Consider the following 69,983-nt stretch of genomic DNA (forward strand, 5'->3'; position numbering starts at 1 on the left):
CCGTCTCCTCGGGAAACGCAGCCCTGCAGCCTCACGCTGCACCGGGGGACGAGGAGGCACGGGAGTCCTCGGAGGCAGAAGCCTCCTCTGCTGACGAGGCAGAAGTGCTCGACAAAGAGAGACCAGCAAAGGCCACTAAAGGTGAGTATGGATCATTATAGGTGTGGTCATCCACGGTTGTTTTGAGTGCATGCAATGCAGGTATGGCGAGGCTTTTTTATGACACCTGTCAATGAAGTCTTATTTGACTTTTTGGGCTCTAGTGACAAGTCAAGAGATGCTCTTTGGAAATTTGACATTCACATATAATTTCCCTTGACACCAATAATCTGTATACATAAAGCTTTTTGTTTTTGAACGCATGAATTGGTGTATATTATGGATGTATACACCTGGACAGATCGAATGCGTAAAACTGAAACAAGTAGCCAAATGATTAGGGCATAGGTACATTTTTATTTTTATTTTGTAACCCTACAATATTGTATTAAGCTAAATTTGACATTAATTTAAAATACGCTTATTTATCCTGTATCTCTAGTCCGTATCCCTTTTGACCACTGCGTGAAAATACATAGCGAATAGGCCACAAATATATAGGCCTAATTCCATGTCCCATAATGTCTCTGTTCTCTCTGGTTATTTTTTGTCATGACACTGAAATGATGTTTCTCCTTTGCTGGACCATGGCTGGAAAATGTTATATGCAATGTTAAATATTTTGTAGTTATTACTTAGCACATGTTTCAAGTACAAGTCTGGTGAGTCTAATGAAGAGGCCTATATTTTACGCATAGCTTTAACACACACACACACACACACACACACACACACACACACACACACACACACACACACACGCTCTCTGTCACACACACACACACACACACACACACACACACACACACACACACACACCATGGCCCCCCATGTTACAGCGCGTCCGGTCTTAAAAACATGTATCTATACCATTTTCTTTAGGAGACACAAAAAGTGAAAACACGGCCAACTGGCTGACAGCAAAAAGCGGCCGGAAGAAACGGTGTCCGTACACCAAGCACCAGACACTGGAGCTGGAGAAGGAGTTCCTCTTCAACATGTACCTGACCCGAGAGCGCCGCCTAGAGATCAGTAAGAGCGTCCACCTGACGGACAGACAGGTCAAAATCTGGTTCCAGAACCGCAGGATGAAACTGAAGAAAATGACACGGGAAAACAGGATCAGGGAGCTCACCTCCAACTATGGCTTTTCGTGATGAACGAGGTGATCAAATTGAAATAGATGAAAATTGGTGAAATGAATGACCCCCCTTTTTTCCACTTAATGACTCATTTCATTGTGGGGCACATCTTTTTCCAGACAAGCTTAATGTCAATGCATCGTCCTCTGTGAGCTACTGAAAAAAAAAGAATCGTGAATGTTATGGGTTCTCCCTGTTTGTTTGTTTTTTTCCCTGTTGTTGTGTTTTTGTATTGTTGATTCGTTTCTGTCACTATGGTCGTCCGGTTGGATAAATGTCGTCAGTGGAGTTAAATGAATGCAATTTAAAAACACAGTCGTGCCCTGGGACGTGGTTTAAATCGCCTACGTATTCCCATCTTTGGCAAATAGCCTATTTCTAAATTGAGTCGTCCAAATATAAAATATGTTTATTTTATTTGAATTGGAATTGCATGGTATAACATTATTCAGAACTCTTTTTTTCCTGCATTTTAGCAATTTTGATCACTCTGGAATATAATGCCTATGTATCACCAAATACATAGGGGAAGAGTAATTCACCTATGGTCATTAGATGTAGTCTACCATGATATAGGCCTATTCTATGTTTGAGCTAAATGTATAAACTGAGCAGAAATCTTTATTCACGTTGAGGACGTTTAGACAAAACCTGAAGAACGTGTGCAACGTAAAGGAGGAATGTTTCTATTGTATATTATTGTGTAAATATTACGTTGTGTTTTTTTGTGTAATGCTTAATAAATTATCAGCTCGCATTTAACGAGTAGCTGCTTATGTTTTTGCACTATTGGTTTATATAGCCTATGTGTTTTTATCAGTTTGATATTAGATATTATGGAGAAGGAGGGAAAAAAAGCTTTGTCTGGAATTCAGGTCTGTTTTGCATTTTTTTTTTGCAAGTATTCTCATCTGCGGTGGGTGCAATAGGGGCTATTAGATTGGAGATGGCCTTTTTTGTTGTGTACCAGCTAAGAAATGTTTCTGGGGACTAATGTAATGGCTATCGGAAATAATTAAGGTATTAGGCTATAACGTCTAGGCCGTCTAGCTGCATGCCCAGCCGGCTATTGTAGAGTTTTATGACTGGCTGGTATATGAGGTTTCTCCCTCTCCTCAAAGAGCAGCTTCAGTCGTGGGAGAGCCTTTAAGACGGAGAGGAGGCCCGGCACAGAGCTAGAAATCTGGACTGTATAGATCCACTATGGATAAAACATTACCTTTTGGTTTAGTTGGGAATACTGGGATTAACCATTCGAGGATCGGGTGAGTCCATTATCGTTGTGAATTTGTCTATTTTGCGCCTTGTTGCAGCGTTTCTCTGGTGTGAACAATACAGTTGTACTTTTTCAATACAGACCATTTTTGGACACTTGATGACGGGACTGACGACCACGGTGCATTATGAATTGGCTGATTGTGTTTCACTTGAGGCCCGGATCGACTGTCGAGTGGTTTAGGTAGTTTCATGTTGTTGGGATCCATTTTATAACTCTGCAACACGAAACTGTCTCAATTGCCCCAGTTACACACATCGAAAGCATCAGGCAAGCAAATCTGGGACATAAACATGATGGGATTTGTTGAAAATACTGGAAAGGTAGGCCTATTTTGGAACCACGGTTATCAAACTTACTGGCTCTCAAGTCGGCAGGGCTGGGTGGCTGGATGCTGTGTATATTTTTAACTTGTCTCCTGCAATGTTCTCTTTAGACTTTTCGACTTGTTTTTCGTCGTTAAAATAAGCCCGAGCAGGCATGTGTGTGTGCTGTATTTAACTTGGTCAAAGCTGAGCTGCAGTATGCGTCGTGGACTTGGGATTTAGGGTAAAGCCGAGTGTTTTCCGTGGGTCGTGACGCAGACACGCCAGACAAGGCCTCGGTTACGACCACTGCAGTGGAGGGGAAGGGGAAGGTGAGTGGGGCAACAGCGACCTCCGTGGGCAATGGGACCGGATGCTTCCGCTGCGCAATAGTGGCTCAGACAAAAGGAGGGGAAGGGCTTTATGGCGATATTTAGATCCGCCAGACAGGCTGTTATCTGCAGAGGCAAAAGAAGTGAATAGCCCCTGCGGTAAACTGAGTGAAAAACACACCCTGATTTAGGTTTACAACCCGAGAGCCATTGGCCTAGTGTCTCTTTTTTCCTCCTCTGAAGGTGTTTGTCTATACTGAGTTTTAGTGCATATATATGCGCACAGCCGTTCCTTTCCCCCCTCTGCTTGTTTTGATGTCTGCGGGCCAAATAATGTGCGAGTACCAGCAAGGTGATATAAGTCGAAGGCACAATATGGACACTTTGTGCACTTCGTCTGCTTCTTCTTCTAAATGAAATGGTTACACCACACTGGAGAGGATTCCTTCGTGTTGAATCGCCTGTGGCCTTGTGGGGTGTTGGCCCAGCTCTCCGTTTATTTGCTGGTAATAAATAAAACACGTAGCGTAATGCGTGAGAACTCAAGGTTGTTGCTTTGTAATCCCTGATCAGCTTTGGTGAGGTTAGGTTTAGAATAATGGACGTTTACGCACACAGCTATCCCCCCCCTTTTTTTTTAAATCCATATTGAGTTAAATCTATCTATTAGATAATCAAGGTCTCCTTCAACTGGGAGTACATTGCATTATGTTTGATTGTTTGATAGAATAAACTATATGTTTTTGGTCTAATACCTTTTGCCTTCGTTGTAACTTCGAATTTAAATTAATATCAAGATACTATTGTTTTCCAATTTTAAGATAGTATTAGTGGACAGTGGCCTCGCTATTTGTAGAGTTATTTATATATTTATTTATCTATTTTATTTTTTTTTCATTACATAATCTCAAACTTCACTATACATATATATTAAATGTGTCATGTTGTTAAATCCTGGTGTTCGCGCACCATTTCATTTTAAAAGGAGGAAACCACTAGCACCACATTACGCATATATTTAGATCTATTTAAGTGTAACGTTACACTGAAGCTATGGCTGTAAGTGGCATTAGAATTAATTTGTTAATGGGAGTGATAATAACAACATATAGGCCTATACAAGTGTTAACGGCGTTGCTAATAAACGGGTTACCCGCTGGAACCTGGACGCACGTTTCCATTTCCCTTGGAGATTTTGGAAAGATTATTTCTATATATTTATTTACTTATAATATTTATGTTTCATAAATATTCGGCTTTGGTCACAAATGGTTCACTTCAGTACTATTATGGGTCGAGGCTGCACCACATTTTATTATGTTTTCTGTTTTGGATTCATGTTTTTCCCTTGGATACGTGCAACATATTGTCGTGACTATTTTATAACGCGTATTATTTTATAACATGCAGTATATGCAGTAGGGACTCTATTTTGTAAAATGCATTGTATCTTCTGTTATATAGAACAATATTTTGATATTGCATAATTATACCCTAGTAGACAAATTGGGGAAGTTGTGGTTTCTTTGATTTGTTTTTTTATCTGATGGAATGAGTCCAAATAAAATTTTTTGTTGACTTAAACAAATATTTCCGTGTTCATCGATTTTGTGTTCAGCTTATAGAAGTCCTACATAGGCCTCTACTGTTTTAGTTAAACATGGACATATTTTTATGTGGTTTCTTACAATTTAGAGATTTAGCCTGCAGACGTGCGGTGACGTGCAATAGGCTATATTTGTCTAAATCACGAAATCTGTTAATTGCAAAAGTACTGTTAGTAAATATCTTATACATAACGTTATTATGAATGTCCTAAAATCAGGATGATACAAATACACAAGTAACTGATATGGTCAATAATTTAATAAATTAAATTGAAAATATTGTTGACCTATTTTAGTCTTGTATTAGATATTCCCTGTGTTTTGGGTCTACCTTTTGATATATTTGTTAGTTCTGTCACATTTTCTGTCAGTAAAATATGGTTATTGTTTGGGAAGAATAAGGAAAATGGACGGACATCGGATGGAATGATGCCCTGCAGCCTAAATGTTTATAAAAATGTCTTCTGAGTAGAGGTGGTGAGTAATTCGAGATCCAGGCGCTGCCTAGAAAGGAGTTTGGTGCATCTTTGTGCTATTAGGTTTCTTCAATATGGCGGTGTTTAAAAAAACAAAACATATGTTTTGGTGAGTAGCGTGGGTAGGGTGCTTACGTGTCCTATAAAGTACCTCGTAAAATAAGCCTTCCAAAAACATACTGTATCGTTTTGGATAACCAAGTAGGGATTTTAACATCAGTACTGTTTGGCAAAGATTCCTCAAAACAATTTTTTGCTTTACCTCAGTCATTCAGTTTTCACATCTCATAGATTTCAGATGTTAGTCGTATCTGATAATTCTTTGCTTTAAAACTAGAGGTTGTTATAGGAGAGTGGGTGAGTATTTAATGACCAAAGGGATTGATTTATCCTTTATTGTTCAGCCTTTATGATCACGTGTGTCTGCTACCCAATGGCATGGCAGCCTGTCTCCCCGCTACTAGTCCACTGTAGTTCTCTGAGGGGCCAAGTTGCTACTTGATTTCTTCACATTGTTATTTTGTGAGGCTGGGTTTACTGCGTGTGTGTGTGTGTGTGGTGTGTGTGCGCGTTTGTTTTTGCATGTATCTGTTGTATGAGTGCGTACATGTGAAAGTATACATTTTTTGCCATGTCGACATCCGGAACACTGACTAGTTACTACGTCGATTCCCTCATCCTGCCCGAGAGCGAGGAGCTCTCCGCGCCGAGATACCCCTCCGGTCCGGGGCTGCAGCACTCCAGGCAGCCCGCCTCCATCAGCGATCACAGCGAGCTCGGGGCTTGCACCTTCCCGTCCAAAGCTCCGGTATTCAGCCCATCCTGGAGCCACGTCCCGGCCCAGTTCCCAGGCACCGTCTCTTCTGTCTATCATCACCACTATGGGCATTCCCAAGGCCCGGTCGGTGGGGACACGGATGGCCGCTATATGCAGTCGTGGTTGCTGGAGCCCATGTCCGGTTCCTTGCCCATGACCGGATTACCGACGACCCATCACTACGGGATCAAACCGGAGGGTCTGGGGACGCGAGCGGACGGTGCGCTGCCGGCTTCCCACACGGCGCTGCTGCTCTCTGACTACGCCAACGGGACGGTGGCTACGGCATCACCGGTGGAAAAGGACACACTGTCCGGCCAGGCCGGGGACCTGAGCGCAGAGGTAGAAGAGAAACCGGGCCTTGATCCAAGTAAGTTGCTGCTGCCTCTTTTATATTCATACCATGCTATTTATACTGCGTAAAGCTGTGGGGATCGAGGTGCATGTGCGGGTGATGGGGGTGCGCGTCTGAATAGATGCCATTCTGAACGTGCCATTCCCTTATGGGGAGTTGTTAATATCCCAACACTCATCCTCGCTGTACTACATAGCCTCTTGCAGCTTTTAAAGTGAACATGAGTTCAGGAAGACAAATTGGGGGGCAAGTTTCAACTGGATATTGCAGCCCCGTTTGCAGGAGTGTAGCCATTTTCCCTCACCAAAGTGGGGGATCATTTTGGTATGAGCCCAGTTATGAGTGATGTGTGTTTTTATATTTGGCCAGTCAGCACCGGGCCTCACACCAGTGTCGCACCCCCCTCCCCCCTCTTTCCAGATAACCCAGTGTCCAACTGGCTCCACGCGAGTGCCACGAGAAAAAAGCGCTGTCCGTACACCAAGCACCAGATCCTGGAGCTGGAGAAAGAGTTCCTCTTTAACACCTACCTGACCAGGGACCGTAGGTACGAGGTGGCGAGGCTGTTAAACCTCACCGAGAGACAGGTTAAAATCTGGTTCCAGAACCGCAGGATGAAGATGAAGAAGTTTAACAAAGACGGCGCACCGAAAGACGAGTGATTTAACCGTAGAGATATTTAGGCTGTTACCGAGCTTTATGTGTGAAAGCTCTTAACTCTGCTGGACCTTGTTTTTTAAACCTCATTGTCTTATTGTTCTATATAACAGAAGCTGTTAGGCCTATTTGTCTTGTAAAATAAGCATGTCGGGCTTCAGTTTGATGCGACTACCTTTATATTGCACAATTTTAACAGTGCCCATTCGTTTTTTTTTATGTTGATTCTGATTAATACCTCGTTACAGTCGCTGTGTATTAGTTGGCCTGGTTCCTGTGCTTGTTTGTGTATGGATGTTTCTAGCTGTGTGTGCTCTGGTTTGTAGCTATTTGTCGTCTATCTCAGAGTCAACTGAGCGTATAGTTTGTAAAATGTATTAATTTTATTGCTGTTTCTCCCTTATTGATAGGCTATTATTGGTAACCATGAGTTTGAATTTAACGTTGGAGCCGTAGGAAAAGTGACTGATAGCATTTTGAAGTAGGTGCATGAGCCTCAGAAACCTCTTGAAAATGCCTATTAAATTATCAGATGTTAGAAGCTATGTAACAATGATATGGTTTTGACTACCTAGATGTCTCTCAACTACCTACAATAACCTATTTTTTCGACGGCGGTATATAGATTTGCTTGCATTAGATACTGAACTATGTCTGAATTTCAGGGAGTAACATTTTGAAAGGACATAATGTTTGTTAGTGAGAGAAAATAAAATAAAACACTGTAGGCTACTTAATGAATACCTCACGGTCTGCTGACCGTTCAGATTTTTGGTTCACAAATGTAATTTGTACTTTATTTATTGAATAAAACAAATTATATCTGCGAATGCATGCACGTTGCATTCTTATTTCATTTAGGCTTCGCATTTGTGCGAAATAGGCCTACTTTGACACAGCAAAAGGAATTATGTATTTTTAGAAAGTATGAATACATGTATTCTTCCAATGTGCAGCTACTAAAATGTTCACCATACGGTAGCCTACAGAAAATCTTTTTTGGCACTTCTGTTATAGCTGAAAAAAAACAAATAGCTGATTTTACTTTATTGTACTGTGAACTAGATTTCATTTCACACCTGACACAATTTAGGCATATAGTCAGAGTTTATCAAAGAATGTTGGATCACACTTGACACACACACACACACACACACACACACACACACACACACACACACACACGAAAACATTCCAGAAAATACACAACATATTTGGACATTCACACACACTGCAGAACATTGACAAATTAAATTTTATACATTTGAAAATTAATTTTCTAGCTTTCTAGGACACACACACACACACACACACACACACACACACATACAGTCATTAAGCATAGGTAGGCATATGTACTTGCCGATGACTGTGTGTGTGTGTGTGTGTGTGTGTGTGTGTGTGTGTGTGTTTCAGATTGTGTCTGGATTTCGGACTGTGCTGAGCTGCGTCTTGGCAGAGGATGTTGTTAGCTGTATACAGCCATAAAAGACAATTACCGCTATAACCGTTTATGGGGTGCAAAGCGCTGCGAGGCGAGAGGACACAAAACAAGAAAGACATTGAGGGCTTCGACAGCTGAAGCCCAAAATAATGTAGCCAATGTATTTCTGCTCTGCTCAGATATGACATGGCAGCTCCGTCCTCTGCGCCATCTCTTAGACACAATAAACTGACAGATCTTAGTACCAAAATCCCCAATTAATTTTGAAATAATAGCCTATGCGTATTAGAATACAATTCAAAACAATGGGGAAAGTTAAAAGTATCAAAAAGCTTTTAATGAAGAGGCCTAGGCCTGCTTTTAAATGTGACCTCCAATCCCTTTGCGAGGCTGCTTCAAGTCTCTGCATGTTGGGAAAAATATTTGGCACAGAGATAGAAAATACGAGAAAAACAGAAAACTGGCTCCGTCAGATGCACCAGGCCATTTAGCTCTCATTACGGGGTTACAGAAACGGATAGATTATTGGAGTTAGGAGGCAAGTCGGACTTTAGTCCAACTGGAGTGCTGTTGTGACGCGTTAGGGGACGCAGATGGACCCAAACTTCAAAGGCTCGGCCAGAGACAGTGCAATAAAACGCCTGGTCTGCTATACTGTCTGGCATTCCAGTTTTAATGGCTTTATGGCCGTCCAGACACAATTAGGCCGTTTCCAGAATGGCACCCATTTGTTTTTTCTTCTCTTTCTGTGGGACTGCGCACGGGACAAAAGGCCCAGCGGAAATGATCGGCTTTATTGGATTCTCCCCGACGGGTACGCGCAGGACTCACGGTCATTTGGAGCGACCCTTTGTTTCTACCTGGGAACCTTCCGCCCTCTGCTCCTCTGGTGAGCCCGTCCTAAAGGAGAAGGAGCAATAAAGCCAACAGCTAGTTTCAAACGCAGTGGTAGGCCTATAGATGTGGATAATATCAAGATGCATCTGGACCAGTCTATTAAAGCCCTTCAACGCCTCGTCTCAAATGACAGCGGAGCAGACCTACCTTTGTGCGTTTTTATTTCTCTTATTTATTTATTTTTTTCATCTTCTATTGTCTTCCGGATTGCAGCAGGAATAGAAAATGCCTGCACTGCTCCTTCCCCACCCTGCAGCACCTACAAGTCACCAGGGGGTGGCGACACTGTTCCATAACATCACTCAGACTAGTATGACTGTAACACTCCCTAGGTTAATGAACCTTCACTGGGGGACATACTGTAACATTTTAAGAGTCCAACAAAGTAATTTCACACCTCGTCTTGCCTTTACAGTCTCATTGTAGCGGCTCATCGTTCAGCCTGCCGCACCGTGGGGCTGAAGCAGCAGCCAGCACATGTTGCCTATTTTATCCCTGCTTCTGCTTTCCCGTGTTAGCGGCTCATTTTCATTCTCCATTTGTTAGTCTTTATCTTTGTGGTGGTTTTATATGGTTTAACAGACACATATGATTTTTAACTAAATTAACCTGATAATTAGGTGGGTACTCGCATGTATCAACACTAATCTTTGACCAGATTTGCCGTGTTTTTGAATGTTTTTATCTGTGTATGTGGTTAGAATTTACTGCCCTAAGTATATTTCTTGGCCTACTTTTGAATGCACAATTAGGCCTACAATAAACAATACACGACATGCACAATACACAAGCACAATTACTCTCAACAATACTATTTGCATATCAGCAGTCACAAACAATTTAATGAAAATAGGCTGTATTGTTTAATTTTAAATCTTTCTTAATTTTTCAGGATAATCTCGTATTTAGTTTTAATGTGATTTTGACCCGTATCTTTCTTTTAGGTTTATGTTTATTTACTTTATGTGTTTATTTACAGGTCTTTTAGGTTACATTGTAACGCCAATTATTTACAGCCTTCATGTCACATAAACAACACCAGTCATAAAGAAGAACGTGATATAGCCTACTATTATATTCGAAATAAGATTTTAAATTGAATCAATACATTAGGCCTAATATCGATAGGCCTTGGTAAATGTTGCCTATTCCTTCATGCACAGACGGCTAGCCAACTTTAAACACTTAAAACAAAGACACAAAAAGAATAGGATACTAAAGCAAAGCAACACAAAACAAAACAAAAACATAAAAGAAATAACAAAATCGAAAAAAGATAAATCAGTGGATGAATGTGGCCATTTCAATGCGCTAGACCAGCCATTCAGGCAAAAAAAAAAAAAAAGGATTTAAATATTTATTTATTATTTTGAAACATTTCTAATTTATAACTTGATTAGCGTCAGTGTTATAATAGGTAGGCCTATTTTAATTTACAATGCATTCTTTCTCGCCTCGAAAATCCAAGGTTAGTTTTGAATATTTGGGGAAGATTACGACTAAAATGCGCCGTCCTTCCTCTAGGAATTTCCCTCTGGTAACATAACACTGTGTTTATATGGGGTGTAGACGATATGGGCTATTGACACCTATGGGATATTTCTTAAAATAACTTATCTGTATTGCTATGATACAAGGCTGTAATTACTCTCGATGATTTGGAAACGCAAGGTAGGCCAACATTATAATAAACATTTTCTATTAATGGTGATTTTCTAGGGCCAATTATTATGAAAGCACGTAGATTATAATTCTATTTTGCAGGTAGGTTATAATTACACTTCCCCTAGGGTATATTAATTTTTAAATGACATTTTGAACTGAAATTTAGAGTATTTATAAATGTAGAGGTAAGAAACTTATGATGAAGCCATAAACCTAATTTACCTCTAGGTCATTGGGATTGTATAGTTTTTTCTCTCACACACTGTGTGTGTGTGTGTGTGTGTGTGTGTGTGTGTGTGTGTGTGTGAAGCGTTAATCCCACTCTGCAGTCTGCGCCATAATGAAATCTATGTCTGCCTGCTGATTGGATAAGAGCGGCCAGGCCTAGATCACGTGGGTGAGTTCTTTGGTCCAGAGGAAAATGGGGTTTGGTGTAAATCTAGGGTGTATTGCTGTCATATATCACACTACCTCGTAAAAACGACACTGAGGATTCTGGGCCAACAAATCAGAGAGAAAAAATATGAGTTCTTATTATGTGGATGGTCTTTTTAGCAAATATACGGCGAGTAGTTCTCTGTTCCCAAACGCAGACCGGACTTCTTGCACTATTGGACCCAGTGGAGAGGACTATGGCTCGGCTCGGAGCGCTGCGGCCATCGCATATGCACCGTCCTTGTCTGGAGTTTACAACGTCAATAATGCAGTGTACCAGAGCCATCCCGTGTTTACCTCGGGCTATGGCCAGGGACCGGACGCGCACGCTCTGCATTGCAGTCCGTTCGACCAGAGCCGTCTGTTCACCGACAGCTGCGGCCAGCCGGGGCCGGGACCCCTCACCTCGCCGGCGGACAAACATTACCGAATGTACCCCTGGATGAGAGCATCAGGTACGTGCCGATATGACTCTTTACATGCTATTGCAGTAGAGCCCTGTCAGGTCAATGCATTTACAAAACATTGGGATACTTACACTAGCCCTTAATGGTTCAATTAATTTCGTGAAGCCATTGGTGTTGCATGGAAAGAATCGTAAAACTTTTATTGCGCAAGTAATGAGTTCTGTGGCCATAAATTCATTAGGCCAGCGCTTCTGTAATGTTCAGTGCGCAGAGACCTTGCCGCTGGGGGTTTTCTCTGCGCTCTTATTACTCTCCTAGCCTCTTCTCCCCTTTGTGGTTGTAAAAAAGACCGGCCGGTTGTGTAAATCAGTTCTCTTGCACTCTGCAGCTCCTTTTTAATTGGGTCTGCACAGCAGCGGCTATTGGCATTTTCAGAAACCCGTTTGTACACATTGTTGGATCAATATGCATAAGCAATGTGGGCTACAATAAAGAAGTGAGCTGAATTTAGTATGCAGACGACATGAAAGCTAGACATTTCCTATGATTTTGAAAGAAAAAGTGTGCGGCTGTAAACTAATTACTTATGGCTCCTTTAGTGTGCAGAGCATCGGATGCTTTTAATTGGAAAGGCATGCAGAGTATCAAAGGAGCCATGAGCCACAGAACCCAGCAGGACTACTTTAAATAGCTGCAAAGAAACTTTTTTTTCTTACTGGTGTGTGTGTGTGTGTGTGTGTGTGTGTGTGTGTGTGTGTGTGTGTGTGTGTATGGTGTTGGGAGGAGTGTGTGTGTGTGTGTGTGTGTGTGTAGGTGTGTGTGTGTGTGTAAAATGTAAGAATAGAACTCAAAATTAATTGCTACACTAACACTTGGTGACATAAATTAAGGAGACACAAAATGTTTCCAACTACAAGTGTTTATTGTCATATTGATGCCAGTTTTCACACCACCTTCATGAATGATATGGGCATGTTACATCTTTATTTTTTATACACACAGACAAATGCAATTACAACTGCAAGATAAATATAGCTGGTACATTATGAAGGCTGTCCTCTCCCACAGACCCGAACCGAAAGCGGGGGCGGCAGACCTACTCCCGGTACCAGACCCTGGAGCTGGAGAAGGAGTTCCACTTCAACCGGTACCTGACCCGCAGGCGGAGGGTCGAGATAGCCCATGCCCTCTGCCTCTCAGAGAGACAGATCAAAATCTGGTTTCAGAACCGCAGGATGAAGTGGAAGAAAGACCACAAGGACGAACCGGCCTCGACCCCCAGGCCCGGGGACAGGGACGGTGAAGTGGGAACCCAAGGACTGTCCGAGGCCGCGGAGCCGGAGACTGGAGACACCCGGAGCGGCGATCTGGAGTCAGAAACGGCTGCAAAGGAATGAAAGAGAGACGCACAGAGGTCGTTAATGAAAGAAACACTCCATAAAAGGTGGTTAGGGATATATTTAAGATGCATATTCACATGGCATTGATGCACTCTTTTAGATCATGCTATTTAGAGCTTTGTAATTGAAAGAATGACAGTTGAATTAGATGTATTTATTTAACAGTAGGTCTATATTGCATATATATTTAAGCCCGAGATGCCTTCTCAAAATGGCATAAAAAGGCTCCGCATGAAAGGGAATCGATACTAGCCTACCTATCCAAACTATTTTTTTTTTATATAGATGCAATGGTAGTCTATGAAGCCACGCGTCTTATTTAACGTTATATTTTACTACCGAGTCAACATTCCTTAACAAAAAACTACCTAACGTTGCCCTTCTGATATTCAAACACTGACACATTGAATTCAACTTAAGTTGAAATTGATTGTAATTAATCTAGTCTACCTATTCGAGGAGCTTTTCTCCGCAGACGGTTGTATTTCAAACGGAAACAAATACAAAATTCTGCGTAAAAGTGCCTTATTTTTGGAAATAATGAGAAGTGAATTTTCTTTTAGTTAAATGTCTTTAAATTGTGTTTTTGGTGCTTCTGTCTTTTATTTAGCTGTAGATTTCAGTAAGCCTAAGACCGCTGTATCTTTTTTTTTATTATCACTGTTATCTAACTTAATTAGACTATTAATAACTACTGTTAATAAATATTGTTACCCAATCTTATTTACCTTGTCTACACCCCAGTATTAACAGAAATATTTGCATAGTTTTGAATGAACCTGTGTAGCCTACCTCAGACCCCCAGAAAGTCCAGTTGCCTAATATATTGTGTTTCAACAAGAGTAGCCTGACGTGAGAATTGAAGTCTTAACTGTGAACTGTAAAATGTGGATTTTATTGCCTATTTCTGGTCTAGATTTTCACGTTTTAAATTTTCAAACATGTTTGTGAATGTCAATAATAAATGCATGCACTCATATTTAGATTTAGTATTAGACGTAACTAATTCCTCAGTGTTAAATAAGTATTCTAATTGGTTTTCAAATGGTGGCATTGCTGTGATATATTTCAGTTCAGTAGGCAAGTTTTCATAGTGAAGTAGCCAATTTATGTATAAATAAATAAATAAATAGAAACAAATTCCTTACATCTCTGGAAGTGTATTTTGAACGAAAGCTGATACGAAGACTGATATGTGCGTTTGGCCTAAATATGGAATAAAATAGCTTGTGCCTGTCTGTTCATTTGCTTTCATTGTATGCGCACTTAGATGGTAGATATATGCTGTATGGTTTTGTCAGTAACAATAATAATAGTAATATTTTGTTCTAAATTCCTCAATAAGTACCGTTCACAGTGGCCAATATTGGGTTGCATGTAAGGAAACATGTTGCAATCCATTAGAGGGTTAGGTAAACACTGGAGTTGGGGAATGTGAACTATGAGGATGCGAGATGGGGCAGGCTGCACATGAAGGGAAATTACTGTTGAACTCTGCATTCCCTCTTCCCTCGGTAAGATGGCGCCTCATGGTGACCTGCCCCTCTCTCTCCCTCTCATTCTCTCTCTCTTTCTCCGTCTCTCTCTCTCTCCCTCCTCCCATCCCCTTTCCCCCATCTCTCCCTCCAGCACTGGGTCATAAATCCGTTGTTGTTTATGAAAATTTACAACATAGCAATACAACTTTACGACGCGTCGTGGCTTCCCATTGGCCGCAGCTTAGTCACATGGCAAGGAGCCGTGAACATGAACTTTTTTATATATAATTTCCTATAGCAGAATAGAGCAGCCCTTCATTTAACAGTCTCGGTCTTCCACACAGCCGTTTTCTCCAGCGACCCTCTCCGTTTTCATATCCTTCAGCTCTCCCTTTTTAACCTTTTATTTTTGAGTTTCCTCTTGGTCACGCAGACGCATGGCGCGCAGTCCCTTGCCTTGGGACATGACTGGACCGTTTGGGTACACTGGTGTCGGTCTCCTGGCATGGTTTGGCATGATGAGGGGAATGAGCTCCGGTGCGTCACTGACCCCCGGGAGCCCCAGTTTCCGTCCAGGGACACAGCGGGAGACTTTCCCTGGTCACCACCCGCCTGCACCTGCCAACTCCCTCCCCTCATCTCCCCCGTTTACAACCCTCAACAGATACCTTCGTAAGGTAAGACAACTGATTCTAGTCAATCGCGTATCTATGTGTTATTTTAACCATCTGCAAAGACGAGCATTTTAAATAATAAACAACGCTGTAATGAAGTATTGCGCCGTAATTTGTTCTGTTCAGAGATCTATAACTTGAAAGCTTGTAGAAGGAAAGCTTGTGCATGTTGGATATTTGCATGATTTATGATTGAATGGCATAAAGGGGACAGGACAGGTCTGATAACTCTGAGCTGGAAATATTCTGTGTGTGTGCAGACTGGTGTTGATTTAGATCTGCGTATTGGCTATTGCATGCTGTCCAGGCTTTATTTGTTTGTTGTTGGATTTAAATGGGGATGGGCTATCGGCTGCATAATTTCATTGGGTGGATTGTGGCCAACAGATGTGCTCTTTGACGCCCTCCTGTGGGGAAAGTTGGTCTATCGTGGCTGCAGCTCTGTCTGCTTTCCTTGTCTGCTTTGCAATAGTCTGCGTTACAGGTTGAGCCTGAAGCAGGTCGATATCTATTTCTACCTTTATGTCGATGTCTGCTGATATTTGAGTTTTGTCCAACTCATCGAATCAGACCCTGTAACAACTTATCTCTAAGACTGCTGGTCTTATCTGTGCTTCACAGATGTCGATGCAGGCCTAAGACCACTGTAGGCTGTACAGATGAATTTGATAATAATCATATTTGTAAGAACAAAACAAATAAGATTTCTCATATAACTGTTTTTAAAGGATATTTTGTGTACTTTATCCTTGACAATGGAGCGCAGTTTAAAAATATTGCTCTCTCTTGCTGTCTTGTGGAACATGTTTTGCTAATTCATCACTCGATATAATTCGTGAGGAAATTAGTTATTTTTTACCAGCCTAACAGAATATATTGTGATAGTGATTTCTCATAGTGGCGAAGCTTATTAATGACCCTTTCAAAAAAATGCATATCGTTATAGCCTAATCTATAATCTGAGAGGATTTAAAATATATCCAAACCTTGTCCATCAACCACTGTGCAAGCGAGTTAATTGCATTCCATATGTTTGTGTTTTTTTTCTCCATATTTGCATTTTCATTTTCCATATTTTCGTTTGAAGTATTTTAATCCAGAATGTATAACGATGCAAAAGGTCATGCTTCTCAGATTAATATGTTCTGGAAAAAAAAGCGTTGTTCTCTCCAGGTGTTTTGGCTGCTGCTGCCCCCGTGCTATTATTCTTAAGTCCAACATCTAACTCTGTCTGCTGAAAAAAAAAAGAAAGTCCATTTATGGATATCAGGCTGAGAATTGTGATACTGCTCCTCGTATTACACAAAATACCATAACCACCCTGAATGTAAGCAGCGTGAGTGATCTTGGTCACGCTGTACTTAAAGCGTAATGATATTTATGAGGACGTGAAAGTTAAACATTGCGAGATTTGATTCGCTTACCATTTGAGCTCCGCCACTAAGTGCTAGTGTGCGAAGGTGCCTGCAGAGTGCACTGCCCTCCTTTATTCGTGCGCCTGTGCCCCCTTGCTCCAAACCCGACATGTTAGATACTATTGCGCACCCACTACTTTCTTCTCTTTTCTTTTTTCCCTGTTTCTTCAGCAGTTTCTGGGTGTGTCCCTAACCCTCCTGGGGGGAATAATTTTCGTGGGAACTTTGTTGCCATTGGCCAGCCATAAATCAGCTGCTGGAGAATGGCTATTTAGCCAACACACACTCACAGCCAACAGCCAAAAAAACAAACCCATTTACAGTCTTTACCTGCTAGGAACAGTGAGGTTTCGCTCTATACATGGAGTACTAACTCTCAGATCGTAGGGCCACTATGCTTGGATGTGGGAATCCGGTATTCACCCGCTCTCACATCGTGCCTTCTGGGGGTCTATATGACCGCAAAGGGCCCACATATCTGGGACAGAAACTAGTATCCATCTCGCTGTTTGTGTCAGTAACACAGGATTGGCCCTGTGCCGGGTAGAGCGCTCCTCTGGGGAAATAGCAAGGGGGGGAAAAGCCAAAGGACAAGCCAGTGCCTCCGAGAGACTTGGAGCCATAAAAATTCCACAAGGAGAAAGCCCAAATGGAAAGCGCTGGATACGGCGTCATGCCTCCATTTATAGACTTCGTGTCTCTAGTAGACTGTGTGTGTGTCTCTCCAGTTTTTCTGAGCTCTCTCTTTAGCTCAAACCTCACAGACTAGAAGTCAATAGTCTGCATGTATCTGTTTTACACTTTTTCGTGATGTAAGTTACAATATTAAAGCAGGAGAGAGCTGGTCAGGGCTTATTACATTAGGCTGATTTCACTAAAATTGACGAGTTTATATTTAGCTATTTTTGAATCTGTATTATCAATGATCTTTAGTTTTCTTTCCGAGGTCCTTTGTAGATGACCGACGAAGCCATTGTTTTTGGAAATTTGACTGTAATGTCACAGCTTTGTACAAGGGGAAGATTGTTATTGGAAGAAAAATATAGGAGACGCTGCCTCTTGTTAAAACACAATTATTTGGATAAAATACCATATTAAAATATGAAACATTATTTAGATATTTTACAAATGACACTTTTAACACACTCACTGCCATTTTAAACTCTATTCTGTTTCAATAGGCCTTCATTTCAGGGAAGTCTTTTGTCATTTGTTTCCTTTGTTTCTCTTACGAATTGCCACAATTTAGAATTAGATTTAGAATAGACACAATTTAAAAACGGTATAGTGTTCTGTGTAGTTGAATTTAAAAGGACGATGATATGTCATTCGCAATCTTGTCTTCATATCTCATAAACACAATAAAAGCATCGTATTTTGGTAAAATATTGACTGTTTAAAAATTACGCACAGCAACGCGCAGTGATTCGCAGTCTGACAGCAAAATATCTAAACGACGTTATGTGAAAAAGGCTCGTAATCTCCTACGGGTGTATTATTTCAACATTAGATTTTCACCAACAAATAGACTGTAACGTAGGTCTACGTCTGTTTACGTGTATGTTTAAAGTTTATTTATTTCTTAGAAGTGCCATAAGGGACAGGCCTTGAATAGTCGCGGCCACAATTTTCAATTTCGTGTTATGTTTAGTCTTTTCCTTTACCATAACATGTATTTATTAGATTTTTTTTGCATATAACATGATAATTACACAAAAACAACAAGATGAATGATTGATAAGTCGTTGTATGATTATCAGAAAAGGTCCGAAACAACTGCAGACCTGTTTTGAATGGGTCTTTATTCTATTAGTTGCATACTTGCACTCATCGTCAGTCATAACATGCATTTCTACGATATTCTTATCGAATTATTTCTGTACACTAACCGAGGAAAGATTGCACCCTCAGCATGTCACTTGTTGTATTGTTTGGGAACCCATTGCTTTTTGCCGCAATGGTCGTTAACCTCTGAATGACCCCGTGTGGAGCCCACGCCTCAGAAAGCGCCGCAGACAGGCAGTGCAACAGTTGAACCAGAGGATGGCGCACCACGACAATTCAAAACACCAAATCCCCGGCTCGGAGGCTGCCCTACCCAGGCGTGCTTGGATGCGCGCACCCTTCACATCCCACCCAGTATTTCCTCCGTGCACGAGTTTACCTCTGGAGGTCACCGAGCAGGATTTACGACTGGTCAACAAAAGCACGTGATTCTCCGCCGTACCCCATATTTGGGTGCCTACGTAAGAGAGAATCAAGTCCATGTCCCACTCATTTCCATAATTCATCATAAATTGTGCAAGGGTGCTATAGGACGCGCTAAACCATCAAGAGCCACAAATCAAGTACATACGTTTATTATTTTACCCCCCAAAAATAATAAAAACAACAACAATACCTACAACGAACAACCAGTGGAATTGTCAACAAATGAGCTCCTATTTTGTGAACTCATTCTGCGGTCGCTATCCCAATGGCGCGGACTTCCAGTTACATAATTATGGAGACCATAGTTCGACAAACGAGCAATACAGGGACTCAACAGCCATGCATTCCAGCAGGTACGGCTATGGCTACAACGGGATGGACCTCACTGTCGGGCGGGCCGGTACCGGACACTTTGTGGGCAGCGAGCGGACACCGGGCTACTCCCCGAGTCACTCAGCGGCGACAACGTCCTCGGTGGAGCCGGTCAGGTACACTCAGCCCGCCAGCAACACCGGGACCTCGTCTCTCTCGCCTCCACCTGACCCTCTACCGTGCTCGTCGGTCGCCAGCTCGTCTCCGGTCACCGAGTCTCAGTCTCAGCACCGAGCCGTGAAAAACTCCATAACGACCCCGTGCTCAACCCCGTGCTCGAGCTCGAACGGAGGCACGCTGCTGCTGAACCGGGAGTGTGTGTCCAAAGCGTCCCCCCTCGAGGAAGAGAAGCCTGCGGGAAGCGCACCGACAACTCCCCAAAATGTCACCGACTCAACTCAGCCTCAGATATATCCGTGGATGAGAAAACTACACATAAGTCATGGTAAACTGCTTTTTTAAATATTTGATGTGTGTTTTGTTTGGATATTAGGAGAGCAGGCACTGTGTTAAGTGTATGGGTAAAGAAGGAGTGACCATATTGATATTTTAGCCAGTGGGTCTCTTACCACAAGCAGGACAGGCCTGGATTTGTAATTTCACATTAAATACGAGTAGTAAAAAGTCAGCAATTTATTTACTTTCCAATGGAGCATGTGGCACCATATGCGCCACGCGATCAACTGTTTGGTGTGTTCACTTATTGATGTTAAGTACTGTCAAAATGAGCAAAGTACAGGCTAATTTACAAACATTATGTAAGCTTAAATTCTGTAAAAAAATTATATGTAGGATGTATATTTTATTTTTTTAATTTTATGCTGTAATATTATCTGGCTGGATATATTTTATATAATCTTTAACTATGTTGATTCCTATACGCAAGGTGTGTATTTGAAAAGGTTTGTCTGTTAAAATGATACTAATTCCTTTTATTACTCATTCTGGGTTCTTTTTACGCGCCATTTAAATATGATTCGTGCGCCAAGTTTGTAGCCATTTATGCCCCCAGAAACCATCCCAGAGAAAGTAAAAAATCGCCAGAAATGTGGTCAAAAAGTTGTTTAACTCATGGTAGACCAAACACTGTATCTCCTGTGTTTTTCCCTGTCTCTATCTATACCAGACATGTCAGGACCAGAGGGGAAAAGGGCCAGAACTGCCTACACTCGGTACCAGACCCTGGAGCTGGAGAAGGAGTTCCACTTCAACCGGTACCTGACCCGCAGGCGGAGGATCGAGATAGCCCATGCCCTCTGCCTCTCAGAGAGACAGATCAAAATCTGGTTTCAGAACCGCAGGATGAAGTGGAAGAAAGACAACAAGCTGAAGAGCATGAGCATGGCGGCTGCAGGCGGTGGAGGCTACCGGCCTTGATATTCACTCCCTAATCCAGTTCCTATGTTGAGCACTATAAAAATAAAACAAAGATTGTGATATCAACTTCCCCTCCGACCCATTTCAAAAGCGCCAGAGACTTGTTACGGGCTGTGTCCGGGACAGGGGACACCTCACCTAGCCTACTGTATGTCCAACTACCGGCCCTTTCAATTCCTTAATATTATTTCCTTTTTATTTCCACCGTGGTAATGCTTATGTGAGTAAAAAAAAATGCATTCTGTACAGTTCTGTCTAGATTTAGAGGAAAAAACAAATGAAAATAAATGTTTGTTTAACTTATTTCTTGTTCAGACGAAAAAAGTCAAAGCTTGAAATGTTACCTACCGCAAATAAATCCAGTAAAAGTTGTGTGATGCACTCAGAACAATAACAACCGAATAAATAGAGGGTTGAGGTTGAGCTGCCTTTGTGTTTAGCCTTCGTTTTCTGTATGTATGTATGTATGTATTTATTTGTTTGATGTATCGTACCAACTTGTCAGATAACTTGCTTCCTAAAGTAGAGCCAGCAAAGTAAAGCCTTGTGTGGTTATTGTGTGCGTTGTGAACACATGTATGGACAGAGGTTCCGACCCAGTCTTGTATGTACAGTAGCTGTGCCTTGTATCCTTGTTTTGCAGGAACTGCTGTTTGCGTTGTTCACCTGGGCGCAGCATCTTAGTAAAACGTGTTTGTCTTTGTTTTCTATATCTATTTTTATGTGGAAGGTCCCACAGTGAATTCCATTGCCTAAGTGTATAGCTCCATCGTGATAAGCTTTTTGTAAATGTTTTTAAATGACTGGAAGTCGAGAATATACTATAATGATGATGATGATGATGATGGCCATTATAATAAACTTTCTACTGGAACGGCAACACTGCAGTGAGTGTACGGTTATTTTACAATAGTTTAAGATTCATTTGCGCTTTTGCCACGACTGTTTCTATGCAAATGATCAGTTAGCGTTTGAGGTTAAGCCCAAGCTGTTCACCTCATTTGGATGAACTAGTAAAAATTTAACTTTGCAAAGTTTCTCTAAGATCTAGCTCCGTGAATTCAACAGGTAGCCTGAATGAAATCTCTCAGTTTTACTCACCTTGCTGTGGTGCGGGGGGCTTTAGGGTCCTTGGCCACTGACAGGCTCCAGGGGCCGGGCGTCCCCCTGTGCTCGGACTCCCGGGCTATTCCCCGAGAATCAGCTCGACTTTTCAAGCTGTAAACTTTATTAAGGCCGGTTCTGGCTCTCTGACATTTGGGTGCTAAATGAATGGGGGGTTTTGTCTATGAATTAGATCGTAAAAATCATCCGGAGCGCGGCCAGATAGGCTCACTGGCCATAAACGGTCACGTGGTGGCCATTAAAGTAAGTTTTATGGTTTTGGGGAGTTGACAGTATATTGCACATAACATATAATCGCACTGACGGCGAGGCTTCGTCTGACTCTCTCTTTGCAGGCTGTAAGTGTTACTTGACCGGTACAGCCCGTCCCTATTGCTCAGTCTGCCTCAGGATGGACCGGACGCTCTCCAGGAGGAAGACCGCGTCTCTGGGTAAGTTTCTCCAGAATAGCCGGTAGCCTGAGAACAGCCAGCCTGTGTTAAACAGCCTTATGATTGTATTCGCTCTCTCTATCCGTCCCTATTAGTCCATTACACTAATTTGTCAGTTGTGCAGTGCTGAATACTGGTCTCGGCAGATGTTGCGCAGGGTTGGGTCCGGCTCATGGCCATTTAATTGCTTCCTTCCCCGTGTAACTTGTTTCCCTCCATCTGTGGTGTAACTCATAATCCATTTTTACATGTTGGGTAATTATCTCTGTCCATTTCCACCCCCACAAACTTCTAGTTGTTGTAGTTTTATTACATTGGAGGATTAACAGACCATGAGCCCGAAAGTTACCAAGGGGTGTGTAGATTGTGTAAATTTGATGAAGTTGACCTGTAATGCAGGCCTACAGTTTTACAACTTGTCCAGTTTCGTCTGATCCGTGTGATGCGGGTACGTTTGGAAGTTGTAGATTCACCTCTGAAAAGTTGCAGTTGTTGTTTTGCTCAGGGCTGCGCTCCACATGTTGGCGCCCTGGATGGCTTTAGGACAGGCTGTAAACAGTGTCAAGTAAACACAACATGGGAACAAAACGCAGCAGGGAGACTTTTGAAAAGGAATTCCGTTTTGTGTCAGCCACGTCATTTTGTGTTTTTTGGGGGTTGAAAAGTTCAGACGACCCTTCGGAAAAAGTCACTCTCGCTTTGTGGTGACCTCTTGTCCGATCAGGGCCGGGGGAAACCAGCAGACAGTAGATCCCAACTCCAAAAAAACTTGGACGGAAAATGGAAAAATGAGAGTTTGTGACTTTTTACTAACGCATGGGCCTCATCTGTTGTTTTTTTTGGATTGTAGGGACCATTTATGAGAAGGGAATTTGGTTCAGCATAGTCCGTATTCTGAAATTTCCAGTATAAATATGCAGATTTTAAAACATTTATTGAAATAATTTGATTTGACAATTTGGGTCGCATCCCTTAGAAGTTGGCGACCAGTTATCTGGTGTATAAGAATTACGTTTTTAGTTTGCTGTAACTTTTGTTGGACATGCAAAGGTAACTGTCCGCCAGCTTTGGTTAAATATCAGGTTTTAAGTTTTGGTGCAGCGGCCTTCAGCGCACATTATCGGTCGACCTACAAAACGGAATTATTACCTATTTCATATGAGGAAATATGTTTTTCTGAACCATGCTGCAATTAAACGAGTTTAATTTTCACCTCTCTTAGTCATTTCCACCAATGTTGGGGGCTATTGATTTAAATTCAGGCCACCTCTGAGAATTAATTGAACGTTTTTTGGTTAGACTAGATGAAATCCTCTCAAACGGATTTTTCCATAAAGAATTCACAATGTTTGAAGGTTGCACTGATTGGCAAATTGGACTAATCTAAACCACATTGCTGATATCCCCCGATTTATTGCTAAACAAATGTTGCTATTATCATGTAAAGAAGTCACCTGCTCAGCAAAATACGTAGTCATATCCTTTTCAGTTTGATATAATACACATTGAAAATACAACATGGCACAATCAGAGTGCGGTTATTTTAAAATTAACACCCTAGCCAACATTTCTAAACGAGATATTTCGAAAGGGCCCCATGTGCGGCATGCTGCCAGGCAGAGAGAGAAGCGCTATAGGTTCATCTGGAGGTCAGCCACAGCACCAAGATAAATCTGCATCCTCTCGGAGCCACCAGCAGAGCTCGCTTTAGGCCAAGTTCACTGTCACCCTGCGTATAGGAGAGAGGAAAAACACTCACACAACCACGGTATCACGCACACACGCGTTCACGTTAATGACACGTTTACTTGGCGTTGCCTATAAGCATAATGTGTATAAATGAATTTACTGTGGTATGGAGAGCCTGTGGTAGCACACTGCATTTAGAGAATAGGCTACACAATGAAGAGAGGGGGAGTCTAACTTAAAGTGTCGCCTCCAACAAAGACTTTTGGCTGCTTTGGTTGATCTAACGTTAATGAATGATTTGCATATTTTACGGCCCTATTAGTCTTGAGTTAGGGGCCTTTTGGACTGATCTTTTCGCTCCCTCGCTGGAGAGATCACATAAGCTACAATTGCATTTTAGTTCGACTACTGGCATCTTCTCTAATTATGATATTTGTGAAAATGATCATTGTAATGGCAAGAGATACGGATTGTTAAAATCAATTTTTCGTTCCAAGAGGCCAGATTCCTCACTGGGCTGGGACTGATGAGATCGAGATAGCGGGAGAAGAGGAGGAAAAATTGGGGTCAAAAGTTTACGCACTGAACAAGTCTCCGTCATCTGTTCACTCGGAGCTTGATGCCAGCCTTATAATAGCGATCTTGACTCTCCACACAAAAGACAGAATAGCTTTGAATTACATATGTTGCACGGTGCACTCCAGGTGAACCCTGGAAGCGCGGTGACCCCGCGTTAGGGACCAGGGGAGGGGACCCCCCACCCGTCCCCAGCCACAAGATTGAGTGGCTGGCGTTTTATTAGGGCGGTTGATTGGTGAATTTCCTTTGAATAAATTGCATTTGATATGTTTAGGGACGAGGGCAAAATTAGCATTTTGAGGATTGATTCTCTCGACCCGGTCACAGGGTAATGGGAAGGCCCACAGCCCCCAAATTGAGCCCCCGGACCCCTTAAAAAACATTTAGCCCCTCTCTTCCTGATCAGCTGAAAAGAAACATTTTAAGACGCACAAAAATGGCACAAAAAGTGGTTTTATTGATAAACAGAGAGTTGGAATATTTATTTTTTTGTACAATTTTGCATCGAGCCCATATCGCGGTGGTATAACCTACACATTTTTATGCATTTCTTTGTTGGCTGTTTGGGGCGAAAAAGGCATTATTTAGAAGAATTTAGAAGAATATCTTAAAAAGAATAAGAATACAATTCCCAATAATAGACCAAAATATCAGGACTTATGTTTTAGGCGTAAAGGCCTGTTGGATAAAGCATAGTTGGTGGAAAATGAACCCAAAACAACGCCTAGAACACAATAATCATGTTGATATCGTCGTTACACAATGCGTAAAACTGGAAGTCTCGTTTAAATCGTCTAAACTCTCACGTCTTCGGCAGTTAAGCCCACAAGATCATAAGGAATACATTTTTATATCATTTTAAAACAAAATAATGAAATTGATCATTAATTGGGATCCCTCAAATATTTGACCCAATAAAACCAGAATGCATATTTCGATTTCAGCATCAGTTTATTGACAGGGTAAACATACAATTAATTACAAAAAGAAACAGACACGGTTACACTTCATTTTTAAAATCTCCAAAATGTTTTTATTTTTAGACCTCCATCACATTTACACAAAGGTAGTATGGCATGACTTCCATTTAGTAGAAATATCGGGCTCTATGGTACAGAGGTGCGTCCACAAAATGTTTAAACAATTCAGAGAAGATGGCCGCCACACTTGCTCCACCAGAAACAACATTTATTTACTTATTTTCAAAGTGAAAACTTAACATTCCGTGTTATGGAGAATATTATAGGCCTCCCTTCTTGTTCGCTCACACCAGAACCCAAAATGCTACATACTGCTATTTCTTGGTGGTGTGATACTGTCGTTTTCAACAGCGACCAAGTTTTAAATCTGTCTTGAATTATTTTGGTCCAACAACATATGTGCAGTTGTAACAATACATATCAGTTTAAGTGTGAATGTTACACGTCGCCTCAAAGTGCACAATCCTCTACTTATCTTAGTCTTCACCTTTTAAACAGCTGTTAAAGGTAATTGTTAGATTGGGCTGTTTTGGGCTGAACAGCGGTTCTTCACAGCACACTCGGACACACAGTCTTAGTTATTGCATTTTGAAAACATTCCTTATATCGTCCCTGTCTGCAGGATGCTGGATTCTCAATACTTTCAATGGCAACTGCCTCATCATTTAGAGGAGTCGTGAAGTTGTCCATGCAGTTTCTGACGGATTTTGCTGGATTTTTTCAACCTCTTTTACCTATGGTTGGAGCTTTGAGGTCGTGTATTACATTAGGCCTAATACTCAAGTGAAATTTTGCATCTTTATATAACTTTCATAATTCTAAGTGACCATACTAAGTAATTTTGACAGCTTGTTGAGTTGTGTATGTGTTCTATAGGCTACCTGTTTTCTGAGTGCCAAGCGGTAGAGAGGACAAGCATACAGGACGCACTGAAACATCATTTTAATATCAGTCCTTTAATATAAAAATCCTCCCATAGTGGTATAAAACGGTGTTTTTTTTTACCCGAAGCTTTACCCCATCTTGAATGCAGAGGGGATTTTTTTATTCTGCCGTCAGGGCTCCGTATAGACAAGAGACCTTGTGAGAGCCATCTGCAATCTGTCACTATCGTCACAGCACTTCTCTGATAATCTAAATTTACAGTAAACTGTCATCATGATGTATATTGGTTAAATAGACCTTCACTTCACAGTATATCCTCTGCAAAGGAACACCATGATCTAGCTGCAAGCTTATTTGGCCCTAAAATAAAATCTAACACAAACCATTTACGATTTTTTTGCTCACATCAAGCACAAAATTAGAGTCTATTCAATTTTGCGGAAAATTACTTAGATAGTGCAAGCTGGTTTCACTTAATAGACCTAATTCTTTCCAAATGCTGCTTTTTAATCCAGTGTTGAATGAGATGATCATTATCCCTTTTATGTTTTGGTATTGTCCAAGAGATTCCTAGATGCTTTATTGCATTCATATGTAGCCGATGCCTTGCAGGCCTGGAATAGATAATACAGGTAATACCATGGCTGTTATCTAAAATACCACGGGCCGTGCCTGCCTCTTCTAGCACTGAATCAGATCCGCGAGCCTTAATGATAGTATATGTTTCAATAAAGTTACTCAGAGCTGAACATTTTAAAACGCAGTCTATAGCAACAAGTAGAATGACCTGTAAAAACAGATAGCCGTCATTCACGCAAGGATAACTTGCCCTAAGTGGATAATAGCCAAGCTGACCTGGCCCATATTTATACAGGATCTATATATAATACATTGGCAGTAGACTGTAAATTTAGATATCATGTGAAGTCGTCTTACCGCGGACATTATGTTGACATATTGCCTCTCAGGTGGTCTCTCGGCCATAAGGATACAGTGGATATATGGCGTCAAGTACATCCACTGCCATTCACAATGAGTTAGGTGCGAGATACACGACAGATACCTAGCCTGCCTTACAGCAACTGTTGACTTCAGTGTGTTAAGATGAAAAAATGCAGAATCTGCTGATGAATAAAAACTGCCACCTGCCTGTGTTTGCTGAGTAAAAGAAGAATTCACCTGTATTAGTCGTCTGCATCAACACATCCAAAAGCAAGAGGTTCAGTGGCAAAAATGATAAAAACAATTACATAGCAAATTCATACGACAGGCCCATCTGCAGCAGACTGCATTTCCAGACCTCTATAGCTGAAAAGATCGGCCCTCTGCTCAGATGTACACATTTTAACTTTCAGGAGTGCAGGTCGGCGTATGTTATTTTTCAGATGGCTTTAGGGGTTTTGCACAAGTTTTTTTTTTTTTTTTTTTTTATCCTTTTGGGATCTTCCTGGGTGCTGACCCGTGCTAAGTGCTCTCCCATCTCCCCAGAGTTGAACAGACCCTGCAAAACTGAAGTCCAAGTCCGGGGTGAACCTCAGGTCACTGCGTCTAACAGATATGAAAATGTCGCCTCTTTGGAGAAGGGCACGCCTTGTTGTTTAACAAAGACTGTCAATGGGCAAGATTAATCAGAAACAAAATGGAAACGGTGTCACATTGGGGTCATGCAGAAGTTATCTCTGTTTAGGGGAGCGAATTGAATGGGGGAAGCAGAAAAAAGAAAAAAAGGAGCAAAAGAAAGCTTTCAATATTTCCGAAGTTTGGCCTCTTGTTTCTCGATGCAAAGGCCTTGTTGACGTGGACAGTGAGGAACAGCTTTGTGTAGGGCTGCTGCTGCTTCAGGGGACACATACAGTGGCCCACCTCGGACATGGAGAGGAAACAGGACCTGGACATGGTGGCTGATGGCGAGGAATACGGTCAGGGGCTGCTATATCTATCTCATTGGTCGACAGGGTGGTTTATTTATTTATTTATTTTATTTTTTAGTCTTTAGAGATGTTGGAGTCTGAATAAGGAAGTTCCTGAATTTGTACGTGTGTGAGACTGTAATTAATGTCATATGCTGTTTATATTATTTACATCTTATCCAATTTATTATTATTATTATTATTATTAGGCTATTATTAGTATTATTATTATTATTAGGCTATTATTAGTATTATTATTATTATTTACTGTAGCCCACCTGGGAATATTTGTGCCTTCAAACTTTTAGTTCCTCTTCTCCTCTAATGGGGAAAAGCTATTTTCATTGTTATAACTGATCACAATGTTGCTCATCTTAGCCTGGGTTGTTTACAGTAATGTGGTGCCGTAGGAAGCGCTAGAGTGTTTCTCTTAAGCAACACATGACAGATATGAATAGAAATATTTGCAAGTTGTTTGCAGTGCGGATTTGTATATATTGCCAGATTAATTCAGAATTTGAAAATGGTCTATTTCTCAGATATGAGGCTGTTGCTGCTGTGCAGAGTAAATCCACCTGATACTTCTTGCTGTAAAAGGCCCGTGTTGGCTGAAAAGCACACGCTTTGTATTGGCTTAGGCTAATGCGAGATACGTGTGTGCAAGTGTTTGTTCAGTGTTTTGATGGGCTTTTGAGTAACAGTTCACATATGAGAGTTGACAGATAAGTAAAGACCACGCGATAACCCCATCCTCTTATGTTTAATTTGTTACTACAGGGAAATCTGTGCCCCAACACTGTTCAAAATCTTTGTGATGTTTTGGAAAACCTAAGGACCGAGAGCTGTTAATATTATTTTGAAGATTGGAATCAAATATAGATATTTTTGAAGGGCCTTTTGCATAGACACAGCCGTGCAAAGTCGGTGGCGAGGGTTATCTGTAGTTCATTTGTTATTGTTTATTTTGATCAGGTATTAATTAGAGTTTTTATTGATGCACTAAATCAGACATAAGGTCATATGACTTTTAATAAGCTTTTGACGTACAGACTTGGACGTCAGCGGAGCAGCGTGCTCGTCAGTGCTTGGTCAGTAAGGCTGTGGCCTAACACTGTGTTTTCTTTGTCGATAATTTCAGTAGCCTAATATACCACGTAAGAATGCGTACTGTTGTTTTTGGCTGTTTTTTGTCCGCCTGTTTACCTGCTGGTGTGAATCTAACAAACATTCTCAGCTCCAATAACCAATATCCATGTCACTGCAGAAATAGTCTTTTGTTTCTCTCGAACCTGTATTTTTGTGCAGGGCTTGAATTTGATATCCAGCTTCTCATCTGTTTTACAGAGGATGTTGATTTTGCTAGAGGGTAGCCTCGCCCACTTAAGTTTGGCCTCATGCAGTAAACAAGTTGCTTGATTGGGTTTGCTTTATATACTGTGATTTAATAAGGAAAACACCAACGTAAGCCAGTCCGAGCAGTGTTGGTGGTGCCAGTGCCATGCTTTCCATTGGTTCCTGTTTACATGATGCCCACAGGACACGCGGTGATTGGTGGCGCTTCACACGTGACCAGACAACTTTGTACATTTGACAGGGAGTAGGAGGGTTTTGTGGAGATCAGAAAAACGACAGCGCGATAAAAATTAGTATTGTTGCACTTCACAAATTAATGACCATGAGTTCCTACTTGATAAACTCCAACTATATCGAGCCTTCCTTTCCTCCATGCGACGAATATCAGCAGAGCGGATACATCCCCAACCCTGGTGATTACTACGAGCGGCCAAAAGATACGGGCTTCCCCCATCACGACGAGGCATCCTATCCGAGGTCAAACTACACAGAGCCGGGCTACGATTACGGTAATGTCCCCGCCACCGGTCTCGAAGATTTCGGCGATGGACATCACGCACAGCCCCAGCCCGTCCCACAGAGCCACGGTCCTCGCCTCAACACGGCTCCAGATAGTGGCGCAGGGACCAATGCCAGCAAAGACTGCAGCCTCGCCAATGAGGCATATCCCGGCGTACCGAAGGGCAAGGAGCCGGTGGTCTATCCCTGGATGAAAAAGGTCCACGTTAGCACCGGTGAGTTATCGTCACGGTTAAATAGCAGAACCACTGAGAAACAACCACTGGAACACACGCAAGCCCATTGAGGCAGCACTAGTAGCAGCCCTTACAACAGCAATTTACGACTATCGAGCAGCAGGGTCGGTAATTAAGGACCCTCGTAAATTTTATTGCCTGTGTTCGTCTGTCGGGGCCATGTGCCTTTGTTGCTTTTTAACCCAAACTACCTCCACGGCTGGAGCCGAGCCAAACTGTAATATCCAACCCCGCTGTTTTGTTAATCATTTCTAAGCTTGATCTGTCCCTGGATGCGAGTGCTTGTACACTCGGCATCTCCACATTAAGGTCATGTCCGCAAACAGAAACGAGAGAGAGAATAACACAAACAGAGCGGCTGTAATTCACCCCCAAACGGAGAAATGCCTTTATAGTTTTACATTCTTTTAATGTGTCCAGTGGAGAATTTAATATGTCCAATGGAGAATCTCGGATTAAACGCTATCAGCCTGCATGTAACACCTGCTTGCATGCCTGTGTATGGCTTTTTTTTCCCCCCAGTCAGTGCCAGTTACAATGGAGGAGTGCCCAAAAGGTCCCGCACTGCCTACACCCGCCAGCAGGCTCTGGAGCTGGAGAAGGAGTTCCACTTCAACCGGTACCTGACCCGGCGCAGACGGGTGGAGATTGCGCACACCATGTGTCTGTCCGAGCGCCAGGTCAAAATCTGGTTTCAGAACCGGAGGATGAAGTGGAAGAAGGACCACAAGCTGCCCAACACCAAGATCCGCTCCTCCAGCTCGGCCTCGTCCTCCACCTCGGGGCCCCAGCAGCAGCAGCAGCAGATCAAAACAGGCCAGCAGCTCGTCCCCACGCCGTGCACCGCCGGCCTATAGTGCATGAACACCCCCCAAAAAACCAACCCAGACTGAGAATGGCAAATAACACAAGTGGAATTTGGTGGACCGATTCTCCAGTATTTTACACATGGTGTTATCCCCTCGCCCCTGCCTCTGCCATTGGGCCCCTGTCACATCCTCTCTATCCCTTTCCTCTTCGTTCGTCCTCGCCCTCTACATATAAGCTTGAAATTCACCTCTATTTGCCAGGGTGGCAACTGAAGTGTATATGTATTTGTTTATTATTATCAAAGAAGGATAACGCACATTCAAACGTAGGACTTGGATCATAATGTATCATTACAGTAAAAATTAAATGAGGTGAAAGTAAGTGGGAACTCATTTTTCTATGTCCTTTATGATTTTTTTTATTGCTCATGGAAAGTTCTAATATACTTGAAAGATATTTAGCGAAGCTCTAGATGCCTGTTAGAAACCAGTCCGCTGTTTTGGGGTTAGGGCATCATTCGGAGTAACAATGTAGTTTGTGTGTTTGAGTGGGTCGGTTTACTGTTGAATGTAGTCCAGGTGACTTTCACATCTAATGTACATAGACAAATCATAGCGAAGGCACAATAAGGAAAGCATTTCGTCAAGTAGAAATTCTGTTTGTTGGTATCGTAAGCTGTAGTTTAATTTGTGCTAGTGCGTCCCATGTTGTGCTGTGTTCTAAACTGTGAATATTTGTATGTGTTGTCTAAATAATGAACGTTGTAATGTAGGCTAGTATAGACCCAAGGTGTTCTTGTGAAATAAATATGTACTTCACTTATATGGCTGACATGGCTTTGGATATTGTGGCATAAAGTACTGACTTTGAGTTCAGCAATGAACTGTTGCAGCCGTGCGTAACACACAACATGCCTACTGCATTTAAATACCTTCTCATTTGGATTCCTAATTTTGGGATTACAATTTCAGTCTCTAATATTTACCTTTCATGCTAATTATTTTATTTTCATAAAATAGATTTAGCATTGGTCATAAATATGTATTTAAAGTCGTTGAATGAGTCATCCAGTGTTTAGTGATGGCGTGCGTAAAAGTATGATTGCGTTTCAGGCGAATGGAGAATTCAATGCACCACACTTTCAAAATATTTCTTTAGACATTGCTACTGCATTTGAACACAGTGGACATTCAGTTGCTTCATATCGTATGTTATTTGCAATGAGGGTTGATTTAAACCAGGGGTGCAATATTGCTCAGTTCCTCTCATTCTCTTTTCTTACAATGGCAACTTATTATAAGGCAAGATGGCAACTTATAAGGCAAGATTTATATTAACAGAAACAGTCTCAACCTTATCAAATAAGATTATGGATATGTAACCTATTCAATATGATGTCTGGTCTAAGAAATGTGTAATCCCTAGTATATCACCATGGGTAAAGAAGAATGCAGATAGGCCTAATTCTACTCTGATACGTCTTTTAATGCTCAATTGACTTTATAGCCTTGTCCGTAAAATATTTATCTCTTTTATGCCCATGAATGTCATGCGCCTTTTTGTAGACGGAATTGATGTGATGTGTGTTAGAAATATAGAAGGCTGATATCAGGCTTTAGGTGTTACAGGCTCTACTCCTGACACGGTTATCACACCAAACCCAAACTGTTAAATGTATTCAGCCACACATAGTTTTCACTTGCCATTATAAGGAGATCCCCTCGAACCTCGGTGCACCAGTGTGTGAGTGTTGGTCACTACCTGCTACATCCAAACAATAGAGAGTTCAACCAGAGGACACGGCCGGCTCTGGCCAATCACCGACTCGGAGCACGTCTTGTGACCCCTGACCTTACGACACACACAATGTTCAGACCATACATCAGTGTTAAGACCTCCGTGAGCTTTTTTTCTTCTCATTTTAGATTCACCCAGAGACGACGCGGAAACAAAAAACGGTGTTTAGGTGTGAATCTGAGCCACCAATTCACCAGATTATTCTCTGAGACAGCTTTTCTGCTATTCGTCACAGAAACGCCGCTGTCAGGCCGTGTGTGGAAGGGGCAAATATGAGAAGAAACATGCTACTGTTATGCATGCCATTCAATATGTTTTCATTTCCATTTCCACTTGGCTGCACCAGGACGCACACACCAGTTTTTTCTGCTCAAAACTGCATTATTTATACTAATAACAGCATAATAAAACGTGTTTATAATATATTTAATCATAAATTAGATACAATTGGCACCACTTCACTAAAGTTTTCACAGTAGAATCCACAGGCCGACAGACAGATACAACTTTAACCTATTTTTTTTTTTTTTGTAGCTTTCCATCCTTGATTGCATATTTCCATTGCATCTTGTACATTTGTCTACTAAAGCATTTTGCAGGCGAAATTAAACAAAGGAGACTGAACTTGCTCCCTTTTTTGTCAGAAATGCTGTAAGCGCTGTGCTTTGCACAGGCCCTTCAGTTCTGTGCAGCAGTTGCAGACATGGCAGCTGTGCAGAAGATGGCGTTTAGGCTGATTGGCACCGATTTTACCTCCTCTCAAGAAGTCGAGCTAGTTAAATTACAGATTTCAACTCATTTGATACACGAATAGAGGTCACTTCCAATGTACTGAAATTTTAATTTGCCCATCCACGTGACTTGTTGAATAATGAATGCCCTCGGGTCAGAAATAGATCTGAAATTCTGCCGTATTTTCATTTGAAGTGATCCTCAGCAGGGTGCGAGTCACATCTCGTCTCCCCTGACAAAACTCTGTTCGGTCCGTGGTGGACACCGACCATCATGACTTGTGAGTAGATTTGGATCTTTTTTACTCTATGAGGATTTTTGAAATAGTGCAGAATAGCCTAACTTATAACATCACTAGTGTGTCATGATCTTTGGCAGCAGCCTGTAAGCAAGAATATTCTCACCAAGCGAGCATGTGGTCCATTTAAAATTATTATTGTAGGCTATATCCTCAGATACAGTTCTTTCCTCTGTGGGGTTTTCTGAGGCCAATAAATCACAATTTGCTCATTCGCAAACTCAAATAATCAGATTTGTAAACATGCCATTCTATCAAAATATTTTAGAAAATATTTACGTGTAGTTTGTATATTTACGTTACCTAGACTATAACATTTTTTTGAGCCATATCATATGTTGGACCATTCAGTAGAGGACGGTAGAGTTGTGTGCAGGCCAGCAGCTGTACTTTCCCATAACTTCTTACAATAGCCTACCTTTCTAAAAGAACATACCCAAAATACCAAGGTGACTATTAAACTATAAGTTAAAATATAAAAGTTTTGTGGGACTTAAAAAATCGTGCAGTGTTGCTAAAATGATTTGATACTGCAGAGACAAATAAAAAGTGATGGGTGTACATATAATCGATGGCTGGAACTTTTCTGGGTGTAGAAATACAATCCCTTGAATTTGGCGTGAATAACACAATTATAAATAAATACAAACCTCCGTTTATATTGGCTGGAGGTGGACAGGGGTACCTTACCTTAAAATGACCTTATGACTTCAAAGCTGGTGAGAAATGCTTAACCTATAGGCGTTTATTTTATGAATTATGATGGAGGAAGGGTTATTCATTTTAACCAATCTTAATATGTACTTTCGCCTTTATTGGTTATACGGATGAGGGGAAATATGTTAAAACTATCTTAACCCATGCAAAGAGTTTTTAGAGGCCTTTGTGCTTCACTGAAAGTTGTCAGGACAACTCGACAGTCTGAAAAGGCCCTTCAGTGAGAGCGAGCACAAAGGCCAATTTAGACATAGGTTAAACATTAACAAAGTCCTTAGGATATGTAATGATGAATTCATCTCTTTATATTACTATTATTATAATTAATATTATTATTATTAATATTATTATTATATACTGTTTTCCACTTACCTCAAAACCTATAGGCTAACGGGCAGCCATTGCAAATTATTAGAACTTGCAATAATGCCTCAAACTGGATATGGTTTGGCAATATTTTCTATCACAGAAAGAAAACGACTGAGTTCAACATGAAAATTCAACTTCAGTGCTTTATTACAACCACCCATAAGCAAACAATCCCACAGTCTACCGATCGAGGATTCCCAATGCTGCTCTGCATTCGGAGAATGGGCTCCAAGTCAGCTTAAGGCGTTGAATTTCGCATTAGCCTTGATGTTGGCCGGTGTAAGCCTTGGAGAAAGAGTTATCTTCGGCTGAGTGTATCGGTAACCCAAGCCTGGCTGTTAAGAGCTCCGAGTGTCAACATTGTGGGGAGATATGGACCGCCGTCTGGCCAACATCCAGAGGTCTGCGCCTCTAACTCCTCTTCGTTGACAGTGATTAGAAGCCTCGATTTGTGTAAATAACTCTGCTAAAACATTTGAGATATAAAACACAATCAATCAACTACCACTTTTGTGCAAAGAGCAACTTTGGAAAAACTGCAACAAAAAAAAGTCAAAGGAAAAGTAAAAATGTAGGCTAGAAGCTGAAGGCCTTTGGTTTCCATCTTCTCCTGGTTTTTGAACCCAAAATAACTTCACACTCGCCTCTCCTTGCCTCTGCCCGGGTCAGGGAAAAGTTCAGGTGCGGTGGCGAAAGGCAGCGTGGGAGTGAGGCTCTGTTTTCTCTCCATAGTCAGGTCGAGCCTTAATGCGCGGTCCTGGTGACTTTGCTGCTTAGCCTAGTAAAAGTAAAATGTAAGAACAGAAAGAGAGCAAAATAAATAATTTGAAATCAAACATTATGGTTAACAAAACACAAACATTGTTTAAACATTGTTTAAAGAAACCTCATTCATTTACTAATTATGTCTTAAAGCCGTGCGTAAAAGTCACTTCCATGGAACCTCATCACTGCTAAATGAAGCTTTGTCCTTTTGTCCTTAATGTTAGACACGTCTGGAAGGTGAATTGATAAGAGCTGGTCTGCTGCTGCTCGTGGCTTTAAAAGTTTACCGCTCAAGTTGTAGTTTGAGAGGACAAAGGCTGGTGTGGGAGTGGGATGCTGTCCATGTCCGCCCCGAGTGATTAATAGTTGTGGTGGGATTTTCCACGCCCGCTACTCGGTGTTGACGGAAAACAAGCGCCAAACGGTGCCGAGGAGAGAGAGGCTCTTCCGGCCAAGATTTTTGGCAATACCTGGGGTGGCAGAGGCCAACATATCTTCCATGACAGCACAATTACGCATGGCAAAATCTTTAGTGTAGGATTGTTGAATTGTATAGGCATATGCTTAATTGTTTCGGTGGTCTTGGTAAATTAGCATATGATTATGACTTAGTCGGCACTTTTTACCATCTTTCCCCCTCCCCACATAAGCGCCAAAACTCTCCTTTTGCGCAAACCTATAATTTCCAACATCACTCAACTGGTCATAGGAAACGCGTAAGCGCATGCAGGTCGAACGGGGGTCCATGTAGTGATCAGCGGGGTCGAGGACCCACACTTTGGTTGCCTCATCTCCACTTTCCGCTCACTGCTGACTGACATAGACTACACGCACCTCTCACGACCACCAGGACGCACACCTTCCCTATAGGATAGGACAGGTAATGATGTGACGTTTTATTTCTATTTAGCCGCCAGCATGCAGGCAATTGATGATGGAGCAAGAGGCTGACTAAGTGGTACTACAGCCCAACTCTGGGATAGAGGACGGGGGGCGACATTGAGTTCGCTGTAGCACACTCCACAGTCTTGACTGCGTTGTAAATCTCAGAGAAAGGAGAAGAGGCTGACTGGAGTGTTGAGTAATCATTATGCCATCCTTAAAGGGTATTTTCGAGGGAAAGCCCTCTCCATCTCACATAGTGCGAATTGTCACGCCGCAGTGCAAAACATCCTGCTCTTAGCATGGCTGAGAGCTGCAGCTGCACTTGAAACTCGGCATAATACAGCAGGATTAGCGCTAAGGCTCACTCAGGCACTAATAGGCACCAAATATATGGTACTTTAAAACTGACAGAACAGCCTTTTCCTCTGAATGGGCGACATGTGGAAAAGCTGCTTCTCTGCGAGAGACTTGCTCCTCTGCCAGATACATTGCAGTGTCATGTACCCCTCTTTTTTCTCCCTCCAAACTGATCCGTTTCTCCTCAGGGGCAATGACTGCCTCCATTAATGATTCACGGGCTCAAATAAAAGGGATTTAAGTTGACGTTGCGTCACGTGAGCGGGGCGCATAATACTGCGCGGTGTTATGGCACGGGGAAGAAAACCGGAGCCCCGGTCTGGCCATATGATGCTGATTATATGCGGGTTACCCCCACTTTCCGTGAGGGGAGTCCGGGCTTTGTAGTTTTTTATCGAGGAGAGAAAAAGAAAGAAAGAGGGAGAGAGACAGAAAGAGAGAGGATCCCGGTTTTGTGGATGGTATTATACTGCTGTCACGGACGGATATGTTTTTCCACGCGGACAGAGTCAGAGCCCGTGCTTTGGGAGGATGGATTTTATTTTGAGGTATTTCCGCCGATTGTTCATTACTGTCGTGAGTTATTGCCGCGCAAGGCAGAGGTCAGTAAAAAAGAGTCTAGGTTTTTGCCGGGCTAGAAAATACAGCGCTAATAAGAAGCTATCAATATTCACCTATCTGCAGATATCTCAAATTCATCATAGCTGATAAAGTTAACCAAGCGAAACATAAATAGGCCTCCAGAATTTACAACACAACATCTAGGGAACCATTTGAGGATTTGGCTGAGCGATCCCTTAAAATACACGCATGTAATTGCTCCATGTTATGCTTCCAGGAGGCTAGGCTAAACATTATAATAAACCCATAAATCGTTTCATTCTCAAATTACAACAGGGCAGTAAATATTGATATATTTCTATTTTCACCTCATGTTTTGCAGCATGAGCAGCCATCGAGACAATAGGCCTATATAACCGTTTGTAAATAAACGCGGCCATTTAAATATTGGCTGACAACAAAAACCCAAACAGAGCAGGTGAAAGCGGCCGCCCCAAGGTGCAACGCCTGTCCTATAAAATGCATCAGTTTGTGTCTTTACATGGGTTTCTGCGGGTAAATGATAAATCAAGTTGAGCTCCATAAAAAGTAAGGGAAAGCAGTGGGGTTGTGTCGCTCCGCCAGGGAAACGAGGATATAATGGAAGACGGAGTGCCATCCAGGACCGCGCGGCCGCGCTGAGGTCACGGCGCTCCTGGTTGATTTATGGGCGCGGGGACTTAGGGAAGCCGGTGCGCGAGAGCTAATGACTATTCGATCCGTTTCCCGAGAAAATACACACCGACCAGCAGAGAAACAACAATCATGTTATTTGCATAGGCCCATGCTGTATTATTAGTGCTATTACACCTATATGCATGCGATATTTGCTTGGAGTGTTGTTTTTGTCGGGGTAGAATCCGTGCATATTGGCCTTTATTTAGGCGTATTGTTTATTAGTTTTGGATAGGCTTGTGTGTTTTCAGTGTGAATATATTTACGTTAGTGCTTTGTTAAAAAATGTTACCAATAATCTAGAATTTAGGGATACTTTCAAGCCACAAATATTTAAATGTTATGACTTGATAAATAGGCCTGGATCCTGCTGTGTTAAATCTTAATTCTAGCCTTAAAAAAATCTATCTTCAAGATAATCGCATCAAATTTGACTGGATTTGGGTTTTATTTTTGCGCCATTTACGCATATAGGGCCTACACCGATACGCATAACAATATTAGTCTAATCTAATTGTCTGTGTAGTTTTCGATCGCTATAGAGCTCATCTATTTGAAATAATATTCACAATAATATAACTGCACAATGCATTAAAAGGTTTAATTATTAAAGTAATAAGTAATTATTAAGTAAAAATGTAAATATTTATTCCATTCTTCATTGCAGAATTCCAGCCAAGTAAATCCAGGCCATCGCACGGTCTTCCAGACACCCTGTTCTGCCTTCGGTAAGTCTATATATCTTTATTGATTTGTGTTATGAATGCTTGATGGTCATATCCTTATTCAATTTCTAATAAGTACCACGCACGCCCACTAAAGCGCTCACAAGGATAGACAAGCAGCCTATGGCTTGTATATTTCCTTGTAGCAGCGATATGAAGAGCCCGAGAGCAATAATTCCTTCTCTTCCACTTGTCTTTGTGGTGTAATTTGTCACTATAAAAGTGACGAGGGGAATCGCACCTCTTGGAGCGGTGCCTTACTCCTTTCAAAAACCACTTTCTGTGAAAACCATCTGCCTGTCCCACACTATAGTTTACTGCATTGTAGTTTTAAACAGGATTTTCTTTCCTCAACATTGCAGATTTTTTTTTTGTCACATTGTTGGGGCCTTATTGCGCACGGCCATGCGACCACCAACTCACTGACATTTAACCCTCTAGTCAGGGCCAAATTAAAGAGAAACACGAATCAGCATTTTAGCCCAACACAAAGGAGTAAATAATTATACAATGTGTCTACTTCGGTTTGGAAAAGAAAAAGCCACGTTGGCTGAAAAAAAAATCCTCATGCGTGAATTTTTGTCCCACTCACCCTCCCACGCCGTCCGTGTGTTGTACCTTCTTAATTGTGTCGTTGAATCTGCGTCCCAGAGCCTCAAACCAGCAGAGAACCTGCTCTGGACGTGTTTACAGCCTGGAGAAGCGAGAGGACATAAATCTTTTTTTTCTTTTGGCTGCAAAAGACACCATTACCATGCAGAGGGATTCCCCCTGCTGTCGGCTCTGCTCTCCCTTGCTCCTCGCTGCATGTCCTCTGCTCGCCTTTTGGTGATGAAACTTCTTTCCATTTTTCTCACCCAGCTCCTGGTGGGGTTTTTCCCTTGATATACAGCGAACGAGGCTTTGATCCACGTTTTTGTTTTCTTATCTAATAAATATCATAGTGTATTCTTTGCCTAAAAAGCCATGCAGCCAGCCGCTCAGAATCAGAGGAATATTTGACGTTGAAATGAAAACGAATTGCCCGGAGGATTGAGGATCATATGCAAAAAATGTTGGTTAATGATTAAGCCGTGAATAGAAGCCCTTTATGTCCCATGGAAATGGAAATGCATCGTGGTCAGCGGCTGCTTATCCCATTGTTTTCTCCTCTGCTCCACCATAACATCCAGCAATAATTCCACTCAGAACGTGGAGTAAATAATAACAAATGATTTAAAACACGTTGGGGATGGGCTTCCATGCTATTTGTAACGATATATATATTTTTTCTACACACACTACCTCATTTGGTGGGGGGAGGAGGAGAGACAGCCACTTGATTTGAACTGGCTTTCCAAGGCGCTACTTCATTTGCATAATTTTTCTTGTCTATGGTGACGCTCTGGTTCGGGGGAGTTCACTGGTGTCTGCATGGTACTGGTGAAGGATCACATAGTCCAGCAAAGCCCTGGCTGTGTTTAATATTGCTATGAAGCCCTGGCCATTGCTCTATAGCATGTGATAAGTTCAATCGTGAGGCCAGATAGCTCTTATCTCGCTGACCCGACTGCTCACGCCTGCTTTCGTAATCTCGGTTTACCCATCCACGTCGAATAGGAAAAAAAGAAAAGGAAAAAAGGAAAGGGGTTTCTCTCGGCTCTTCCCTTTTTTGTTGTGGCCGCCTAATGCCTGGTGCATGGCAGGGCGCAGTCTGCTGCTGCTTTACCCAGCCAGCTCTGCCTTTAAACTTTTCTCTGGATTACTGCTTTGATCGATTTCGTCGCTGAATGAGAAAATATTGCTTGGTGCTCTGCATTCGTCGTCAGAGGATAAGGTAAGCAGGCCAGAAATAGGCTCCCTCGGTTGTAAATGGCGGAGTTTGTGTGTCGTGCGGTGATTTATCACCGTATGACTTAGATCTCGGTTCAGGAAGAGTTCACACACACAGTCAGGCAGCCAGATTTCTCTAACGTGGAGCAGAGGGCTGAGCTCAAGCCTGTCTTTTGTCTCTCTTTCTATACCATTTATTACTATCGCTCTACCTCCACTGGAAATACACCAAAAAGCTTTCTGATATCCTTTCCAGATCATCATTTGAATAGCAGATGTAGTGAAGAGATCTTCTTTCATTCTGCGGTTTACTTGCGTTGAGGGCAAACTGAGTAGCTCTGATTTTATACAGATTTGCCTGTCGTTATGCACTGCTGCACAGAGACGGAGTTGTTCGACATTTTCTCTATCTGTTTTTTTCTGTTCATTTTATGATAGTTCATTCTAGTCGTAGGTAACAAAGTAAATCTGGTAACTGTGAAATAAATATGACATATTTAACTGTATAATAATCAGATCGTTATTGCCTCACGTTTTACTATTAGGCCTATAATGACTAGCAGTTTCAGCAGGTGAATTTTTAAGTTTAAATAGACTTTTTGTTTTTGTTTTTTTAGTCTCAAAATTCTTATTTTTGTGTCAAAACTGGTTTTGTAACTATAATGCCCGGCCATATGCTGCCAGACAACTAGCCTACTGAAATCTAAAGCTATACAGCACAAACAAAAGAATTGCATGATTTCAGTTCGGAACCAAATAGGGAATAAATAATGCTGTTTTTGATTATTTTTTCAACATTAATTGGAAGCCATTATTATTGTTATTATTATTATTATTGTTAATATTATTGTTCATATTATTGTTCATATTATTATTATTATTATTGCCTCCACTCCTCACTGGCTTTAGTTAAAAAGTCCTCAGTGCATAATATATTCTAGGCTACATAGTCTACATAAAATATCTCAACGCACCATTATTTCATTGGAATGTCATAATATGAAAGATTTCCCAAAAATGACCTGTAGATCTATGTCGATTATGCTTGATAGTTTCCCCAATAATCTTTCAGCGGCTGTGATCCCCATGGTTACCTGAGTGAATTATGGTAGTGGTTTAGCAGCAGGCTAGCTGTGCATCCCGGGTTTCTGTCCGCCTGAGTACCGGGCTTGGCTGCTCACCGGGCCGCTCATTCCGAGCAGGCCGTCCCGGCCCACTGACCCCCATATATCACCGCGACGGGCCGCCGCGCAGACAGCACCGACAGCAGCCATTATTATGGGCCTGCAAGGAAAAGTTCACACCGTGGTCATGGAGATGCACGGATGCCCGCCCGGTTTTTCAGGTTTCCTTGTGGCTCTTCCATTTATCTTGCAGCTCACATGCAAAGAGAAAAAAAAGAGGAGAATGCGGTTGTTTATGCTTTGCGCCAGGTGGCCGGGGGAGCACAACGCATTGAGGTCTATCCTGTTACTGATGGAAGATTTTTTTGACCAATAGTGAGAAACAAAAATAGGCCCAGTGCACTCACAAGGAGCTTTAGCTAAAAGCATGTGTTTTCACCTGCTGCATAGGAAATAAGCTAATAATGCTGATATCCCTGGTAACAGAATAACTGCATAACAGAATTATAATATATATTATTCATTCAATATTAGCAGACCATAGCCTCGGATCATTTGCCTATTTGCCCAGTTTATATTAGTAGCCCTTAGCACATTCTCTATTAGGTGTATTGCTATAAAAATGTAATATCCATACAGTTTCGTGTTTAGTAGGCTAAGAAACCTAAAATGCCATGTCTTTTCTTGTTAGGCCCTAATACTGATTTGGAAATCTGAAATGCTTTTGAAAACGTTTTTGTTTTGATGTTGCTTGGCACAGATGGTTATACAAGGTTAGTGCGTGCCTTTGTGCCCTGTGTAAGCCATAAGGTAAACGGTAATAGTCTCCAGAACTGTTGGCCCTATCTTGCCTCCATAGTCTCCCGTGTCAGGCCTGTATTGAAAAGTAAGATGGATCGCCACCATTTCTTCTCCTCACAGTGCTTCTTGTAACCCTAGGTTCACCCGAGGAGGCCATTGGCGGAGAGGCGTCACGTGACCACGGGGTGCCAATGTTATTCTACAAGGGTGTCAAGACCCTGTCAGTTTCTGAAATAAATATTGGGAAACGGCGAGATGCAAAAGGCAACCTACTACGACAGCTCCGCAATTTACAGTGGCTACCCGTATCAAAGCGCAAATGGCTTCAGTTATGATGCCAATCAGGTCCAATATCCCCGGGCCTCTCATGTGGAAAGTGAGTACCATCGACCTGCCTGCTCCCTGCAGTCTCCTGACGGCTCCGTGGCCCTGCAGAAGCCGGGGGAGATGGCGGAGAGCTGCGACAGGACCACAGCCATTCAGGCGGCGCAGTCCACGGTTCATCCCGAAAGCAATCAACCGCAGGTGCCGGTGTCAGGCCCACCCCCTCCTCCACAATCACCCGGTGCTATCAGCCAAAACACGAGCAACGGGTCCAACCAGCCCAGTGCCAAGAATGGCTCCCCGACCTCCGCAACTCGCAGCAAGCATATCTTCCCCTGGATGAAGGAATCCCGTCAGAACACCAAGCAGAAACCCACCAGTAGCTCCAGTTCAGGTACTTGGCCTAAATAATGGTGGTGACACACACACACACACACACACACACACACACACAGCCTTGATAGCCTATGACCCAGTACCCACAAATCAATATAGACATGCATTCGTTTTGACCAATAATCTACGTGTGTAATGTGCCAGTGCATGCAATTACTATTATAAATATTACATTCTAGCCTATATCAAATCCTGTTAAACATGACAATTAGCACTGGATTCCACCATTTGCTATCCCAATGCCCTGCAGCTGACCTGTCCCTACAGTAAACACGCATCTCCTCTGATCACACAATGTTCCCGGCGAGACAACAAACAAACACACACAACAGTTGTTTCAGTTTGTCCTGCTGTTTTGATTAGAGGAAAACTTGGTGGGTGGGGGCGCTGCTTGTTTACCATAGAGCCAACCTAAAGTTCAGGGATGCTAACATTCCCATGGCCCTCTCATTTCTTATGTTTTTTGTTTTTTTTCAATACAGGCCTATTATGCTGTCGGTAGTTTTCTAATGTACTTCTCTATGACAGTTGAAAATGGAAAGCAGTGGGGCGCCATTCATTCTGGCTTTCTCTCCAGGAGCCAATTCAATCTCATCATTCGTGATGATCATGGCAGTTCTCGAAGACTTTGTAAATTATGTTTGGGAAGGTATTTTCGTGAATTTTTAATAATTTACACTGTAAGGTGCTAACATTTATGGAAAGCCTTTTACGCACCTCTCCAAGTCTGATTACAATCTTTTTTATAATGGCATATTTAAGTTTTTACGCATGCGGCAGGCCTTTTACGCACGTCTCCAAAATTCGTCTCCTTTATGAACCGGTCATTTACAAGCATTTTCAAATTGAATTCATAAATAATCGTGTAATAATCATAGTAATCATCCGTAATTGCCCTTGTAGAAAGTACACGGCTATTCCCCGTGTTAAGTTCTCTTTCCATCTCCGGAACAACCTAATGGGTTAGGTTATGTCATGCTGCATTCCTTTTGCTCTGGGTTTGGTCGACTGGTAGTGAAATTTATTAAGTGTTGGCCGCCTGCCACAGCGGTAAGTAGACCAACACCTTGCTGTTCGGCAGCCAAGCTCCAGCCTCTTGGAAGGGGAGGCTTATCAGTGAGGGCAAGGCGAGCTGCTTTATACACCCCGAGGAATACATAATGCTTGTGTTTGCATTACGCGTGTGCTACCGTGTGACTACGGAGAAAGATGAGGGTCAAAATGCTTTAGTAGGAAATCTGAGGTTACCTGGTTGCATATCAGGTATAGACCTACTACTCTCTGGTTACAATTTTTTCTGCTTTGCAGTTAGTGTAGCGCGCACAGGAGCGCATTCTCCATACATTGATTGTTAATTGTCTTATGGCACCCTGATGATAACCTCTGTGCTGTGCAGTAGGGAGCAGATTTATCAAAATCTTGAGATGCTTGCAACAGCGGGAGAGAGAGAGAGAGAGAGAGAGAGAGAGAGAGAGAGAGAGAGAGAGAGAGAGAGAGAGAGAGAGTCAATGATAAAGCCTTTATTTGAGTAGGCGAGCAGGGCATATAAACTACTCTCTCTCTCTCTCTCTCTCTCTCTCTCTCTCTCTCTCTCTCTCTCTCTCTCTCTCTCTCTATCCACCCCCCCTCCCCTCCAGCCCCCTCTCTGATGTGGGAGATTTGTTATCAGCTGTGTGTGCGTGTTGTCACACTGTGTTTTGCTTTCTGTTTCACTCTTTCACTCTCTTCTCCTCTCTCTCTCTCTCTCTCTCTCTCTCTCTCTCTCTCTCTCTCTCTCTCTCACTGGGATGGATTACTGATTGACATCCTCCTCTTCTCCTCCTCCCTGACAGTGGAGAGTTGCCCCGGAGACAAGAGTCCTCCGGGGTCAGCAGCATCGAAGAGGGCCCGGACAGCTTACACCAGCGCACAGCTCGTGGAGCTGGAGAAGGAGTTCCACTTCAACCGGTACCTCTGCCGGCCCCGGAGGGTGGAGATGGCCAACCTGCTCAACCTCACCGAGAGGCAGATCAAAATCTGGTTCCAGAACCGCAGGATGAAGTACAAGAAGGATCAGAAAGGCGTCGGAATGATGCCTTCGCCCGGAGGACAGTCCCCTCGGAGTCCCGTGGGCCCGGCCTCCGGTGGGGGAGGGGGCGGAGGATACCTCAACTCTATGCATTCTCTTGTAAACAGTGTACCTTATGAATCCCAGTCGCCGACGTCTTACAATAAACCCCATCAAAATGCATACGGTATGGCCACGTCATATCCCCCTCCTTTGAACAGCTCCCTCAACAACTGCCCGCCCTCCCAGAAGAGGTATCCCGGGACCGACTCGGCCACGCCCGAGTATGACGCGCATCCTCTCCAAGGCAATGGCAACTACGGGACGCACATGCAGGGCAGCCCCGTTTATGTCGGCGGAGGCTACATCGACTCCATGCCCAGTTCTGGGGCCTCCGTTTTCGGTCTGACCCACCTCTCGCACCCGCCGTCCGCAAACATGGACTACAACGGAGCAATCACAATGGGCAACAGTCACCATCACGGAGTGTGTGATCCGACCCCGACGTACACAGACCTAACGCCGCACTACTCTCAGGGAAGAATCCAGGAAGCGCCCAAACTGACGCATCTGTAGCGGTGGCGCAGCCCGGATCACTCCGCCCATTGTCTTATCCACCTCCAGACACATTACTGCTTTGTTTCTGCGCCTCCTCACGGCTTCCACCTTCTCTCTGCTTTTGTTTATGTTCTCTATAGTTTGATGTGTGAAGTAGCGTAGGAAAAATAATCACTACTTGCTTGAATTTTTCTCTATTTTCTCGTGTCATTGTCCCACAAAGACCTTTATCTGGGCTATAGGACGTCAAGCGCGGGAGGGGTTTGGGGAGGGGGGGGGGGGCATTATATGCATAGGCCTATTTAATCTTTTTTTTTTTTCTTGTTTTAAAATCGAAAATCAAACAGGGTATTATGAACAAATCTTATGGTATTTCTTTTTTCAATGTGAATTTGTCCGTCTTTTATTTATCCGCATTTGAAGAATTGTGTTTTGCATTTTGTTGCACTTGTGAAAGGATCCTCAAGAGCCACGAGTTGGGATTATTATGAGGGAAATACATTTTCAGAAGGAGGGTCTTGAGCTTACACGCAACCCCCCTTGCTTGTGTTGTTCTGATGGACTTTTCTAATGTTATTTATTTTGTTCGGTGTAAAGATAAGAGTCCTCTAGTATTATTTGACACCCCTGCGCTCTTTGTGTGGGGAAAATTGGTGGAAAATAGCGTCTTGGCCCTTTCCAACCCATACTTGTAGTCTGCAGAAGCTCCTCAGCAGGACACTGCTATATGTTGCTATTATGGTTTCCATTTTTCTTCTTCGAGGAGGTGTTTTATTTTCTCAACGAATGTAAAATCAATCAATCATGCAATAAGGGTGGAAAGAAGGACACACGTTTAACAGTTTCTTTATTGAAGAAAAAAGAAACAGATATCATCAGTTTTTTTTTCAATGTCATACATTCCATGCTGCTCCAGTTCGAAGAAATAAATAAATGAATTGAAATATAATTATAGTATATCCTTCAGTTTTAATTTTGGCGCATCCCAGAAACATTACACAAAAACACAAAAATAAATAAACAAGACAGTGTCCTCAGTAACAATACCAGACTATATCTCTACCTTTGCCATAACTGAGATAAAATGATCCAAGAAGCTATACAACTATCAGGTCAATAATACAATGACAAAAAAATACATTTGTAAGAGAATAGGTATTAATTGTAAATAATGCAAATAAAGCGGCTTTTTTTATTAATAAACAATAGATGGTAAATGTTAAAATAAGCTAGGCATTAGTTAATGCACAGAAAAAAAAAATATAATATCAATAGCCATAATTAATGTTCAATAACATCAAAGGAAACGGCTGAAAATAACGTCAAATATTGAATAAAAGCTACTTGATTTTTTTTCCTCCTCTCCATTCGACATGAAGGAAACTCTCGGGTGGCCTTCTCCCCTCCTCTCATCTGCGTGGGCACATCCATAATAATAAAAATGTCACCCAGGCCCTTCTGGAGAATCTGCAAGAAGACAACAAGCTAAATGAGAAATCGTTGGAAAAAATAATTCCCTGATATATTCAGTCAGTCAAATGTAGTCAGAAGGAATACAGGCTCTACTAGAATCGTAACGGGGCTTATTTGCCTCATTATTTTACTTATTTATGAATGCCAACGTAAAGCCAATTGAACACGAATGCTTCTCAGTTGAAATTACACATTACCGAAAAGCAAGTCAGCATTGACGAGGTAAAAATAGTGAGCGGCAATATATTTTTGTGTGTATACTTTGGCGAAATAGGAGGGTTGTATAGAAATTACCCTCTATTTTATTTAATTTATTTTTTTCATTTAAGGTATATACAATAAGTACCTAGCATTTCTGAATTTTCATAAGTAAAAATACAGACAGTGGTAGAGCTAAATGTTTTTATTGTTCTGTATTTTTCTCGCGTTGTTTGGAAAAAAATGCAGAGAATTATTTCCCAGTAACATGCTCATGTTTTTACCTCTATTCATCAAATTAGCAAGACCTTTTTGTATTATGTTTAGTCTTTATGCTTATGTTATACCTTTGTGTAACAGCAGTATAATTTGATCACACTGATTTTAACACCAAGAAATGGTTTTCAGCTGAATATGATTGATATTACAGGGCATGAACATTACTAGCCCTGACATATGGTTAGCAGGGGAACCTAGAACAATTGAACCATGGTGTGTCAGTGTAAAAAAAGGCTGATGTACTGAGCAATTCTGGATCCAACACACACACACACACGCACACACACGCACACGCACGCACACACACCCATACACAGCGAGACACTGATTTGACCCATATGTGGCATACATAGGTAGCACATAAATAACGTTTTAGCTGAAATAGAAGATTTGTATTTCTTTCATTGCATTTCCATCCGTGGGAAAGTGGTCCTAAATCAATCCTGCTGTAAAGAGAAGTGTGTAGGACAGGCTGGGGTCCACTAAATGCCGCCACCCACTCCTTTCCCTGCACACAAAGCCTGTGCGTAATTCCAAAAAAGCCATCCATCTCTTCCCTAGCAACTCTGTCCTCCACCACACTGCCCGGTCCGCTCGAAAACCTGCACGTGTACTAAAACGAAAAATAATGTCGTTATGTAAAACACTCTAATGCAAAGACTGAGAGTAAAACGCTGCTTTGCCCTACTCACCGTTGGCGCATTACCGCCTCCTCATAAAGGAAATCGTTGCATCGTTTGGTTGGCTTCTGATTTATCTTTTAAAATATCCCTCCAGCGACAGCCCGGCTAAAACTGCGAACAGAAACTGGTTCTAATCTGAGTGACCAGTGTTTCTCGCCACTTCCTGGCTGCATTTGATCCGGGGGAGAGTTAGAAGCCTTAAATGTGTTGTGAGGGCACCGAGCTGTCAGACCTTTTGGCGAGTAAGATTGATCGCGCACAGGCTTCCAGGACTCTTTGTTTGGTATATAAGCAATAAACTGAGAGAGGCCTACCACTTCTCTTCCTCTCCTCTCTTACTCACTATTCCATTTTTTCTGGTGAAAATACAACATGTACTGCTTGACGAAAAACATCCCAAATGTGGCTTTCACAGATTATTCTGGAAGGCTATGAAACCAAACACTGCGGGGAAGACCCAGTCAATAACATTTCCATCTGCATAATAACCCGGCGATGGATTCGTTGTAAATGGACAATTCTAAGGCGTTGGTGTTTGTTTCATTGCAGTTGCAGGCAGAATTAATATTGGAAATGCAATAGAAATAGTCATTTTCAGCGGAGACAGTCTTTCTCTCCATTCTTGCCACTGTCCACCCAACAATCCCTGGTTTAGCCTCTGCTGTGGCTTCCCACTGCCAGAGACATCAATAAGGAAGCTTCTTAAATATGATTAGAATAAAAATTAGGAGAATGCGGTTGCTGCCGTAGCCTTGCAATCTTTGGAAATCGAAATTTTGGACTATTAGAAAGCTCTATTGGATCAAAACAGAGGAGCGATTGTGTGTGGGTTTCCTACTCTGTGTGTATATGTGTTTATGTGTGTGCGTGTGTGTGTGTGTGTGTGTGTGTGTGTGTGTGTGTGTGTGTGTGTGTGCGTGCACGCGTGCGCATGACCTTGTTACAAAATCGACCTTTTGTGGATTAAAACGAAAATGCACATGTAAGCTAAGCTACGAGGTTTAATATTATATTCATACGGTCTGCATATTCTATAATTAATACAATAATGTTTGTGTGCGTGTGTGTATCTGTCTGTTTACAAGTTTATAGACTACCTCTGTAAATGTTAAGCTATTGTTATGGGATGAAATGGTCTTAACGTTTCAATCAGTCAGTGCTACCCTGATTACATAATGGTTTTATGATTTTATGGAGACACATGTCAATGAATATATTGTATCTCATTATTTTGTTTTTATAGTAAATCTTTGCAGCCTGCGTTACATTTGTGAGTATCACATTTTCCTCTCAAGTATGAGAGACATCACAGACACAGAGCTACTGAACACATTGAATTGTTGGGGTTTGTTTCTGTCAAGAAGTCTCAATATCAGTTTTTTGGGGTGTGTTTTTTTTTCACCCATGAAGCCTGACTCTAGCCTATATGAATAGCTACTGGCGTGGTGTGTGTGTGTGTGTGTGTGTGTGTGTGTGTGCACGCGCGGTGGGGGCGTTCTCGACTGACATCCTCAAACAATACCAGAAAGAGGAGTGCACGAATCCGCGCACCCTAGGCTGGGCTCCTTCCCTGTAATAGTGAGCGTCAGCCATTCTTAAAAAACACATTTTGTAGCTTAGTGGAGTGGACTGGAAGGGCGAGAGGAGGATAAACTGAGCGGACAAAGATGTAAATAAAAACAGTCGTCCCCCAACTGAGCGAGGCGTTCTTCACCAGAGTTTTTGGATCAATCAGGCAGACAGTGGCTTCTTTTGATTAAACCCCAAATTGTCATTGGGCAGAGGTAATCATGTGACAGGCAATTCGGTCCAATTTCAACCTTGTCTCCATGAATTCAATAGTTTAATAGTAGCTCGGTCCCCATACGGCCGTAATCAGTGAAATAGAAAAAAACACTAGCAGGAGATTTTTTAATGATTTTTTCTCTCTCTTTCTCGCTGAGCCGCAACATTTATAAAAATACGCGTGCAAACTTTCCTCGGCTCTCAGGGAGCGGAGATGAATTACGAATTCGAGCGAGAGAGCGGTTTTATCAATAGTCAGCCGTCGCTTGCTGAGTGCCTGACATCTTTCCCCCCTGTCGCTGATTCATTTCAAAGTTCATCAATCAAGAGCTCGACGCTTTCACGCCCGACACTGATTCCTCCTCCCTTTGAGCAGACCATTCCCAGCCTGAACCCGGGCAGCCATCCGCGGCACGGCCGGCCCAGACACAGCCCCGACGGATGCAGCCCGCTGCCCACCGCCTCCTTACCCCCGGAGTACCCCTGGATGCGGGAGAAGAAAGCCTCCAAGAGGAACCACCTGCCGACCTCCACCGCCACCACCATCTCCAATGGACCTGTGTGCTTCTCCCCGAAAGGTGGGTGATTTCAAAACACGGGTATTTACTGCAAAACGCAGCACTGAAAGGCGAACGCACACTGCGCAGGTCGTGTGTTTACTATCTGTTGCTAAATTGTAGCCCAGTGCACAGGCCTTTCCAAAACGAATAGAGTCGTTTTTATCCTAGTAGATTTATGGATATTGGTTTGCTATGGTTATGTCTGAAGAAAGAAAAAAAAAGTTTGGGCAAAGTTTGGTAATGTAAGATGATTTATTCCCCTAGCCGTGCCAGAGTTTTGATGTGTGACAGTAATGAAGAGTGATGGAGTGCCGTTGCCGAGGAGGGCAGCTGGAGCATTCATTAGTATCCCACACAAGCCTGGACCTCACTGCCTTTATAGTGTGGCTCTTAGTTGGGTTTTGCTTCGATTTTAGCTCATCTGGGGCGTTATTTTTATGTGTATTACAATGATTTCACGAGTAGCTTTATGCAGTAATGATTATGGGATAAAAGCTATAGGCTATAAGCTTGGGTTAGTAGCTCCAGCGGCCATTTTGCTGCAGTGTGTTGTGAGGCATTCTCCAGTGGCTTGTGGTAGCCTAACGCTGGATTCACAAGCTAGGGTGTTATGTAATTTATGTCGCTTTCTTTCGTTTTAATCTCACGCTATCATGGTGCTTTTCTTTTCCAGGCTCGCCTGAGATTGTGGAGAGCGGCGGGGGAGGAGGGGGCTCCCGTCGACTGAGGACAGCATACACCAACACACAGCTGCTGGAGCTGGAGAAGGAGTTTCACTTCAACAAGTATCTGTGCCGACCGAGGCGGGTGGAGATAGCGGCCCTGCTGGACCTCACCGAGAGGCAGGTCAAAGTCTGGTTCCAGAACCGACGGATGAAGCACAAGCGGCAGACCCAGAGCAAGGAGAACCACAACGGGGAGGGGAAAGGGCCGGGCGCCGACGACGGCATCCACAGCGACGAGGAGGACGAGGGCCCCCTGTTTGAGCAGAGCGGGGCCCTGCTGGAGAGAGATACCTGCTCCTTTCAGTCCAACTCTCTCGGCCCCACGCAGCAGCTCCACAATGGCGAGACCATGAGCTTTGCTGCTGCGCCGCTGAACAGCAATGACAAAAATCTGAAACATTTTCCCAATCCGTCACCCACTGTTCCGGGCTGCATGTCAACAATGGGCCCCGGCTCGGCATCTGGCCCGGACAATGGTGACAGTCCCCCGGCCCTGGATGTTTCTATACACGATTTCCAAGCTTTCTCCTCGGATTCCTGCCTACAGCTCTCCGATGCAGCCTCGCCGAGCTTGTCAGAGTCTCTGGACAGCCCCGTGGACATTTCGACGGACAGCTTCTATTTTTTCACGGAGTCCCTAACTACAATCGACCTGCAGCATCTGAACTATTAATTGAAATCAATCAAAATAACTTTTTCTTTATTTTTATCCGGGACAATGAAAGTCAGGCTACAATGGTATTAACTTTGATGTTAATTTTGTGGTTATTTGTATATTCGGCACATTTATTCTGTTGATATTTGACTTGACGATTAATTCAAGGTAAGGATGAAATTAAATCATTGAAATAGATCTACTCAAACGTGGCTTGTAATTACCATAACAAATTGATCTCTTGAAATGGAAATTATGAGTGTATGTGAATAATTATACAATATTAGGCCTATGGAACCTGGTCATTTTTATTTTTGTATAGCTTCCAATGTCTTGGATATTTTTGTTAGAATACAATTAACTTGCTACAATCTTTTTCTGGTGTTCTGACTCGTTTGTCTGTTTCTTTTCGCGGGTTGAATATTTTACTTGAATTATTCATGTAGAAAATATGCTAAATAAAAAGAAGTAGGGCATAGAAAGATATAGATGTTATGCAAAGGTTAACAACAGGTTGGCAATGAATATAGTCTACTCCGCTGGCAAATTGGGGTTTTGAAAGCACACACACATTTGAATTTGACTGTAATTATATAATTTGTCGTGAATTTTAACATTGCCAGGTTTATTTTAAATAGTTTGCCGATGAGTATGAAAAGGCTGTCAGCTGAAAAAAAGAAATGCTTCAACGGTCCTGTTTCTTAATCCTAACTTCGGTGATAAACTTTATAATTCTTCTTTAAAATTACTTTTTTACTCTCTCTAAATTAGCAGTTTATTAGCAGCTATTGAAGTCCAATAGTAACATTTTTGTTGAAATTAGTTGTGGTCAGTCTCTGTATATTTACACAGAAACGTTACTATTTTGCCCAGGCTATCTAAAGAAACCATAATGTATTTTATTTTTATTTTCCTTCAAAACTTCATTCTTAATAGAGTAGCCTAAGAGGAATAGCAAATAAGCCAGCGAGGATCTTCATATGACAGAGCTGCTAACACTGTGTGCATGTTGCAGGCAAATACCCGAGCCATGTTTGCCTTCAAGAGCTCATAAATCACTCCGTGGCATGAATGAGACGGACATTAAAGAGACCAATTGTGGCGCAATGTGCACAAATAAAACCCCACTTACATTTTCATACGGGACTCCCCAATTCCAGGCTAAAAGGGGCTGAGTCTCTGCATGCGTTTGGTAATAATTCATTTTTATAGCTTGTTTAAACACGGCTCTGGCTCGGCGACAGCGGCAACAGTAGCAGCCCGTTCAGGTTATGACTGAGGCTGCACTCTTCCGCGTGTTAAAAGTAGCCCAAACTCAAAACAGACTGCTTCTGGACCAGATATTCTTTATCAAACTTACATTTACTAAGAATAGCTCTCTTGCTGCAGAAAAACCCAAAACATTATGCAATGTTTGCCTTGATTTACTGTGAGAGTTTTTTTGTGTTTTGGATTTTAAAAACATCATTACAACAACAGTAGCCTAAGTGTTGCAGTGATATTATGAAAAGTCGCGGAGTTCAATATAGGGATTATGGATGGTCTTGCTCTATTGTATTGCACTTGAGTTGACTTATGGGAATCAGTTATTAGCTCATGGAGGGCTTGGCTCAAGACTCAATAGGCTGTCCCACTTTAGCAGCTTTGTGTGTGAGAACAGCAAACAACCACCGGTTGCGACGCCGGCCTGCACGGATCGATGCAGAAACTCATCTGCACATGCGAAGTTCATAACCTTCCAATGTTCAGCAGCGTCCTGACGTTTGGTTTATCGAATAATCTGGAAGCCATAAGCAGCACATCGACTGGCTGAACGTTAGCCTACTGGGCAAGTGTATGTGTGTGGGTGTGTGTGTGTGTGTGTGTGTTGAAGGGGAGGGGGGGACTATAGCACTCCAGCACCCAACGACTAACCAAACCAAAGGGTCAGTAACAAAATCATTCCGAGACAACGCGCCTTTTCTGTGCACATGTGTTCACACAAAGAGCCAAGAAACTCCAAGGCCTGGCGAAGTTTCCACAGGCAAAGCAGGACTCACTGCGCCCACGCACTCTGTTGCAGAGGCAGCTGGGTAGAGAGAGAGAGAGAGAGAGGGAGAGAGAGGGAGGGGAGGGGAGGGGGGGGGGGGGGGGGGGGGTATAATATTGGCCCCACTGCGCCCACAGCTTTTTTACTGGTGGGAAGTTTGAGGGAATCTTGCATCACCTCTCCTTTCAACACTTTCGTCCATATTTCTTGAGCTTGGAATTATAAAAGTCTGTCTGAGTAGAGTGCGGTTCTGAGATCCCAGCTGGAAAAACTGTTATTATGCACTTTATATCATTTTTAATACTTAACCCCAAAAGGTTATATTATAAATTAAATAACACCACACAAGCATGAAGTAAGATTTAAAGATCATTAATGTGTGGATAACTCAATTTGACAAAAAAAAAAAAAAGTCAGATATAACCTTATAATTCCAAACTCACGAGTTGATGTTTAGGATTAGAAACCGCTCTCCAATAAAATGTAAGTCTATCTATCTATCTATCTATCTATCTATCTATCTATCTATCTATCTATCTGTTTTCGAGGAAATATTTGTCAGGAAATGTGTCGCTCAGCATTTAAAAATAGAGTGAAAAGCCTTGTGGGTTTCTGCACAGATACGGCCAGTAGGGGCGCTCATCCATTCATCTGATTCTCTCTCTCTCTTCCTCTCTGTCCCTCCTCCCCTCTCTTTTCTTTCTCACTGAGAGGTTGGCTCTCTATGATAGCTATACCTCAGCCCTCCCACGCACACTCTCTCCTGCTCTGTCTTTTCAGTGGTGCTTTTCGTGACCATTAATTTCTCCAACAGCTTTATTTGATGAACTTAACAGGATAATCAGCCCACATTCCCACCTCGGGCTATATGGGCGCATTAGCTCCGCGACTGGCCTCGCATTATCAAATCACTTGATCACTATACATGCATAATGAAAACGTGTAGGAGTGAAATCAGAGTAGATAGCAGACCCTATGACCCTAGGAGTGGAAAAAAATTAATACCACATCATCTTAATGGATATGTTGTCTTGTCGTAACTTCACCTGTGACCTCCCTGCGAGAACATAGACAAGCAGAAACACATTTCTAATGTGACCTTGATGGGCAAACAAAGGTATCAAGAAACAAACCGAAAACTGTCTTTGCTTGAACTTTGCTTGAAGGACCTATGTTTTTGTCAGATTTTACATCATTTTGACCCGTGAAACCTTCATGTCTCTCCCTCACCGTCACACAGTGCCAACATTTGCTGAGCAAATCCCTCACACTATTAAAGTGTGAAACACCATGCATTGAAATTGGATCCTGATAGCCCACAGATAGCCTGTGGCAGTGACACACAAACTCTCAGCCACCCATCCAAGTGAAAATGATTGCTGCCCCTCTCCAGCAATGACACTATTATACATGTGACACCATGGCAGTTACGCGTGGACGGATAGAAATACGCACGGAACGCACACGCACACAACCGCGCACGCGAGCGCAGACACACACAATCGCGCGCGCGCGCGCACACACACACACACACGCGCGCGCTCCACCACCTCGCTCTCTCTCTCTCTTCCAAAAATACCGCACCTGAGGTCAGAGTGGTAGGTCGTCCTCATGGAGAGGTTGCAGGGGGTGAAACGTTAATCTTCCCCCGGGCGGGCGAGCACACAGCGGGGGTTAGAAGACGCCGTGTTTGCCGTTCCCCGCTCTTCATGCGACCCCGGAGCTGTCCACCACCGTCTGCCTCCCAGCTCATTGTTTGCTCGGCCAATACATTAGTGCCGACGCGCGTCACCTTGATCGACGAGCGCCTGGAATTTAAATAGCCACTCAAACACCAATCTGTCACCGGCTAAGGGGATAAGGACAAGTACCTCACTGGCTGACCCGGGCCCACGTGACAGCACCCGTTCATTGATATCGGCCCGTGTCCCCCACCCCTCCCTCCTCTGATAAGGACAGAGTATAGGTAAAGGTTGGCACGGTCACTCAGGGTAAGAAGAGAGAGACAGTGATCAGAGGGTGTCTGTAAGTGGACGGTCCCTCGGTCCCGGTAGGACAATGCTACAATGAGCAGCTTCTTAGACTACTCAGTGATGAGCGGTGACGGTGGCTCGTGCTCTGTCAGGGCTTTCCACTCGGACCACGGGATTACAACTTTCCAGTCCTGCGCGGTTACCGTCAACAACTGCGGGGCGGATGACCGTTTCATGGCGAGCAGGGCTTCCCCAGACGGCATTCCTCACCAGCCGGGGTCATACCAGTCTACAGCGGGCTCTCTGGGTCTCACCTACGGGGCACACCCGGCCTGTAGCTCTAGCTATGGACCCCAAAGTTTCTGTACTTCGTATAACCATTATGCGCTCAACCAGGAAGTAGACTCGGCCGCGGGCTTCCCCCAGTGTGGCCCACTGATGTACTCGGGGAACATTTCCTCCTCCATGGTCTCTCAGCATCGCCAAGGTTACGGTGCCGCCCCCCTGGGTCAGCTCCAGTATGCTCATGCCACCTATGGCGGCGGGCACGAGCAGGCAAACCTGCCCCCCTTTCCTGGGTGCTCGAACCCGCTGTCACCACTGCACGTCGCTCACCTGGAGGCTTGCTGTTCACCTCTGTCTGAGGGCGCATCTTCGGCACAGACCTTCGACTGGATGAAAGTCAAGAGGAACCCTCCCAAAACAGGTGGGTGCCATGTGGTGGGGGATGGGGGGCGCCATTGGCCTTACAACAGAAACAATGGTCGTGGGTTATTGGTCCCCGCTTTGTTTACAACCCCATGGCATAAAGATGTCATGTCTGTAAATTATGCTGTCAAAATGAGATGATCACTGGCAGTGGAAGTGGAATGGCTTCCACTTGGTAGCCTTTGATGCTATCAAGAGCTTATGCGCAAAAACGGGCCAAACTCCCTTTATTGGAGTGAACTCAGAAGAACATAATTGTGTGAAATGTTGGCAGATGTTTGCTGTATGGCACAGTTCTTTGCTGCTCAGGAGAGTAAACTCATGCAGGGAATAATGGGTGATTTCAAATGTGGCACTTTATTCAGACATGTGCCCAAAGGCCACATAAAATCTTACTGGCTGTGCCAACACGACCCATTACAAAAGGGAGCCAATGCAAAGAGGGTCGTCTGGGAACCCCTTAAGTCATTTATGTTGTACATTTTAAGCCTTATGCGTCGGAATATGAAGAAATGTTCTTTTGCTGACCCATGAGAGACGATTAATAGCGCGTAAAAATACAATGAGTGGTTGGTGCGTAAAAGTTGCGCCCTGTGACACTCAGCCACAAGTGGGTCTGTCTGCCATAGTTGCCTTTTGATATGACTCACATGTATTGTGAGCAGTTGTGAAACTTAATCTCTATTCTCCCGCTCACAGTCGGTTGTTAATCTGTCCGCAGGAAGGTCGGGGGAGTACGGCTACGGGGGTCAGCCGAACACGGTCCGGACCAACTTCACCACCAAGCAGCTGACCGAGCTGGAAAAGGAGTTCCACTTCAACAAGTACCTGACCCGGGCGCGGCGCGTAGAGATCGCGGCGGCGCTGCAGCTGAACGAGACTCAGGTGAAAATATGGTTCCAGAACCGGAGGATGAAGCAGAAGAAGCGGGAGAAGGAGGGGCTGCTGCCGGCCAAAGCCCCTCCCTCCGACCCGGGAGAGAGCAGTCAGGAGAAAATGGACGATGCTGCGTCAGAGAAGTCTCTCTCGGCTCCGTCCACTCCATCTCCTACTTCCTCCACGGTGTCTTCCACGGGGGCTGATCCTTACTCCTCCAACTAAGGATCAACTGCCTCGTACCTCTCTGGGCCACAAGCGGCCTGTATATACCAAAGATCATACCCAGTGTTTCAAGGCCAAAGCCCTGGTTGATGGAAAGCATAGGTACAGCTGATATGGACATTTAGGATGAGTTAATGCACTATTTGGGACTTTGGACAATGATGGACCATTTCTGGGTTATAGATTTGTTTTATATTGTGTTTTGTGTTTGAAGGGGAGAAGGATAGCATAGTTGACCAAACAAATGGGTTGTAGGCCATTGTTTAAAATGTGTCCGTTTTCTTCTTCTTAACTTTTGACGTTAAATGTGGGCAGGACTGTGGTGCAAAGGATACCTTCCCTATACTTCTCCCTGCCCAGTGCTGCTGAGTGTGCCAATGTAAAGTCACAAAGCTGCACAAAGAAACAAATACCTCAAGTGTGCCAAAGTTGTGCGTCATGGCCACGGCCAGTTTGATTGCACTGGATGTCGTGCATTAGGCATCACACAATCAACGAGATGACCTCGTGTATTAATCGCTGTTGGTATAGGCTGCATTCTTATAGTACCTCCTTAATCACCGCCAGCCCCTGTGTTTCTGGCCTGTGTGTCTGTATGTCGCGAGTGTTTGTCTGAATGTCTATTGTGTGAGATTTGCATGATGCGTAACGCTTTCATGTATTATTGACTGGACGCTGAGTTTTATCAGTTTGGGAACCGGTGATGTATGACCTATGTTACAGGCTTTTATCTGTTATCTATTTAATCCAGTGGAGCACATACAAAATGTTTTATCCAGAGCGACGTTTACGGGTCAATTCATGTGTATTAAAGTGCTTTTACCTCTGAGAAAACCATTTCCTCCATGTCATTGCTGAGGGGCAGCTGCTAAGTCTTGTGTATGTTGGTAGTCTATTATAATGGAAGGAGGGGAGTGCACTAGGAAACACAGTCAGGAGAGAGAGAAACCCTTCCTTTTCAGATGGTTTACTGTCTCACCACCTCAGCGAGAGGTTTTTCCTTTTAAAAAAAAATATTTGATCCACATTTAAGGCCTTTATTTTACGTTTTGCAGACAGAAAGGCAAAGCTCTGTCCATTTCTCCACCGTTTGAGGAGCAGTATGTATCTGCTTTACGCACAGCAGAATCTCTCAATGTATGCAGCCGTGCGCGCTCCCGTCCCTGGGGTAAAGAGTTATTGGCATAATAAAGGCATGTTTATCCGCGGAGGAGATGAGAGCGCGGACGTCAGCGTCATTTGTGATGACAACCTTATCGAGCTCTCGGCTTATTGAAGGGACAAAAAAGAAACTCTATTGATTAAAACATCGAGGTTAGGGTATCGACAAGGATGGGGCCCCTCTGGCCCTGTCAGCGTCGACTCCTCAGCTCCCCAAGTTACATGGAGGTGTCATCATCCCCACCTGATGACAAGAGGAACAGTGAAAACTTGCAGCACTGAATGTCATTCTTTAACAAAGCAATATAACCGCACAATAAAACTTGAACACAGAAGTTTTACTTTCCCCCTGGTAACTCAAGCAAAGTCTTGTTTATATTTTGACATGTCTAAGAATTATGTACGCCTGCAGGTTTGAAAGTCTGCTGCTTATGAGTTATTAACATGACAATTAAGCATACAATCTTCCAAACAAACTTAGTCTATAAGTGGAATAATGCCTATAATATTCTCAATTGTGAAGATAAAAGGAAAAAAAGCGTGCCTAAATCCCTTACACAATTCAAGACAATTGTTTTTTGTTCCATTCCCCCCTTTTTCAAAGAATATCCTCTATATCATTTTCAAACCAAAGTTTCCTGTCTTTGTTGATGTTTTAATTCCTGGTGTGCAGGATGCGAGTCCATCCTACCATAAAAGGGCGCAAAAAGCTGAAATTGAGTCATGATTAATGACCGACGTTCACCTTTACCTTGGATCCACCTGCAGGAGCTGCTGTAGTGGAGCTGAGGAGGCCTGCTGAGGCTGCAGTGCAGGCTGCTCAGTCTAATTCAGACAGAACTAACATGGAAAAGGAGAGTAAGTTATATATTTCTCTCTTTTTTTTTCTTTTCTGTTCTGGTAAATTATTTTTTTGACTATTGTTTTGGGTTGTAATGTGGGTTTTTCTGCATTACCTTAAAAGCTTCCAGGAAAAAAGGATGTTGGGTTTGACATTTGTGACAAGGTTAGGTTGGTGAATGCCAGCCAGAGCCAGGAAGATGCCCTCATTTTGTTGATAGAAGATTTGTTTCGGTATAAATAGTCACGAAAGTACACAGGCTTGTTGCTCAGGGGCCAGTTTGTGTTTGCCAGGCCCGTCTGGATGTGACTGAGGTCAAAAGCTTATCATCTCACATAGGTGTTATTCGGGGAAAGAAAAACACCCTTATAAAAGCATATCGACTGAAGAATTTTTTTGTTGAATTTCCTGCTAAATAGTGCTGTTTTTCTTTCCTTTTTTTCCTCAACAAAGTGAATTGCTATTATCTTGATTTTCATCAATAGGTTGTTTCTAATTTAAATGTTTGTTAATCATTTTAATAATAAATTTGTCAGCATTTAATGGGCGATTATATTCAAACAAAATACTTTTTTCCTACTTTAAGGCATTACCTAATTATGTGCGATATCTAGTTGCTATATCCTTGCTATTGTTCTTTTTTTCAAACCTATTGCGATTAATATTATACTATAATAGCGTTATTGTTCAAGTTTTATAAGGGAGACTTATAAGCGGGGGAAAGGATCTATAGTGTCCAGGTCTACAAGACAGTTTGTCAAAATAATTGAATTCCTTTGGACCGTGATGGCCCCGCATTAAACGTTTTTAACTGATAAATACATATTTATATTTAAATAGGTCTACTGTCATTAGCCTATAATAAAACCCGTAGAATTGGTCTAAATATAGGCTAATGAAACTTTGTTAAATTGTATTTTAAACGAAAACTTCTAATTTCACCGTGAGAATTTATCACAAAACAGGTCTCGGTTATTACAATTAAATTCTCTCAACTCATTTTATATACATTTGGATGCATTAGATTAACCTGCCTTTCGATTAAAACGTATCCCGGATATGGAAAAAGGATATTGCATGGTCTAAAATATTTGCCTATTAGTGTATTTATGTGTGACAATCTATAAGCTTTAAAACACTTCAGGGCTTATTTAGTCCTTTAGAATTTGAGGCTCTCGACAAATTTCATCAACACAGTCATTTCCATGTGGCTTCCTGCAAAATCTACACATCTGTAGGCTACGTCCCTTTATTTTGCCTGGAATTTTAAGACTTTTCTTTCTACCACATCTTCTGCATCTGCTAAATCAAAGATTCCCAAACATTTTTTCTGTCTAGAATCCCCAATTCGGGCACAGACCCCCAATTGATACAATTTTGTTGTATAAGTATCCTCAAACCTGGCGATATTTTAGCTGTTCGATGCAATTTAATTTAGACATAATACAATTTGTCTCTACTGTAGGTGGAGAGACAACAGTGGAGAGTGAAACTTATAGAGTAGTCTTTCTTATACATTTTATTATCTTTATGGGGCAACACTTTTTGGCAACATATTGTTGGATAAATGCAATATTAATGAAATTTAAGCGTTCTCTCTTTTTTGAGAAACCTCCTGAAGGACCCTTGGGTGTCCCCGGACCTCACTTTTGCGAACTTTTAGGAAGACCCGAGTCTCTCCGAAGCTCCCTGCAGGCCCCTGTGCGCCATGCAGGAGCCACACGGAGTGGATTAGAAACGCAGCTGACCCTCAAAAGAAGCCCCGGGGTCAATCCTCGGTCACCGTTTGAGTTTGTTGTCACAGCAGCACCCAAACCTAAACAACAGTTTACAGACCACACTGGGCAAACACGCACCTCGAGAACGCAGTCACAGTCCAGCTCCGACGACCTGTTTGAGCAAAACACCTCTATAACTCAGCTCAAAATGCTAAAAATGACCTCAGCATATTGAAGAAAGGTCTATCAGGACGTTTTCACTGGTCCGACCGCCAGATTCTGGTCCTGTGCGGCTGATGGTTCCCATTAGGGCCCTCGGATAAACACATGGACGATGACAGATGTTTGACGCAAACCATTAAGGCTTCGTGAAGGGGGAATAGATGTTTAAAGCTTCTGACTTGAGGAGGTGACGCAGAAATTAGATGGAGAATTTATTTATGAGATTGAGAATCATTTACGCGTCCTTGACGTGGCCTAAAATAGACCTGCATCTTGTGCCAGTCAGACATTTGAGCCTTGTATGGAAAGCAACAGATGAAAAAATAACATTTTGACACTGAGTGGTCAAATAGGCTTATAGGCTACAGGCCTATAGCTGCTACGTCCAGAGTTATACCAACGAAGGGCAATATTTCATAGAAGGTCTAATGAAATTCGTGCATTATATTTAAATTTGTAATAGCTTTTAGGCCATTCCTTTGACATGAAGATATACAATTAATCTCTATTTCAAATATACAAATCTAATCCAATTTTAACAGGATAACTAAATGGAAAAAAAGGATAAGTATGCATATGTACGCCATAAATTATGTTTCTATAACTGTAGAAAAATTACCAGCCTAGACTATATTCTTTGATGCATCACTTTGTATAAAATTCAAAGTTTGGCCGCAGGCTTTAGTGTGTCGAAATGTTTAAATCAATGGAAAGTTTGAGTTCAAACACAGGCTGTAAGGGGGAAAAAAAAACAAAAAAACAAAAAAACAATAAACAAAACTTGACTAAAACTAAAAAATACTATTATAACATATAGGCCTTCCTCAAAGGGGTATCATCATTTTTCTTTATTATTATAATTTTTTATCATAAATGCATAGCTGTGCAAATATTATAAATATAGGCTAAGCTGTAGCTGAAAAATATATTTTAACGATATGTAAATATACATAAATAATAGAAATTATTTTATTTCTAAAGTTTGACAGCGATTTTGTTTGCTTTGCATTGTTCTTGAATTTCTTGCTCAAATGCAGCTTGTTTTAGATATTAGACGGCTCGGTGCGGTGGGGTGGCGCATTCTGTGAGCCTTATATTAATGAAGCAAGAAAACTCACCACCATAAACACAGACATCTCTGATTTCTCTTCATTTTCCAAGTTCCTATGTGTCTTTTACTGCAGGCCTTGGGTAGTTTTACAGAATTTGGCTTCGACTTAACTTAAAGTAAACCTTATTTGGCTAATTTGAGAGATGACAGGTTTTTCCTCCCAACACGTCTCTCCTTTTTGTTCTCCACCTGAATCAACGCTGTGAAAGAGATAGCGTCTTAAAAGGGCTTTGCAACTGTTTTTTTGTTTACCGAGTTGAGCTAAATAACAAACACCTTCAGTATTCAAACAAGGCAATTTTGATAATCATCTTTTCACCAAGCTTATCTCCATTTCCTGAACCCATCTTTATATTTGATGTCTGTCTGTGTCTGTTTCTTAGTCTTTGTAAATATTGTAAAGGCTGAAAAAATAGAAATGTGCATCTTAACAAGTAACTTTTGACAATGTGTCTCTTGCTCTCCAACAGTAGTATCAATGGACACAGAAAGATCGTATCTGGAGACATGAAGAAGAAGCAGAGAGCTGCCAACACAAGACCCATGCCACCTGAGAGGGTACAGGTATTCAGTCCAAAACCACACACACACACACACACACACACACACACACAGAGAGAGAGAGAGAGAGATAATCACATATAGACATTCACGTACCGACCAAAACAAATGCCTGTACACACAAACTCATATCATGCAAGTGTGCATGTCTGCCTATAGATATTGGGGTACACACACACACACACATATGCACATGCATGCATGCAGACACACACAGATATTCATATTGAGATGCCTCTTAAACTAATGCAAATGTACAAGCGCTTGTAGACATTGAGTTTACGGGCAAGTTTGCACATGCATGCACAGGCACACACAGACAGAGAGAGAGAGACACAGAGAGATAGATAGAGAGAGAGAGAGAGAAAGAGAGAGAACATAGGTTTGAAAAGATGTCACCCCTGCAGTGTGAAACTGATGCCTTTGCCTCCAAACTCTCACCTTGTAGATTTCATTTTCTCAGAGAGATGAGTGTGTGTGTGTGTGTGTGTATTTGTGTGTGTGTGTGTGTGTGTGTGGGTGGGGGGGGCAAAGGAATGGGGACAGAGGAATGGGCCGTGAAGACACGAGAGAATGAACTGGGAAGAGGAAGATAGAGGGATAGAGAAGCAAGCGAGAGAGCTTATACAGAAGTTCAGAATATGCATTGTTACCACCCACGGTAAATATCCATTTGGCATTCGCATTGCCATCATCAAATCTTATTGACCGAAGCTTTTTTGTGGCTAAGCATCATTTCTTCGTTGTAATGGAGAATTCCTAGGTGTTCTGGGACATTATGCAAATGCTAGGTGCGAGGATATGAACGCACCCTAGTCGGCGTGTCCTCAGGGCCTTGCAGTGACTGGAAAATCTTTGCATACACCTGCACCGATCAGGCTGTGCTTTTACATAAAGCTCTTACTCGTGGTTTGTTTATGGTCACCCATGGTACTCTGCCTATAGGGATCCAAACATCACCCGACAGGAAGACAGACAGACACACACACACATGCCAGTGGAGCACATCAACAGCACAGATTAGCACGGATACGGCAAAAATCACATAGAGAGACAGTTTCCGCCCTCAGAGGGTCCATTAGTGTTCAGAAAAGAGTGGACAGAAAGTGCCGGAAGCACAGAAAGACAGAGAGGCAGACAGACAGAAGTCACTCATCAGGCTAGTCGAGGTATTGGCACGTCTGCGCTCATTGACCACTCCCCCGTTGTGATTGGCAGCCAAAATGAATTCCTCCATCGACAGACGTGCGTCTCCATGTGCCGATAAAGGGATGGAGCCGATGGAGGGATTGACAGTATGATGGAGGAAGAGAAGTAGGGGAACGAGAGCAGAGATGACATCATGTGGTCGGTGGCGGTCTGTCCTGCTGCATCTACGCGTGCGATGCCGGTTAGACAATGCTAGCTGGGGTATATGAGAGAGCCGTCCGAAATAGAGAGAAGCAAGCGTGTGCGTTGTGGTGTTTAGAATGAGGAAAAAGCAAGTTAGGTATTGATTAGACATGGATGATAGAGGCTGACTGGAACGCTGTACTTGGGTAGCAGAACTCACCTCAAAGAGTTGTCTGCAGCTTTTAGTGAGATCCTTTTGTCTGTTGAAGCAGTCCTACTTGGCCGAATGGAGTGACACAAAGAGACGTGAAAAGAGGAGAGTAGAACCAGGACGCTTTTGCGGTCTGAGGCCCAGAAGGAGAGAGAGAGAGGGGAAGAGAGAGAGAGAGAGAGGGCTAGGAGAAGGGCAGTGGTATAGAGACAGAAAGGTCCATCCATCACACACACCCTGACCTCAAGTTGACCCCATTCTGGCAGCCAATGAGGCGCCCTCACCCCCTAAAGAAAGCCCCCCACCACACACACACACACACACACACACACACACACACACACAGGCACACACACAGGAGGGATCGGGTATCTGTGAGTAGAGTCTGGATACTCTTTGTGTAGGCCATCGTCGCTTCCCAGAATCCTTTGTTTTTACGTGACTAATGTGAGTACCAACACCTGACAGACAAGCTGCTCATCCAACCTCTCTCCGCACACAAGCATGCATGCACACACACATGCACACACACACACACACACACACACCCTCCACCCCACCCCTACGTGCCAGTCAGCAGACAGGAACAACCACCGCGAACACTCTGGATGGAAAACTGTAGGTCAGAAAAGCTCGCCGTATAGGACAGACCTTGGTCAAGGAGAATACTGTAGTAAAACATACACTGAATGTACCAGTCTTACTTACTCTTCTCATGAAGTACACTGATGAGGTGAATCCAGGTAAAAGCCAATATCCCTTATTGATTTCCCTTATTAAATCTATACCAAACACAAAGGAGGAGATGTAGATAAAGAGAAGCAGACGAGTTAGAGAAGCTAGGCTTGTTTCCAGTCTAGGTTTATCTGGAGTGTTGGAAGTTTTATCACAGCAACATGTCACCACAGCACTGAGGTCTAAGAACCAATTTCAGGTTAGACACTTCGATCTTCATCACAGTATAATAAAAAAAAAAAAAATTCTACAAATGATGTATGCTCTTTATTGAACAGTATCTAATCAATAAAAAGTAAAACTTGTATTATTGTGAAAATGTAACTTTAATTATATATCTTGGGTGCAATTTTTTCACAACTGACTCGTATGCAAATTAATTTAGGTGACATCACACAATGGGGGAACAAACTTCTGGATTCCTCATCTATTAGTTTGCATGCACTGCTGCAATACAGTGATACATGGTGATACAGTAGGCCATACAGCGAAATCGTTTTATGATCATGAGTCAATACATATCAAAGGACATTGTGGTATAAGCAATGCGTCTATTCATGCACACAATATGCTATAAGCTATGTTTGCTAACGGCTCAGTTGCTAACATCAACTAGCAAGTCAAGCTGCCTAAAATTACTGTGTTCTCCACAGAACAAATGAAGACAGCTGATCAACTAGGGAGAGACTTGAGATCACATAAAAAAAACAATGTGATAATTAATCTATATGTCATTGCTACAAATACAGGGTGGGACTGAACAGAATCTGTACTTGTTTTAAGACTTGACCAATCAAGCACATATGTATGTATATATATGTTATAAATATTTAAAAATATTACTTGACCCAGGGCTACTATAGGTTCTGCATTTATTACTAACTATAACTAGGTTCATGCTATTATTGCTTGTTCGTGAGTCGGATCCGGATCCGCTCCAAAATGTAATGGGTTCTTCCTTGGCCCATGCTACACCCTTCCACGAAGTTTCATGAAAATCGGGCCAGTAGTTTTTCCGTAATCCTGCTAACAGACAAACAAACAGACAAACAAACAAACAAACGGCACCGAAAACATAACCTCCTTGGCGGAGGTAATAACAGATAAATCTGAAGCTCCAGCTCCAGCTCCAGCTCCAGTTTTTAAACATATCAGTTTGGTTCCAAATACATTGATTGTTGAGTATAATGACTTGTAGATGGAAAATGTAGGTCTTTTTAGACTATTTTTTACAAATAAATGTAAACGTGATAAACTCTTGTTAAATGACACCAGGTAGCACTCACAGCGTAGACAGATCTCAATTTCAACCATTTATTTTGGTCATGTCACAAAAACACGCTAACGTTCTGGAAATTGAGATCTGTCTACACTGTGAGTGCTACCCGGTGTCTTGTTTATAAATTTTGGATTAGCTCCACAAATCAGCAATACCAGTGAAGCACATCCCTACATACAATAGGAAACGTAAACGTGAATTTTAACTTTCATATTTTGTCACATAGAGTGAGCTAATATTAAAAGTTCTGTCAGTCACATTAACAATAGAAAAAATGTCTTCATTACCCCAGTTCACCTATAAATGGATTAAAAATTTGGATTAAAAATTGTTGTTCAACCGGTCAAAAATGGATGTTGCTTTAGAGATGCTGCAGTTTTTTCTGTAGCTTCCACACTTGTGCTATTAGTGTAATTGTTGTAAACTGCTTATTGGGCCAAAGATGTAAGGTTCACACACAAACCCAAACCCTAATCCCAAACCCTACACCACACAGCCAGGCTGACTTTACATTCAAATCAGCACACCCAACAGCCTTTGCTGAGTACATGTCAATAAGCAAGTACAGCCTGAGCCAAGCCTTTGATATCAAGGCACCTGAGCCTTTGGTCTCATGAATAACTGGACAGGTGGAGGAGCACGTGTTAAAATGGCCTCAAGGAGATCATTGCTAACATATCACAGAAAGACACAAAGAACCACAGTCACTACTGACACACACACACACACACACACACACACACACACGCAGCCCCGGGGGCCAAAGGGAGGTTTCAGCACCTCAGATTAAACGTCTCCATGTCAGGGAGAGTTTTGAGATGTGTGAACGTTTGATTCTGCTGGGGGGGACATGGCAGCGAACGTCGGGCCGTTTGAGCTCACCTGACACCGTTTCACCTGAGAATCACACCGGTGTTCAGCCTGTCAGTCTTCCCCATAGGAAGAGGAATGGCGCTCACGTGCGTTGTGACAGAGGACCAATGGAAACACAATCTGTGAGGGATTAGGGAGCAATTTGTGAGTTTACTGACACAAACTGGAGCCGTCGACCTCTGTGATGGTTTACTGATGCTGTCACAGGGGTTGGGCTTGGCAGACCGGCTGCACCGGCAGAGTTGTGTGCTTTTTGGCAACGTTTGGCACAGTTGTTACACTTGTCTAGATTTCTTCCATTTCTGATAGTGTCACTGGTGTGTTGCAGCATTCTTAATCTTGATAACACAGATTGAAATGAACACCGATTGTTTCAACACCTTTTGACAGTCAGATGGGCAGCGCCTTAATAAGCAAAGTGACTTTTTTTGATCCCAGTTGGTTGGATGCATCAAAGCAAAGTTTTGGTGTTTGGTGCCAGACATGATAAACACAACAGAGAAGCCAGCATGGGTCTACGAGCAGTCAGTGGTTTTACAACCGCTTGTTATTGCAAAGAATGGCGGAGATGTTTCAGTGACAGATGTAAGGCTTAGTGTAACTCTAAGCCTCTGGTTTGTACACACCCTGGAGCGCATTACACTCTGGGAGCCTGAGAGCCAGAGTGAAACTATGCACTGATAGGCTGCCTGTCCCCTCCAGGCAAAGAGTAGTCTAGATTTGAATCTCCAACACCCGTTACTGTAAGCTTAGGAAGACAAATTGACACTCAGTAAAATCCACAAGATATTGTATGTTTATGGATGTGTAAACATACTAGATAATAGCTTGTTATCGCATTGCTGGAGTTGAGACACTGACAGAGATGGCCACTGTTGTTCACCAACGCCAATGGACGTTATTGTCAGTCAATCATGATTTTGTTAAAGTGGTAATTCTCAAAATCCTGTTTTGCTTTGTTTTATTATTTTGGTGACATCTTTGTTGCTCAGCGCTCCTTGCTGTGGTGTTTCTGCACTGCATTTCCCAGAGATCACCTGTCAATCAAACAGTGTGTCCACTACTGTGACGTCTTTTTCCTTTGGATTTTCTGTTGATGAAGTTTGAGTTTCTGTAGGTGGCGCTCTTTTCTTTGTCTGTTCAGCCATGGTGGCTATCGCTGCTCATGCTAACTACCCAGTTGTTCTATTTATTCCAGACAAACCGCTTGTGCTGCTGCTGGAAACGAAAAGCGCATCACTTACTGCCAGAGGATTTTTCCCGGGAAAGACCTACCAGACACCAGGTGTTTAGAACAGCAAATATAAAAGCTTTCATGACCTGGCTATAGGTGGAATCACTGTTGTGTTATATGAATTGGCGATAGAGAGTAGCAAAACGGACATTTATTTATGTGAAAATGATGCTGATTATTATGTTAAGTTACTATG

At 42.6% G+C, this 69,983-nt stretch overlaps 8 protein-coding genes and 2 long non-coding RNA genes across 16 annotated transcripts in view; 9 read left to right on the forward strand and 1 right to left on the reverse strand.

Moving 5' to 3' along the window:
- The window catches only part of LOC139927237 (homeobox protein Hox-A10-like), a 1,977-nt gene extending 721 nt beyond the window's left edge, over positions 1–1,256 (forward strand). Inside the window, exons 1-2 of the mRNA XM_071919298.1 lie at positions 1–141; positions 982–1,256. The exon at positions 1–141 is cut by the window's left edge and continues 721 nt beyond it. Of these exons, the coding sequence (XP_071775399.1) occupies positions 1–141; positions 982–1,256 (416 nt within the window). The remainder of the gene's footprint in view (positions 142–981) is intronic.
- A 4,563-nt stretch (positions 1,257–5,819) lies between these two features.
- On the forward strand, positions 5,820–7,071 carry hoxa9a (homeobox A9a). Its single transcript, XM_071919279.1, has 2 exons — positions 5,820–6,424; positions 6,830–7,071. Exons 1-2 carry the CDS (start codon positions 5,869–5,871, stop codon positions 7,069–7,071), a joined length of 798 nt encoding a protein of 265 aa, XP_071775380.1. The 5' UTR covers positions 5,820–5,868.
- A 4,524-nt stretch (positions 7,072–11,595) lies between these two features.
- Positions 11,596–13,311, forward strand: LOC139927226 (homeobox protein Hox-A7-like). The gene is made up of 2 exons (XM_071919288.1): positions 11,596–11,962; positions 12,983–13,311. The coding sequence occupies exons 1-2, from the start codon at positions 11,596–11,598 to the stop codon at positions 13,309–13,311; spliced, it is 696 nt and encodes a 231-aa protein (XP_071775389.1).
- Positions 13,312–19,199: 5,888 nt separating this feature from the next.
- On the forward strand, positions 19,200–21,711 carry hoxa5a (homeobox A5a). Its single transcript, XM_071919277.2, has 2 exons — positions 19,200–19,909; positions 20,591–21,711. Exons 1-2 carry the CDS (start codon positions 19,315–19,317, stop codon positions 20,839–20,841), a joined length of 846 nt encoding a protein of 281 aa, XP_071775378.1. The 5' UTR covers positions 19,200–19,314; the 3' UTR covers positions 20,842–21,711.
- Positions 21,712–30,046: 8,335 nt separating this feature from the next.
- Positions 30,047–32,139, forward strand: hoxa4a (homeobox A4a). Its single transcript, XM_071919271.2, has 2 exons — positions 30,047–30,527; positions 31,071–32,139. The coding sequence occupies exons 1-2, from the start codon at positions 30,110–30,112 to the stop codon at positions 31,403–31,405; spliced, it is 753 nt and encodes a 250-aa protein (XP_071775372.2). The 5' UTR covers positions 30,047–30,109; the 3' UTR covers positions 31,406–32,139.
- Positions 32,140–35,396: 3,257 nt separating this feature from the next.
- On the reverse strand, positions 35,397–40,547 carry LOC144542888 (uncharacterized). Its single transcript, XR_013507492.1, has 2 exons — positions 39,897–40,547; positions 35,397–36,049 (listed from the first exon to the last, which is right to left on the reverse strand). It is a non-coding gene; the product is annotated as an uncharacterized LOC144542888 (long non-coding RNA).
- hoxa3a (homeobox A3a) lies at positions 36,832–47,289 on the forward strand. 4 transcript variants are annotated; one of them, XM_078290357.1, is made up of 4 exons: positions 36,832–36,916; positions 39,221–39,281; positions 43,154–43,733; positions 45,568–47,289. In XM_078290357.1, exons 3-4 carry the CDS (start codon positions 43,271–43,273, stop codon positions 46,356–46,358), a joined length of 1,254 nt encoding a protein of 417 aa, XP_078146483.1. In that variant the 5' UTR covers positions 36,832–36,916; positions 39,221–39,281; positions 43,154–43,270; the 3' UTR covers positions 46,359–47,289. The 4 variants fall into 4 exon arrangements, with proteins under 4 accessions (XP_078146483.1, XP_078146482.1, XP_078146484.1 ...); XM_078290356.1 differs by lacking the exon at positions 36,832–36,916 and adding an exon at positions 37,566–37,826; XM_078290358.1 differs by lacking the exon at positions 36,832–36,916 and adding an exon at positions 38,410–38,521.
- Positions 47,290–47,410: 121 nt separating this feature from the next.
- On the forward strand, positions 47,411–53,063 carry LOC139927212 (homeobox protein Hox-A2a). Of its 3 annotated transcripts, none has more exons than XM_071919269.2 (3): positions 47,411–50,757; positions 51,135–51,336; positions 51,992–53,063. In XM_071919269.2, exons 2-3 carry the CDS (start codon positions 51,246–51,248, stop codon positions 52,714–52,716), a joined length of 816 nt encoding a protein of 271 aa, XP_071775370.1. In that variant the 5' UTR covers positions 47,411–50,757; positions 51,135–51,245; the 3' UTR covers positions 52,717–53,063. The 3 variants fall into 3 exon arrangements, with proteins under 3 accessions (XP_071775370.1, XP_071775371.1, XP_071775368.1); XM_071919270.2 differs by having other exon boundaries at positions 47,411–50,642; XM_071919267.2 differs by having other exon boundaries at positions 47,411–51,336.
- Positions 53,064–56,787: 3,724 nt separating this feature from the next.
- hoxa1a (homeobox A1a) lies at positions 56,788–58,509 on the forward strand. Its single transcript, XM_071919286.1, has 2 exons — positions 56,788–57,406; positions 58,130–58,509. The coding sequence occupies exons 1-2, from the start codon at positions 56,794–56,796 to the stop codon at positions 58,507–58,509; spliced, it is 993 nt and encodes a 330-aa protein (XP_071775387.1). The 5' UTR covers positions 56,788–56,793.
- Positions 58,510–60,449: 1,940 nt separating this feature from the next.
- Positions 60,450–69,983, forward strand: part of LOC139927241 (uncharacterized) — a 16,384-nt gene continuing 6,850 nt past the window's right edge. For both annotated transcript variants that reach the window (XR_013507515.1, XR_011785338.2), the window contains exons 1-2: positions 60,450–60,528; positions 64,033–64,126. This is a non-coding gene — a long non-coding RNA (uncharacterized LOC139927241). The remainder of the gene's footprint in view (positions 60,529–64,032; positions 64,127–69,983) is intronic.

This window comes from Centroberyx gerrardi, chromosome 19 (assembly GCF_048128805.1).
Source record: "Centroberyx gerrardi isolate f3 chromosome 19, fCenGer3.hap1.cur.20231027, whole genome shotgun sequence".
In the NCBI taxonomy this organism is placed as follows: Eukaryota; Metazoa; Chordata; class Actinopteri; order Beryciformes; family Berycidae; genus Centroberyx; species Centroberyx gerrardi.

Coding starts and splice junctions, on each gene's coding strand:
- hoxa4a (XM_071919271.2), top strand. CDS start 30,110: ATGACCATGAGTTCCTACTTGATAAACTCCAACTATATCGAGCCTTCC. Junction 30,528..31,070: donor AAAGGTCCACGTTAGCACCG/GTGAGTTATCGT, acceptor TTTTCCCCCCAG/TCAGTGCCAGTTACAATGGA.
- LOC139927226 (XM_071919288.1), top strand. CDS start 11,596: ATGAGTTCTTATTATGTGGATGGTCTTTTTAGCAAATATACGGCGAGT. Junction 11,963..12,982: donor CCCCTGGATGAGAGCATCAG/GTACGTGCCGAT, acceptor CCTCTCCCACAG/ACCCGAACCGAAAGCGGGGG.
- hoxa5a (XM_071919277.2), top strand. CDS start 19,315: ATGAGCTCCTATTTTGTGAACTCATTCTGCGGTCGCTATCCCAATGGC. Junction 19,910..20,590: donor AAAACTACACATAAGTCATG/GTAAACTGCTTT, acceptor TATCTATACCAG/ACATGTCAGGACCAGAGGGG.
- LOC139927212 (XM_071919267.2), top strand. CDS start 50,973: ATGAATTACGAATTCGAGCGAGAGAGCGGTTTTATCAATAGTCAGCCG. Junction 51,337..51,991: donor TGTGTGCTTCTCCCCGAAAG/GTGGGTGATTTC, acceptor TTTCTTTTCCAG/GCTCGCCTGAGATTGTGGAG.
- hoxa9a (XM_071919279.1), top strand. CDS start 5,869: ATGTCGACATCCGGAACACTGACTAGTTACTACGTCGATTCCCTCATC. Junction 6,425..6,829: donor GAAACCGGGCCTTGATCCAA/GTAAGTTGCTGC, acceptor CCCTCTTTCCAG/ATAACCCAGTGTCCAACTGG.
- hoxa3a (XM_078290357.1), top strand. CDS start 43,271: ATGCAAAAGGCAACCTACTACGACAGCTCCGCAATTTACAGTGGCTAC. Junction 43,734..45,567: donor CACCAGTAGCTCCAGTTCAG/GTACTTGGCCTA, acceptor CCTCCCTGACAG/TGGAGAGTTGCCCCGGAGAC.
- hoxa1a (XM_071919286.1), top strand. CDS start 56,794: ATGAGCAGCTTCTTAGACTACTCAGTGATGAGCGGTGACGGTGGCTCG. Junction 57,407..58,129: donor GAGGAACCCTCCCAAAACAG/GTGGGTGCCATG, acceptor ATCTGTCCGCAG/GAAGGTCGGGGGAGTACGGC.